The 72,089-nt window shown below is 44.6% G+C and overlaps 1 protein-coding gene across 1 annotated transcript; it reads left to right on the top strand.

Moving 5' to 3' along the window:
• Positions 1-38,993: 38,993 nt before the first annotated feature.
• On the top strand, positions 38,994-57,471 carry OXTR (oxytocin receptor). The gene is made up of 2 exons (XM_015405585.1): positions 38,994-39,915; positions 57,224-57,471. The coding sequence occupies exons 1-2, from the start codon at positions 38,994-38,996 to the stop codon at positions 57,469-57,471; spliced, it is 1,170 nt and encodes a 389-aa protein (XP_015261071.1).
• The last annotated feature ends 14,618 nt before the right edge of the window (positions 57,472-72,089 follow it).

Here is a 72,089-nt window from a genome sequence, read left to right as displayed (position 1 = left end):
CCCTACTTCATGTGGCCCTAGTTAGGGAAAAGCATTCTTAGAACACCCTATGTAAACTGCCCAGAGACCCCTAGGGGTCAGGGCGGTATAAAAGTCGAAATAAATAAATAAATAAATAAATAACACATCACATTCTTCAGCTTGGCAAGCTAAGAGGCATTAATGTGACCGAAGCAGCCCAGCACTGACTCACTGTATGTAAGCTTCAATCTTTCCCAGCATCAGGGTCTTCTCCAGTGAGTGCTCCCTTCTCATTTGGTGGCCAAAGTATTTGAGCTTCAGTTTCATTATCTGGCCTTCCAGGGAACAGTCAGGGTTGATTTCTTTTAGGATTGACTGATTTGATCTTCTTGCAGTCCAAGGGACTCTCAAGAGTCTTCTCCAGCACCATAGTTCAAAAGAATCTATTCTTCGGCGCTCGGCCTTCCTTATAGTCCAACTCTCGCAGCCATACATGACTACTGGGAATACCATTGCTTTGACCATGCGGACTTTTGTTGGCAGGGTGATGTCTCTACTTTTTATCATGCTGTTTAGGTTCGCCATCGCTTTCCTCCCAAGTAGCAGGCGTCTTTTAATTTCATGGCTGCAGTCACAGTCTGCGGTGATCTGGGATCCCAGGAACGTGAAGTCTGTCACTACTTCCACGACTTCCCCTTCTATTTGCCAAGGAGTGATGGGGCCGGATGCCATGATCTTAGTTTTTTTGATGTTGAGCTTCAAGCCCACTTTTGCGCTCTCCTCTTTTACCCTGAGCAAGAGGCTCTTTAGGTCCTCTTCACTTTCTGCCATTAGAGTGGTATCGTCTGCATATCTGAGGTTGTTGATCTTTTCCCCAGCAATCTTAATTCCCGCTTGTGATTCATCCAGGCCAGCATTTTGCATGATGTACTCTGCATATATATTAAATAAGCAAGGTGACAATATACATCCTTGTCGTACTCCTTTTCCTATGCTAAACCAATCAGTTGTTCCATATCCGGTTCTAACTGTTGCTTCTTGACCCTTATACAGGTTTCTCAAGAGATATGTGAGGTGGTCTGGTACTCCCATCTCTTTAAGGACCTGCCATAGTTTGTTGTGATCCACACAGACAAAGGCTTTAGCATAGTCAATGAAGCAGAAGTAGATGTTTTTCTGGTACTCTCTTGCTTTCTCCATAATCCAGCGAATGTTGGCAATTTGATCTCTAGTTCCTCTACCTCTTCGAAACCCAGCTTGTACTTCTGGCAGTTCTCTATCCACGTACTGTTGAAGCCTAGCTTGTAGGATCTTGAGCATGACCTTGCTAGCGTGTGATATGAGTGCAATTGTGCGATAGTTTGAACATTCTTTGGCATTGCCCTTCTTTGGGATTGGAATGTATACTGACCTTTTCCAATCCTGTGGCCACTGTTGCATTTTCCTTTCCAATCCTGTGGCCACTGTTGTGCTTATTTACCTTAATTTACTATAATTTATGTTCTGGCTTTCTCCCCAATGGGGACTCAAAGTGGCTTACATCATTCTCCTCTCCTCCAGTTTATCCTCACAGCAACACTGAGTTAGGTTAGGCTGAGAGTGTGTGACTGGCCCCAAGGTCGCCCAGTGAGCTTCCATGGCAGAATGGGGATTTGAACCTGAGTCTCTCCAATCCTAGTCCAACGCTTTAACTACTACAGTACATTGGCCACAGAGTCTGCCAGAAGATTATAAAGCCACAGAGTCCACCTTCCAAAGCAGCCATTCCCCCCCCAGTTGACCTATCTGTGTAGTCTGAAGATCAGTTGCAATTCCAGGAGAACTCCAGGCCCTCCCTGGAGGCTGGCAACCCTAGGTGAAGATGTTGTGAAGGTCCCCTTCCAGAAGGCTTGACTTGCGACTTGCTAAGCTCATGTCCCCCCTAAAAGACTCTGGATGCCTGATGCCTGTGAACCACTAAAACCCATCCTTACACATTCAAGGACATTTTGCAGCCAACTGACAGGGCAGTCAAACTTCCTCCCTGAATTTAGTACCAAAAGATAAAGCCATATCCTTTGATAACTTAACCATAACCCTAGGTGCTGCAACCTCTATTCTTTCTTTTATTCTTTGGTATCTTTGCATTTTTGTGTGTCTGTGCACGCGTGTGCATACTTCTGTGTGTGCCCATGCCTGAAAGGCATGGCAACCTCTGGCGACTCCTAGTAGGGCACGGTGGACATTCACAGAAGCTGCTTGATATCCTGTCTCTGTCTTTTGGCCCTGGCATTCTTTGGAAGTCTCCTATCCAATCACTTCCCAGGGTCGGCCCTGCTTATCTTCCGAGATCAGCCCTGGTTAACTTCCATTGGTCTTGCCTGAGCTATCCAGGTCAGGGCCTCTATTCCGTTTAGACCACATGTCAAAAGCCCGCAAAGTTGGCATAGGAAAAAACCTCTTCCATTAGGATATTTTAACTCAATTCACTATACTGTTGAATCTGAGCAACAAGAACACTCCATGGCCCTGCAAAGTGTAATCTATATATTTAATAGCCAAGGTGCCCCCTGCGTGCAGATATCTAAATCTGCTCATCGGAGGCACCTAGGGGGCAAAGAGATTTTCCTGCACATTTGGGGCAATCCCCAGAAGTGCAGAAAAATCTAAAAAGTTGAAAAAAGTATATGGGGGATATTTAAATCCCCCCCAAAGTACAAGAGCATTTCCTGCGCATGCGCAGCAAACGCCCCAGCAACTGTCCCACCGCCACCACCGCTAGGGCAGGAGGGGGAGGGAGAAGGCTTGGTGGGCCCGGCGGCTGGGAGCCATGCGGGCCTCGCCATTGGTGCGGGGTGGGGTAGAAGGCTCACCTGCAGCTGCTTCCTTCTCTTCCATGTGGAGCCCCCCCCCCCATGAGTATTGCGGGTTCTTGTCTTTCTTTAATTCCCCCTTGCACCTGCTGTGCTCTCCCTTCCCCTCAATCCTACTTTTGGAAATCAGTTCCCTGCTAACCCCTGGCTTCTTCCTCCCTGTCTGCCTGCCTTCCAACCAGTGTTCCCTCTAAGCTGAGTTGGTGTGAGCTAGCTCACAGTTTTTTAGCCTCTGGCTCACACATTTTTGCCTTAGCTCCAGAGCAAACTAATTTAGCAGCAGCCAAATCACTCGCTCACAACATTAATGCCAGTAGCTCACAAAGTAGAATTTTTGCTCATAAGATTCCACAGCTTAGAGGGAACATTGCTTCCAACCACTCACATCGAATACCCCACTGAAGCTCCAGCCTCTCTTCCCTCCCCCAACCAACCCTTCCTCTCCCCCTTTCCTTGAGCAGTTCCTGCTAAAGAGCCCAGCATCGGTTGGCTCCCTTTCCATGCTTTTCTACCCGACTCTTCCTATTCTGTCCTTAAAACTTTTCCATCTAATAATCCTGGCTTCACCCACTCTTTGCCTAGCTCTTCCTCCATACCCCCACCCCACTGACCCACTCTCCCTTTCCGCTTTTGAACTTCCCCTGCTACCAGCTATGATCATGGTCACACCCCTTCCACCATCTCTACATGTTGGGGGAAGGCAACTCAGCATGTCTGGCTTCTTTCTCTTCTTTTGACTACAGTATGGATGTGAACTTGAAGCTACCTCAATAAATGTAAGTTTTGCCTTTCATAATATACTTTTTTGGGGAGTTTATTTATTGCATGAAATGCCACACACTTCTATGACTGTGCAACTCTGCTATATTAACTCATACATATCCCCAGTACTAAAGAGGCAACTTCCATTCTGTCCTCAAAGCTCTCCTACTAAAGTGCTTTTAGTCAAAGACCTCCCACCCTACTTTCCACACTCAACTGGCTCACCCTCTGTCTGTTCCCCAAACTGTTTCCCCGTCCCCCATTCCTTCCACCTTACAATGGCCGAATCTGCATCTAGCATTTGCTCCTCCATCCTCCTCTCCAGCTCTGAAACTCTGCAGCTGTAGCTCTGGCAGCTCCCCTTTCCTCTCCTCTTATGTCACTACCCCCCCCCCCACAACTCTGGAGTCATTGTACTTCCCACACAATCGCACACGGAGAAGGCATCTTCAAATCTCTCCCTAGCTGGATACCAGCTGGATACTTTTGCTCCTTATACAGTGAACTGTTTTATTGTTTGCATTGCATTTAAAATCACCTCTGTTCTTCCTGCTATTACCCCTCACAGTCAATAATATCGAACCATTTGCTCAGAAATTCTCTTCCTTTCTGAGATATCACTTTCAAACACCATCATATATACATAGGCTTAATGATCCCATACCTGGGTTAGGCAAGGACTGATGAAGGTGCACACAAGCATACCCTCTTAAAAAGGTAAAGGTTCCCTTGCTCGAAAGCCAGTCAAATCCGACTCTAGGGTTGCGGTGCTCATCTCCGTTTCAAAGCCAAAGAGCCAGTGCTGTCCGAAGACGTTTCCGTTGTCATGTGGCTGGCATGACTAAACACCAAGGTGCACGGAACACTGTTACCTTCCCACCAAAATGGTACCTATTTATCTACTTGCAATTTCTTGCTTTTGAACGGCTAGGTTGGCAGGTAATAAGAGGGGAAATATTGTACCATGGAAGCATATTTCTGCTATCCCAAGGTTTAGGGATTGCTGAAAATGCCCCCCACATAGCTCCTTTAAGGATCCCTGGTACCCACCAAGCATGGATATTGGAGAAAAATCCCTGGAGGTACATTTGCAGGATTCTGACATCTCCAGAAAAAGTGCACCTCTCAGTCAGATTCTCTCAGTGCTGGATAAACAACAGAGAAGCACTTCTGCAGCACTTCAGTTTAGGGATCCTGGCAAATTCATTCCAATGGCTTAGATTCCCCAGTAGAGCTGGAGACTGGGGCCACTGGGGAAAATGTTTGAAAACTATGGGAGTGAACTTCTTCAGCACCATGAAACATTGAGGCTTTCCTTCATGTCCATGGTCTGCATGACTTAAAAGTTTACTTTCCAAGATGTGCTCCCATGACATTTAGAACCACCCACCTGCGGTCACATACGCTAAATAATCCACTTTCAATCCACTTTCAGTGTACTTTCCAACTGGGTTTTCACTATGTGAACTGGCAAAATCCAGTTGGATAGTGGATTGAAAGGTGATTATTTAGTGTGTGTGACAACACTGAAAACAAACTAGCATTTTTTAAAAAAGTTATTGAGCGCAGGGCTGGGGAATGGAGAGGACCCTTTCTCTACTCCCAGCATTCTTCTCTTCAGTTTTTAAAGACTTTGACTGATGATCTTCAAATTGAAACCCCAGGAGTGGAGAAGGATCAAATCCTCCATTAGGACACATCCAGGGAAATCACATCATTGCTAATGAAATAATGCAGGAATTAGGGGTGTTTTCTTTTGCCAAAATGGTAATACTTACAACAACATCACTGTATTCATTCTCTGTGTTTGAAACGACCCTCACCCACTGCGGGGGTAGAAAGACTCCTTTGGGCTCAGCTGATAGAGTCTGGAAAAGAAAATTTCCTCCGCAGTGGGTCTGAAACACAAAACACGCTGTCTCTTCTAGCCACTTATGTTGTAGCTCCCTACAGTGTCTCATTAATTGAAAAGGCTTTCAGAAGTCTCAAAATTAATACAGCTTCACTGTTACTCACTTGCCTGGGGTGAGTCAGAATTCCTTCCAGAAGAATAATTTGGCACACCCACCCCTTGAAGCTACCCAATGGCACAACGGGGTGTGGGGGCGGATAGGCAGGAGAATAAGATGCTTTGGTGAGCTGTTAACTTTTTAAAGTGCTTATCTGCAAGGAAGGACTAATGATTTAATAAATTAATCACAGACATTAATCAATTAAAGCCTTCAGGCCGGCTGCTTTTATAGCCCCTCGTAGGTCAGAGTTGTTCTCCGTGAGCAGCTTTTCCCTTGGTCACCATTTGTTTCAGAAGTTTGACAAAACTGTCTGATTGGAGATTCAGAGTGGAGATAAGCATTACAGCTTTGAATCCTTAAAGTGCCTGGCCAAGGCTTGAACATGGCTGATGGAATAAATAGAGCTGTCATGCCACTGAAGCACTTGGTTCACTTTGCTGTTGGCAGCTGCAGAATGACTCATCAAATATATGGTAGCTTTGTCGTCTCTTGTTTTGCAAGCCAGAATGGTTGTTTTTTTAAATAAAGAAAATCAAAAGAAGAATCGGGACATTTTTTGTTATAAGGATATCCAGAAAGGGGAATGACGACCTTATCAATACCAAAGTCTTAGCTTTTTCACCTAGGAAATGACACACTGATTTTTGTGATACAGAAAGAACATGAGAATGGCTGGATCATCCATCGGGTCCAACATCCTTTTGTGTACAGTGCCCAGCCAGATGCCCTGCAAAGCCCACAAGTGGGGGCGCAGAATCTCAGATGCCAAAACTCCCCCTCTTGCCACTAGGCTTGCCAACCTCCAAGTGGAGCCTGGAGATCTCTATAGGAGTCGTCGCTGATCTCCAGACTACAGAGATCAGGTCCCCTGGAGAAAATGGCTTCTTTGGAGGGTGGGACTCTATGGCATTATACCCTGCTGAGGACCCTCCCCTCCCCTCCCCAAACCTCACCATCCCCAGGATCCACCCTCAAATCTCCAGGTGTTTCCCTACCCAGAATTGGCAACCCTAGTTGTCGCTTCCTCAGAAAATCAGAGATGTTTTGCTTCTGAAAACGGAGGTTGCATCTTCCACTAACATCACTTGGCTCCCGGCATCCTCTGGCTGCTCTGCTGTCCCCAAGCTCAAGTTCAGTCCCTGAGACTCCCAGTTTGTTTGTTTGTGTATTTCTAGGCCATGTTTCCCCACCAGTGTGGATATCAGGTGGGATGAATGGAAAAGATACCAGGTAGCCTGCACCCAAGGCCTTTAGAAAACGGAGACCATAGGCTAGCAGTGCAGCACATGCTTTGTGGTAAAGCACGTATTTATTCGTTGACTTACTTCATGGATAGTCCCTTGCTGAGCCTGACGGCAGATTGCAAAATTAAAACCAATGAAATAAAAACAGTATAATACCGTAAGAAGTATAACAGAGTAGTAACTCATTACCATAAACAATGTAATAAAACTGCCTAAGATTTTTGCAGAGACATGAAAATGAACCAACTTATTCCCTTTATGAAAAGACCTCTCAAATTAATTCAGCTGTACAGGAGCCTCAGTACCACCAGTTAAAGGAGTTCATGCAGCAGGCCGGGGGGGGGGGGGGGGGGGATCAACCCCTGCCTTCGAGGCACTGGAGAACAGCTGCTCGACAGAAGAGATAATATCAGACGGATAGGGCAGACTCACAATGTCCTATCTTTTTCCTGGTATTATTTAAGTTATTTAGAGTCCACCGTTCTCACAGACACACAAGGCAGATTGTGTGTGTGTGTGTGATGGGCTGTCAAGTTGTTTCCGACTTAGGGCAACCCTATGAATCAATGACCTTCAAAACTCCCTATTGGTAACGGTCTTGCTCAGGTCTTGCAGACCGAGGGCCGTAGCTTCCTTTATTGAGTCAACCCATCTTATGTTGAGTCTTCCCCTTTCCCTGCTGCCTTCAGCTTTTCCTAGCATGATTGTCTTTTCCAGTGACTCTTGTATTTTCATAATCTGACCGAAGTATGACAGCCTCAGTTGAGTCATTTTAGCTTCAAGGGAGAATTCAGGCTTGATTTGAACTAGAGCCTGCCTCGGCGAGGAGGGCAGGGTAAAAGTTAAAGGAAATAATAATAACAACAATAACAATGATGATGATAATAATAATTATTATTTGTGTTTTGGGCAGTACGCAGTATCTGTAAAACTCTCTTCCCTTCCTTGTCAAATCACCCTAATCAATAGGCTATTCACACAACTGGGTAGCCTTTTCTCTCCAGCAATCAGGGATCACCAGTGGATTGTTCACTGCTCACATTCCTAGCCACATCCCAACAGAAACATTAACAGTTCCTATTTGCACTAAGAAATCCATTCATCCACATAGATGCAAAATATGACAATATCTTTGTCTTCTCCCGGCAACTCTACTCAGAGCCTCCCCTGCACATTGTTCTGGTCCCAGGTAATCCATTCAGTGCATTGTTTCAAGGGGCAGGTGCTTAGCATGTGCTCAAGTCCCATTTTTTTCTGTAACTAGGAGCCCCGGCTCCATTGCTGTGTGTCTCGACTGGGCACCTAGTGACAAAGCACCCCCATAATTGCTTGAGTCTTCTGTGAGACACTGGTCGCCTCACTTCCTTTCTCCCTGAACTTCTACTCTCCAGGACAGGCAGCTATACTTCTTCCCCACCAACCATCTTTTTATGCCTGCTACTCCCTGTATTTCTAAATTGAACTTGTGAGTGACTTCTTGTGTGCTCATTATATGTTAGCACTCTCACTTTCTCTTTAATAAAATTAATCTCTGTTTTACTGTGGACTGGTTATTTGAGAGGGTTTTTTCCCCATGTGGAAATAGCCTTCTGGAGTGAGTGAAATTTCTTTTGGAAATTTGGTGTATTTACTGTATTTTTAATTTATTTTGAAATTTATTTATTTATTTATGCTTATATTTATACCCCACCCACCCTGTAAACAGGCTCTGGGTGGCTTACAAAAGATGGCAAAATATGCCGATTTCACATAAAACCATAAAACATTAAAATAGCATAAAACATGCTTAATATATCAACAATAAACATTAAAATGCTCGCAGTATTAAATGATATTAAAGGGGATGGTGTGTGTTTTCATTCCGGTCATCTTCTGATTTTCAGGCCAGTCCTCTGGGCCAGATGTTAAATGGCGCCGTCGATAGTGGGCCAGTCCAATATTCCCGATGTACACATGGGATCATTGGTGGTAACAGTTGTGATATCGTGCCCCACCAGGTCCCCCAGTGCCCACCTACGGAGAATTTTCTGGCTACGGGCCTGGCTCTAAGCTAAGCTTCATGCTAGATGCCATCTTACTAGTTGCTTGCTGTGGGCCAGAGACTCTGTCAGCCTGATGCTGATTTTGGACTTTGACTGCTGAAACAAGCCCAGCTTCTGGAATGGTAACATCTGGTAATTTTTGAACCAGTGTCTTTCTTTTATTGCTAGTTCTTGAATTTAGTTTGTTATTTTTGATTCCTCACTGCCAAGTTCTCTTTTGATATATTCTTGTACTATTTTGATAACTGTATTTTAATTATCTTTGGCGGTGTTCTGCCTCAGTCTAAATCCAGGTACCTTGACCATAGTGCTCACCCACCAGGTTAACTATTTGTTGTGGAAACTCATTCTGCAAGTGGTCAGTCTTGCAGGGCTGACTTTCTGGTTAAATCCAGGAAAGGGTTAGAAGCTTGCCCCTTGGCTCCTGACAGATGGGATAGACTCAAAGGGCTGGTGGCAGCTGCTGGACTGGGGTGTGTGGAAACATATTCCAGAGTTTTGGTTTACATTTATGTTGTGCTGCCCCTAATAAAATCTTCCTTGGACAAGGGAGGTTTTGACAATAGGGAATACTATGGTATGAATTATTCTTGATCTTGATTACCAGTGACACATCCTTACACTTAAGAAACTTTTCTAGCTCCCTCATGGTTCAAGGTGGATTACACAGAGTAAATAAAATATAATCAACTGGATGGGAGATCGAATAAACAGTGCAATAGGTTTTGGACTGGAGAAATTGGAAAACCAGCAGAAATCTGAAACAGGACTGAAACAAGCCCGAAACAAAGCACAGGCCTTTAAACAGAACATGTAAACAATGCAGAAATTGCATAATAGGAGCATACTTACAGCAACAGGCAGCAGAGTGACCAGCTGTGCCATCCTAAGCAGTCAATGGTTTTGAAGGTGTAATTTTGCTTAGAATGGCATTGTTAACAGGGAGTCTGTGTAGGATTGCCCTGTGATTATGACAAGGAGGCAGATGGCTTCACCATGTGAAATGTATCCTGCAGCAAGCTACAGAAGAAAACTCTCAGTGGGGCATAGCTTCCCAGTCTCACACGGTTCCATCTCACTGTTGCCCCTAATGAGATGGTGACCTGGGAAGGTGTAGAACAGATGGAGGAAGACCAGAAAATATCATTATCATGTAAACAATACATTACATTTACATGGAATGATGGATCTGAGTGAATGGTATTTTAGCAAGTTTCAATTCTGAGAGTTCTTTATCCCACTAGAAATCTTTTTATTTCCTTTGGTTGTTTTGTGGGCTTTAACCTTAGCAGTCCAAATTTTGTTTGGTTGTCACATTCCAAAGGTCGCAAAGTCAAAAACATAAGATCTGAGACTGGGTACCATGGATCTGGATGTTTTTCAAGCTGTTCAAAATAGAATAATAGAATGTTAGAGTTGGAAGCGACTTTGCAGGTCATCTAGTCCAACCCCCTGCACTCTGCAGGAGCATAGCCGAAAGATAGCCCTACAACATACCCGAAAGATGGTCGTCCAGCCTCCGCTTGAAAACGTCCAGTGAAGGAGCATCCACCACCTCCCGAGGCAGTCTGTTCCACTGCTCAACTACTCTTACAGTTAGGAAGTTTCTCCTGATATTTAGCTGGTAACGACTCCCTTGTAATTTCCATCCATTAGACATAGTCTTGCAATCCAGAGCAAGAGAGAATAGATCCGCTCCATCTTCTACATGACAGCCCTTCAAATCCTTGAAGACTGCAATCATGTCCCCTCTAAGCCTTCTCTTTCCCAGGCTAAACATACCCAACTCTTTCAGCCTTTCCTCATAAGACTTAGATTCCAACCCTCTCACCATCCTGGTTGCCCTCTTCTGGACACACTCGACCTTGTCAACATCCTTCCTAAAATGTGGTGCCCAAAACTGGACACCGTACTCCAGCTGAGGCCTGACCATAGCAGAATAGAACGAAACTACCACCTCCCATGATCTGGACACAATGCTTCTGTTACTGCATCCTAAGATTGCATTAGATTTCTTCACAGCCACATCGCACTGCAGGCTCATGTTTAGCTTGTGATCAACTAGAACACCTATTTCCCTTTCACATGTGCTGCTGTCAAGCCAAGTCCCTCCCATTCTATATCTGTGCCTTTTATTTTTTTGTACCTAAGTGTAAGACTTTGCACTTATCTCTATTCATTTTATTTGTCTCATCCCACTGTTCCAGCCTATCTAGATCATTTTGAATCCTGTCTCTGTCTTCTTCAGAATTAGCAATCCCACCCAGCTTCATGTCATCTGCAAATTTTATAAGCATCCCCTCTATGTCTTCCTCCAGGTCATTTGTAAAAACATTGAAATACGTAGACATCACCTTTCCTGAATTCAAGGTGCTTTACATTAAAATACAGCCAGGTAATATAAATATGGATTAAAACATTACAATACACCCCCCAAATGGGTCTTATGTTTGTAAGTGCCGTCAAGTCACAACCTAATTACAGTGACTCCAGGAAGGGGCTTTCAAGGCAGGTGAGAAGTAGAGGTGGTTTACCATTGCCTTCCTCTGCAGAGTCTTCCTTGGAGGTCTCCCTTCGAAGTATCAACCCTGCTTAGCTTCTGAAATCTGATGAGATTGGACTTTACCAAACCACCTTCCTTCCTGCTGTGGGTCTTACAGCCCTTTATAAGGCCATGTGTTCTTATTACCCTGCATTCTTCAGAAGGTAAGCGGTAGATTATTGATTGTTTTCAAGGACAGCATCACATGAAATGGCACAAGTCAATGTTCAAGATAATGAGAAGGATGCTCAGCCAGTGCGGTGCAGTGGTTGGATCTGAACTGTTTTGTGCAACAAAACAAAAGAGCAACATTACAGGAAATCCAGTCATAGCCGCCCTGAGCCCGTTTGTGGGGAGGGCGGGGTAAAAATGCAAAAATAAAATAAAATAATAAATAAATAGATAATCCATTTCGTCTAGTTTGGCCTTTACAAATCACTCTTCTTAATGTTGCCCCCCCCCTCACATGGGTCTGTCTTTTCTACCCAAAGCCAATTCACAGAGGTTTTTCTCATGCAAGAAACCATCTTCCCCATCTTCACCTGTGGCCCAAGTTTATGTGTAGAAAGGTACAGATTCAACAATAATGATGAAGGGAAGAAAAAAAAAGTGCTGCCATAACTGCAGAGGTCACAGCCAGCTGTGTCCATACACAGCTCCAGGGGGTAGATGGCCATTTAACTTACAGGGAGATTTCCCAGTGGGCCATGTCAGTGGGCCACTGCCCTAGACATCCACTGGTGACATGAAACAAGCAGAGCAAAGTCCCAGTAAGTTTTCCAGTGTCTCAGTGCCACTCCTGCACTGCTGCCTGGTTGTGGGAGGAGGCAGTGAGTGAGCCAGTCATGATGGTTTATTTAATTCATTTGTATCCTGCTTTTCTCCTCAAAGTGAGAAGAGTGGAGTGACTGACATTGTTCACCTCTCTATTCTTTTCCAGCACTAGCTTGTTAGCACAGCAAGGGCGACTCAGCTTGGGTTGCTCCAAGGCCCTTCTCTACTTCCCAGTCTGCCCTGGAATAGCTGTGTTTCCACATTCACATGTAGCTATGTGATCACAGCCATGCATGCGGCTGAGGAGTAGCCACAGATGCTTGTATGCAGGAAAACTGCCTCTGTGAGGGCAAAATAACTGCATTTATCTTAGGCTAACAAAACTTGTGTCAAGGTACGAGCTTTCATGAGACGCTGCTCACTTCAGATACAGCTGGAATGTGAGTCTATCTGTCTTATATAGCGGAAAGTGGAGTGGTTTCATGTGTCAAATAACATTAGCAGGCAAATTACAATAGAGGGCATGACTGGATTAAGTATGATATGCATAGAGGTAGTAAAGGTAAAGGTAAAGGTTCCCTTGCTCGAAAGCCAGTTGAGTCCGACTCTAGGGTTGTGGTGCTCATCTCTGTTTCAAAGCCGAAGAGCCAGTGCTGTCCAAAGACGTTTCTATGGTCATGTGGCCGGCATGACTAAACACCAAGGCACATGGAATGCTGTTACCTTCCCACCGAAGTGGTACCTATTTATCTACTTGCAATTTCTTGCTTTCGAACTGCTAGGTTGGCAGGAGCTGGAACTAGAGACAGGAGCTCACTCCGTCATGCGGCACACTCGGGTCTCGAACTGCTGAACTACCGACCTTCCACAGCCTGCAGTTCAGCGTCTTAACCACTTGAGCCACCGCAGCTCCTTAGAGAGGTAGTAGGCATGGAGAAATCATTATTGGTAATGAGTGAGCCGTGACTCAGGGAAGCTCCTACCCTGCCACAAATTTTGTTAGTCTTTAAGGTGCTGCTGGACTCTTACTCTTTTCTACTGCTACAGCCAGACTAACATGGCTACCCAGCTTGATCAATCTACATTTATCTCGTTTTATTTTTTTCATGTATTTGGGCACTCTTTTACTTGCTTTTCTAAAGGGTCTTTCACAAAACCACGTTAATACCACAGTGAACAGAATATGTCCCAATGAGAGGAGGTAAGCAACTTACTGAGCATCTCTCCATTAGCTTTACGCAGTCATGACACGCCGTGGATATTACAGCCTACAAAAGTTTTACACTGTTGTAATTCATGGATTTAACTGTGGCTCCTCTCATTGGAACTATATAAATTTTTCATAAATATGAATAAATACGGTTACATGGAAATAATGATTCAGGTTACTTCCTTATAATAACTTAGTCTCTTCGGAATAAAATGTCTTCACTTGATGGCTTGAAGGATGGAAGGAGGAGGCTGATAGATATGCGAAGGGTTCCATGGTGAATCCTCCTTTTCTAATGTGAGTCTCCTGATGATACATATGACTGAGGGTCAAACTAGAAATGCTTGTTTTTAAAGAGTTGGGTCTGGGGTCCTTGGGCCCAACTTTGATTTCCTGTAGCCACATAGCAGCTGTGAGGAGTGGCTTTTTTTCTTTTTCTTTTTTTTAAAAGCAGCCCATACTGGGGGAGTTATTTTCCTGTTTCTGCTGTTCCATGTTCACGGAATGCTCCATGTGGAACAGCAAAAAAATGGTGGAATTCCTCCCCCCAGTGTTGCCCTGCAAGGCACTTAATGTGCTCTTATGGACTGTACAAGTTCTAAGTGATAAAAATGGACTGTGCAAGCATATGCTTAAGGGACTGTACTGCATAGTGACCCAATGTGATGCCAGTTGAGAATGCACACCTAAGAGAAGAAAGTCTTCCTCTGCGTTGCTGTTCCAGTTGGTTCTTCAAGGTTACCTGCCCTCTTACCTGCTGTGAGGTGGACCAGTTCCCTAGCTGCATGGAGGAGTCGAATGCCATGCCAAAGGCACAAGGACAAAGAGCTCCAAACACCATGAGGAGCTCCCTCTGTCACATGCAAGCAACCCCCCCCATCTACCTGCAAGACTGCACGTAACTGAGAGGTTCTACACACGGTTGCTTGGAAACGAATCTCTCGCCCATCAACAGGCTCGGCTAAGCCCATCAAGAAACAATAGCCCTAGCTGGGTGACTCATACCTCCTCATTCAGGTGCCACTCTCCAGTCTAAGTTACTAACTCTCAATATTGACCACTCCCTTATTCCCCTCCCCTTGTTCCCAGTATCCAATAGTGTGTCTTTTGGGACGGACTAGTAGGAGGTGGGCCAAGACATGTGACCAGCCTCGCACAACCCCCAAGCCCCCCCTTAAAAGGGACACCCAGCCATGTGCTCGCTCTCTTACACTCTTGCTCCTACTCCTTCTCTACACCCCCTCCATGACCCCTATATTCGCTGACTCTTATCTGTGGCTACCTTGCCATCCACCCTACCCCAAGGCTCTGGGACTGCAGCCAGAGTCTCTCCACGTGTGTCTGCTGGTCCAGTCACATGAGTCCCATTTCCTTAGCTTAATTTTCCTAGAAGCTGTGTAATTGTGTGTGCGTATGTGTATTGTTTGAATGTGGAAAAGAATACAGTAAAGACATAATTTTAAGCTTACTTCAGCCTTCGTGTCTATTACTGATATCTCCTGGAAAAAGTGGGACCTCTGTATACACTGGTGATTGCTCCCTATTGCCTATTGCTATTCTATAAATCATAAATCCCCAGTATTGATAAAAACATGAAGCAATCAGGCTCACACCAGCATCGTTTTGGAAAAGGAAAACAGTTCAGGAATGAGCTTTTCCTCCCGCCATGGTGGCATGTTTTGAGCCAAACAGGCTGTCCTTTATTTTTTAAAAAGCCATTCCTCACATCGGCTGTGTGGCTGTGGAGAACCCAACTCTAAAAAAAACAAGCATGCCTAGTTTGGCCCTCAGAGCTGGGTCAGGTGACTCCTAACCTGATTTGCATTACACATCTCAGGTAGATAAGTCCTTATATTCGGCAAGACTACTGGGGCATCTGTCAGGTGGGAAAAGGACGCTGGGCTAGATGGGCCTTTGGTCTGAAACCACATGGCAGTTCTTATGACCTAAATTTCAGTGAGGCTACTTAGACTTGAGGAGTTTGTGGACTGAAGCCAAAAAAAGCAAATGGTTGGGATTTGTTTTGTTTGTTCATTCCACTTTGCCCTTTGTGGATACTTTTATAAAGCATTTGTTGATGAGAGACACCATCTGCTTCACTTTATATGCTTCCGAGTTTTGTTCTTTCATTTTATCAAATTCCAATTAGTCAGCTGCTTGTGGATCAGGCTGATAGAATAAGTTTTTGATAGCGTGCATGCACTTCAAGGAACTGGCCCATTGTCTCAGCGATCAGCACATCAGCATTTGTCTGTCTGCAGGTAACGCTGAATATTTGTCCAGTTAATGGCTTTGAAATACTCCTTTATTTTTTAGCTGTCACTTTCATTCATTAAAACCAAGGCTCATGGTCCTTGAAGTAAAGGTAAGTGGATTGTAAATGGAACACTGGCAAGAAACTGGAATATCCCAATTCCCAGTGGTTTTGTTTTCACAGGTGCATTGGCAATCTCACTCTGGACTCATATTGCTGTTGAAATATGAAACTCCCTGAATAGGGATGGGTATGAACTGGCTCATGAACTAATGTTTCTCATGAATTTTGGCTGGTTCATGGACTGTGAAGCGATGTTTGTGGAAGGGCAACTGGCACAAACATTCCAATGGACATTGATGCTGTTCATGGTAGTTCACGAATGGATACATTTCCAGACAGTCTCCTCTCAATTAAAGGGTTTACAAAACTCCCAAGCAACCGGGGGGGGGGCAGCATTCTCCAGCCTTGGAAACACCAATAGGGGCCCTCCAAAGCTTAACAGGCACTGCTGGCTGCCAATAACAGAGTTCCCATTCTGCTCTATGGGATCAGAAAGCTATCTATCAGCTCAGCTCCACACCCTCTCCTCTGCTGGCTGCTGGCAGTTAGCCAGAGAGGCAGGGAACTTTTTAAAAGCAGACTAGCAGAGCACATTCATTCATTCCCTCCTGACTGTGAACTCCTCTCCCCTGCTGGGGTTTGGGTGTTAGGTGGGCTCAGGGCTCTGAGCCACCTTGTCTCTCTGCTCATGCCAATCAGAGGGGCTTAGATACTGGTGCCTTGGCTGAGGACCCACATTTTCATTGTGAATGCCTCTCCCTTGCTGGGGTTTGGGTGTTAGGTGGGCTCAGGACTCATGGCCATACAAGAGAAGTTGGGCCAGATGACAGCCTTGTGTGGCCAGTACTCCATGGGATCGGCGTTGGTGGGGTCAGGGGACTTGGCAAGGTACTTCCTCACCATCACCTCTGCTGAACCCTGCACCATTGCACGCCTCACATCCCCACCACCACTGACCTCCACTGACAACCTGTAGTGGGGCTTCTCCCTGGTTGGGCTCTTTGACGCAGAGGTGCCGGGCTGTGGCTCCTCCTCCTCCTCCTCCTCTCCAGTCTCTTCCACCTGCCGTTCCCTCTGGCCACGTCTGTTGGCCTGTAGCCTCCTCACTTCTTTGCAGAGCTCATGCTTTCACTGCCAAAGCTCTGCACTTAGGAGAGCAATGCTGCCTTTTATCTGGGGGGTCACAGATACAGGCCAGCTTCTACTCCCCTTTATTGCAGAGAGGATGCAACCTGGTGTTGATGCCCACCTGCAACTTCTCTGCCAAGGCCCTGACCCATCTGGGAATAGCCATCTCCTTGGGGCCAGAACCCAATCCAGCCTTTGAATCAGGGGGATGACTTGCCCCAGACTGTGGCTGTATGGGTGCCAAGCATGTTGTTGGTGTCCTGGGAGGGCTTGAGGACACGCACCATTAGTAGAGGGTCAGCCAGTCACTGGAGCTGATGCTGAGCTCCTCTTCCCATGCAGGATGGTCATGGAGGAGGTGATATCCTGCACCATGCTCTTCTGCTCCACCAAATGCGCAGTCATGGGGTGGGTGGAGTTCCACATCCCCTCCCCCTCCCTTTTGTGCCGCAGATGGGCAGACTTGATGCTGCACTGGAAAGGCGCATCCAGGCAGCAGCAGGTCTAAAGCAAGGACTGCATCTTGAGGGGGCCAGCTTCCCAGGTGGCTTTGACAGTGCTCCCCAGGCCCAGAGCATCCTTCACCACCAGGTGAAATGTATAAGTCAGGCAGATGATGCCCTTGAGGCACACATGCTTAATCTCTGCCAGCAAGTTAGCACTGGCGTCTTTGACCATGTAGCCACGGACAATGTTGCCATTGTCCACTCACTGCCTCAGGCTATTTTGTTTCACACGGTGGCCACATTTTGTACCATGTGGTCTGCATCCATTCCCTTCACATGGAGCAAAACCACTTTGAAGCCTGGTGGAATGATTGTCCCCCTCCTGGGGCCTGGGCCATGTCCTGACAGTCCTGGTGGCTGCTCCAGAGGTCTGCCATGAGGTGCACAGTTCTGCCTTGTGCTCTGGAGAGCTAAGCCTTGACCATCGCTAATGCAGCCAGCAAACTGTTTTAATTTTTGTATACTGTATATTGTTTATTATATCTGATAGAACCCACCCTGAGCCTGCTATGTGGGGAGGGCGGGATATAAATCCAATAAAATAGTTTTCCTCCATGAGGGAAAAGGGTTGGCCATCCACAGCAAACTCACTGAGAAGGCAGGTGACTGCTTCCTGGGCCCTCCACGTACCTATTTTGACCTCTTGCAGCGTGGCCTGCTTTGATGTCCCACCCACAGCACCCCGAGTGCAGGGAGCATTTCTTGGAAAGGCCTCCTCCTCCCTCTCTGCTTCTCACTGCTGAGAAAGAGTGGGGCTCTTCTTCCTCCCGCTGGCCACTACTCTTTCCACTGGTGTGCACCCTTTTCAGGTGCCTGCGGAGGATGAAAAAGGACAAGTGTAGGGGGTTGCGCCCCTCTGGACATGGGTGTGGCACACCTGGCACTCTGTCACACAGTGGTCACTGCTGGAGGGTGCAGAAATATTTCCAAACTGTGGGCTCCCCCCTCACCCTCTGAATCACTGGGGTCAGAGTCCTCCTCTCCAAAGAGTGTTAGCAGTAACTGCTGGTGTCTCTGGGCAGTGAGCCAGTTTGGTGTAGTGCTTAAGTGTGTGGTCTCTAATCTGGGAGAATCAGGTTTGATTCCCCACTCCTCCACTCGCAGCTGCTGGATTACCTTGGGCAAGCCATAGTTCGGTCAGAGCTGTCCTTGAAAGGGCAGCTCTTGAAAGAGTTCTCGCAGCCCCACCTACCTGACTGGGTGTCTGTTGTGGGGAGGAGAAGGGAAAGGTTTGTAAGCCACTCTGAGACTCTGAGTGAAGGGTGGGGTATAATTCCAATCTCTTCTCTTCTCTTCTTCTTTTAACAACTGTTTCACCTCTGTGGAGAGCCCCAGGAACAGATCAGGGAAGGAGGCTCTGAGACCCTTGGTGATGCCCTACTAGGGCCAGCCTCCAGTGACCTGGCAGGATGGGTTTGGTGCCTGTGGAGATGGAGGCCTGTGGTATGCAGGGGGTAGAGGACGTCTTCTCCCCACAATGAGCACCCTTTGTACTCACTTTACATCCTCACAGCACACAGAGGTGTTCACACTCAGGAGGGGTGGGAGGGTATAAATGTGGGAGACCTTTTTTGGGGGGGTCCATAACTGGGACCCCAGAAATTTAATCTGCCCCCAACTTGGAGAGATTCTGGAGGAGGCAGTCCTAACATCCATTATAAAAGCAATCCTAGAGGCACGTCTCTTACTTAGGAACATACTTTAAATAATCCCCGTGCATTAGTTCGGTGCATGAACATACATCAACACTTCAATCCACAAACACTTGATTGGGCAAGAAACTGTAAACAATCTTTATTATGCAAGACAGTTTGCATCACTAATGACTTAAAATGGAAAACACTGCATATTAACATATTATTTTCAAACAAACAGAGGCGGCGATCTCCCACACTAAATAATCCACTTTCAATCCACTTTTGATGCACTTTCCAACTGGATTTTACTGTGTGACTGGCAAATTCCAATTCAAAAGTGCATTGAAAGTGGATTATTTAGTACGTGTGATCAGAGCCAGAAGCAACTTTTTAAAACATCCAACTGAATTATTCCCATTATTCTACAGCTGACAAGGACACAAAGCCAACATCAAGTTTTAACAAGCACATGGCTTTCATTCACTTCAATGGGTCCTGTGCAGAGAATCCCACTGGAATGAATGGAAACTGTACAGCAGCAGTGCTCTCAGGATCGCTCTCAGTGCTACAAAGTATGGTTTATATGTTACGGAGTCTTAGATACTGGATGCCTCGGCTGAGGATCCACACTTTTGAATCTGCACCTGACATTTCCCCCTAAAAGCACTTTCCTGGGGCATCTTTTTTAGGGGGCCATAACTTGGACCCCTGCAGTTGATGTCTGGACCTGTGTGTTTCAGGGGGACTGTGAGAGTTGTGGGCACACTTTCCTTGCTCATGTGGTGTGGCTAGGGTGCCCACCTTCTCTATTCCTAAAACTGGTGTCAAAGATTGTGGTTCAGTAGCTTCCCATCTTAATCCTAGAAATCCTGGCAACCATTCCAAAATCTGCCGTGCTGTTGACAAATTTGTGTACATCATGCATATAGGAACAAGTACTCTGTACTCAGAGGGTATTTGCATTCTTGGCATATTTTAGGGGTTTTCACACCAAAGCTATCTGTATTCTTGAAATAGTTTCACCCCCTTCTGCACTTCAGTGGAAATCTCAGGGGAAAGTGCACTCTGTAACTCAGCAATTTGTTGAAATATAGAGCCAAAGACGTGAACTGAGTAATGTAAAGCTTCTTTTGATCTGCACTGGTTTTCGTACTGTTGTTTCCTCCTAACAGAATGACTTGTGAGACATCCAGGTTGTTTAAATAAGAGAATGTCACAATCTCTGGAAGTTTATTGTTCATAGGTTCACAAGGCCATGTCTCTTCAGGGGCTATTAAAAGGTGGCAGTCATTGAAGGTCTTGTTCGCTCTCATTCTTCTCCTCCTTTGCTGCCCTGCCACTACCATTTATAAAATCTCAACATTTTGGTAAAGCTGTCAGGTAAAGAGATGAGATGAGTTGTACCATTGCCTTGCACTCACAGGTCACTAGCGGTGTCAACAAATCACTAGTCCCTTTCATTACAAGATGGAGAGTGGTGATCTCACATTAAGTTGGAGTGTAGTCAGGACAAGGAGTGAACTAAACATAACAATTCAGGCCCCGGTCACACAGGCCAGAAAATGTGTGTGTGTGTGGGGAGAGGCGTGACTGTTTGCACCGCCGCAGTTTGATCTGCGATTATGCGATCAGACGCAATGGCAGTGTAGTGGGGTTTCGTTGGTTGGCAGCCGCGGCAAAGACGATGGCTGGAGGAGATAGCTGCGTGCTGGCGCGATCACACCACCCGATTCCGTCAGCAACCCATGGCAAACAGGTTGCTAGTACTTCTTGGCAGGTATTTTTTTTGACTGCGGGTTTTCGGAGGGAAGCCACGGGTGCGCTACACTTGCCAGATGTGGTGGTATGATCGCGCACGGATAATCTGCCCGGCATCCATGGCTCTCCCGCGGCAAATTTGCGATGTGAACGGGGCCTCAGCTATTTATTTAAATAAAATTTATACCCTGCCTTTCCTTGTTGTTCGAGGCAGCTTGCAATAATAGTTTAAAAATCCAGTGAAACCAAAATAAAATAATAAACCCCAAATCCCCCCCAAACTTAAAAGTTATTTATTTATTTATTTTATTTATATTCCGCCCTCCCTGCTGAAGCAGGCTCAGGGCGGCTCACATAAAATTCCATTAGATAATACAGAGAATTGAATAAAATGTAAATATAAAAAGTATTTAAAAAACCCACTACATAAAGTGCTAGTGCATATCATATGGCGATGGTGCGTTGTCAGTAGCATAAAGGTACAGTCGGCAGGCAACTCAGTCTGGGTCATATCGGCATATACAGGCTGTCAGTTATGGTATTTGTGTTGGGGCCAGAGCCTCAGTTGGTTAAGTGCAGCTCACTAATCAAAGGCCTGGTGGAAGAGCTCCATCTTGCAGGCCCTGCAGAACTGTAAATGGTCCCGCAGGGCCCTGATGTCTTCTGGGAGGTTGTTCCACTAGTATGGAGCCGCCACTGAGAAAGCCCTGGCCCTTATCGAAGCCAGTCTGGCTTCTCGGGGGCCCAGAAGGGCCAAACAATTTTGGGACCTTGATTGTAGTGCTCTCTGGGGAGCATGTTGCCTGCCAATTAAGTCTTGGCAAACAGGCTGGCCTTGCAGTGCCTCCTGAAAATTTCCAGGGAAGGCCCCCCACCTCTTCAGGAGGGCCATTTGACATAGTAGGAGCCACGACGGAAAAGGCCCAGGCTCTAGTTGATGCCAATAATAAATGCCACAATCATGCGGCAACAAAAAAGGCTAATGCGATCTTGGGGTGTATCAACAGAGGCATAAAATCCTAATCACAAAATGTCATAGTCCCACTGTACACTGCATTGGTCAGGCCACACCTGGAGTATTGTGTGCAGTTCTGGAGGCCTCACTTCAAAAAGGATGTGGACAGAATGGAGTGGGTGCAGAGGAGAGGGATGAGTATTATCGGGGGCCTGGAGACCAAGCCCTATGAGGAAAGGCTGAGGGACTTGGGAATGTTCAGTCTGGAGAAGAGGAGGGGGAGGGGGGACATGATTACTCTCTTGAAGGGCTGTCACTTGGGGAGGGCAGGGAGCTGTTCCTGTTGCCAGCAGAGGAAAGGACCTGCAATAATGGGTTTTAAATTAAGGGCAGGAAGGTACCGTCTGGATATTAGGAAAAACCTTTTTACAGTGAGAGTTGTGCGACAGTGGAATCAGCTGCCTAGGGAGGTGGTGAGCTCCCCCTCCCTGGCAGTCTTTAAGCAGTGGCTGGACAAACACTTGTCAGGGATGCTCTAGGCTGATCCTGCATTGAACAGGGGGTTGCACTAGATGGCCTGTGTGGCCCCTTCCAACTCTGAGATTCTATGATTCTACCTATATTATGGAATTCATTATTGGTATTGCATGGTGAGGTTTCCTTTGTTTATTCATTGTCTCACCGAGGTCCCTTTGTATTTGTCTAGTTGGTGCCAGACAGGCGACCCTAAGTGGTGGGATAGCCAGCAGATGGCTCCCTGACAACTGTGGTCTGCACACAGGGACATATGGAAGGAGACAGCTCCACAAACCTAATGTTTTATAGTAAGTTTTAATAATGTGACTACAACTGGGTACAAACAAAACCTTCACAAGTGATCATTACTTTAAAAATTCCAGACAACCAGTATGGTGTAGTGTAGGGATCATAGAGTTGTGCTAGGTCCGGGGCAAACCAAGTTCACTGGGTGACTTTCAGGCCATCATTCTTTCTCAGCCTAACCTACCCAATGGGTTGTTGTGAGGATAAAATGGCAGAGGGAAAAACTGCGTACACTGCCCTGATCTTTTTGGGAAATGGGCAGGAGGGGGGGAAAAGTAATTATTAGTCATAGTCAGTGTTCCCTCTAAACTGCGGAGTCCTGTGAGCAAAAATTCTACTTTGTGAGCTACTGGCATTAAAGCTGTGAGCAAGCGATTTGGCTGCTGCATGAATTAGTTTGCTCTGGAGCCATCCTTCCTGAGCTAAGACAAAAATGTGTGAGCCGGAGACTAAAAAACTGTGAGCTAGCTCACACTAACTCACCTTAGAGGGAACACTGGTCATAGTTAACTGAAGGTTCCAGCCACATCGAGTGGGAAGGAAAGGCATGGTGATATAGCTGGTAAAACTTGCTAGTGGCAACTTATTCCCCATTCTTAAGCGGTGACTTCACAACAAGTGAACCACCAAAACAGTTGAGCCAACCTATTCTGTTTATCCTTATTACTATGCATATTTCTAGGATTGGGATATCAGATTGTGAGCCCTTTTGGTATGAAGAATTCAGAGCAGCTTCATCCAGTAACATTGTGTCTGAAAAAAGCAAGCACAGAGGAGTCACGTGTGCTAAATGTATTTATTATTTATTTTATTTTATTTATTATATTTATACCCCGCGCATCCTGCGAACAGGCTAAGGGCGGCTAACAGAAGCGGTACAATGTACCTAGTCAGCATAACCATAAAAATTTAAAAACTACATAAAATACATACTCATTCATATACATGTAATTAACAATGAGCAATAAAGTGCTCGCAGTGCTAAAAAAATTGATGGCGTGCTTTCAGATCTAAATCCATGTTGTCCGTCCCATCATTGTCCCATTTATGCATGTATTTGACATTTAGGGAGATCTGTGGTTGGGTCTTTTAAGAAGGCTAATGACTGCTACATGGGGGCCCCATTCAGGTCATGGCCATTACATTGGGGGGGAAGGACTTGACCCTTCCATCCCTGCTTGGTTTTGCTAGTTAAACATACTCCCTGCCCCCCGGCACACTTCATTAGCCTTGGAAGGGTGGGAGGACAGGCATTTTTTTGGGGGGGGGGGCCTGGTATGAGAAACGTATGCTCCCTTCAGTGTGCGATTCATGCTCCCCCTTTCCAAATATTACACATATAAACAAATGCAGGAAGCATGATTCCCTAGCCTGACCCATGAACAAACAGCTCCTGGGTCCACCCTTTAAACTTACCATTCCTGTGAAGTGTTTGTTTTAAGTCCTCATAGGATGACATTTGCTGATATCCTTCCCTTCATTCTGCTGTTTCCCCCACTGCTTAGGGTTGCCAGCAGAGGTCCATCAGTGGCTATTAGCCACAAGGTGTAGATAGGAACCCACAGGTTGGGGCAAGTGATGCACCGTATTCTTGGTGCTGGGGGGGGGCACGGTGGGAGGGCTTCTAGTGTCCTGGCCCCACTGCTGGACCTCCTGATGGCACCTGGTATTTCTGGCCACTGTGTGACAGAGTGTTGGACTGGATGGGCCATTGACCTGATCCAACATTGGCGTCTCTTATGTTCCTCTAGCTGATATCATTGTGATGGGCAGCAATGATCACTGACGTTATTTAGTTCCACACCACCAAATGCTTCACCTGCCAATTTCTGCTTATCTCTTTTAAAGAGACAGGACATTTTGTTTCCTGGTCAGTTGATAGAAATCACTGTCAAGTCACAGCCGACTTAATGCAAGTCCACAGGGTTTTCAAAGCAAGAGACAGACAGAGGTGGTTTGCCATTGCCTGCTTCTGTGTAGCAACCCTGGATTCCCTTGGTTGTCTCCCATCCAAATACTAACCAGGGACTACCCAGCTTAGCTTCTGACATCTGATGAGATCAGTCTAGCCTGGGTCACCCAGGTCAGGGCAGCATTACCGCTAGCAGATTTAACATTGTTACTTTCTTGGACCAAGGACCTGTTTTGCTTATGCTGCTTTGCAGGAGACACATCTCCACTGATGGAGCTGTGCAAAAGATTATTCACCTTAGTAAAAAGTTTCACCTGAAATAAAGATCTTTACATGTTTGCCTGTAGGACTGTGGGAAGTGCCACTGCTTAGCCCCAAGACCTTCTCTATCTCAGTTTGGGTAGGGACGTGGCCCTGCAAGATTTTGCGAACCGTAAAGATGGATGTTGACACTTTGCCTCTTCAAGTCAGAAGCCTTGGATGACCTGTCTTTTAATCCTCTATTAAAAGCCACTGTTGTTTTGATGCCCTGATCCAGGACTTTTATGGCCGAAATCCATCTTGGACCCTTTGGGCTTGGGGATGCTCTGTCGTGAGAGGCGTTTTTGCTCCTCCAAGGGAGCCAGTTTGATGGCATGGCAGCTTGAAAGACAGACATGTTCTGTTTGAAAAGCAGAACACTCTCCGCAAACGGCTGAGCAGGGCTGTGCCCTGCATGTGTAATAAAGCCCTGTTCTGCTGCTTCATCTTGCGAGTGGCATTTAGTATATACTGGCAAGGTTATACCTCCTGCCTCCCTCAAGCCTCTACTTTCTACAAGGGGGAGGGGGGAGGGAATCCTGCTTTTTTTCTTTAAGTGGAAAGCAAATTAGCAAGAAAGAAAGGGAGAAAGGGAGAAATAACACTGCAGCAAAAGCAGAGGGGGGGGAGCAGAGCTGACTCGCTTGTCTTTTTAGCTTGAGTGCTACACCTCCACGGATGACAACCCAGTGACTGAGAGGCAAGTCGTTTACTTCACACAACAATGCAGTGCCATAAACTGGAGCGTCCCTAATCATAGCATCAGAGGGCTGGAAGGGATCCCTGGAGTAATCGCATCCAAGACTCCCGAATGTGCTCTGCAGAGTAATGTACTTTGGGCGTGAAGGAAGCAATACCAAATCTGCAGCAGAGGGCACTCAGGCAAGGTCACAGAGCCTGATTGGGTTTTCACCCATGCACATCGACATTTAGAACCAAGGTAGGCTGTGATTTGTAAATAGCTGGTGCAAGCAATTAATCACATGGTGCCAGCGATGAAATGAAATATATCATGGGGGTTGTTTGTATCCTGCGTACATCTCCAATTTGGTGCCTAGAAAACAACAACAACACACACAGAGAGAGTACAAAATGCATTATGCAGATCAATGAAATCAATCCCAATTCTATTCCGTTTGGATCCTCTGTCTAGGAGGGTTTTTATTTTACTGAAGAAATGTAAAATACAAAATAGAACTGCTCCAAATACATAAATGAATAAACAAACAAATGTGAGTAAAGCAGAGGGATTTGGGTCAGTGAGTGGCAATGCCAGCGTCTACACTGGAGAATATGAATGGGAGACCTGAGGTTTCAGACACAGCTGCAAACAGCTGGAAGTGCAACACTGTGGATGTGAAAACAGAAGACCTGTGCGTGGGATTATTTTATGTGTTTCATCTGAAGAGCAAATCTGCATATTTAGAGCCAATCTGTATGTTCAAAGTAACCATGTAGCGTGCTGCCCTGTTGGGGATGTACCTTCTGAAACTGCAGGAGTTTCTGCACTAACAGCTCACTGTAGCTTACTCCAGAGAATCCAAGCAGTCAAGCCCTTAAGGTTAACTTTGTATTTTGTGTCCTCTGCACTATTCTTTTTTCTCCAGTTTATTTTTGTGTATGCATTCTGCATCTATAACCAAAACCCGCATTTTTTTGCTTAATTGTGGTAAACGTCACTTGTTGTGCCCTGTGGAGGGGGCGTCCAATTGCCACTGACTTGGTCAAGTGTGTGAGCAAGGGATGGGGCACACTGCACCCTCCCCTTTCTCTCCTCCCCTCCCCTCCGTGCTCTCCCACCCCCTTTGGCTAGCTGCCACTGGGCTGCTCCAGGCACGCATGACCCATAGCGGGATGCCAGCTCGACAGCAAGCTGGCTGGTCTGTCGGGAGGGGTGGCATCCCAAAGGTTTTATTTAAAATAAATAAGTAAATGGGTCTTCAAGCCTCTCCCATTGCTTCAAATGGGCAATCCTGTCATTCCTTTTAATACATCCCCTTACAAGTTGTGTGCAGATCCCTCCCTAGGGTCCAATGTGCAAAGGATGGAGGAGTGTGTCAAATGCCACACACACATACACACACTCGAGCTAGAAGCATCAAACTTGCAGAAGACCTCCCCGGGCTGCCCCTCTACATGCCCTCCAAGCTGTGTGCAGATTGGCTTTGGGGGAAGGAGGGAAAGATCCCTCCCTAGGGTCCAATGTGCAAAGGATCCCAGCCCTTCCCCTGCTGGGGGCGGGGCGACCACATATCAAGATCAGTGATCTACATTAGCGACAGAACTAAAAAGCCTTATTAAAAAGTTAGACTGATGGGGTGACCTCGCCATGCAGGAGAGGAAAAGGTGGAAGAGGGAAGGAGAAAAGTATAGAGTGGGAGGGAGATATGACAAAAGAAAGGAGGGGTGGAACTAGGGTGGAGATGGGTGGGAAATGGGCAGTGTCACAGAGTCTGAGGAAACTTTTCTGCTTAGCATTACCTCCGACTTGGAAGTGGAATAATTTTTAAGTCTACTGCAAAAGCACACCCAAAGAGATAACCCAGGGTGAAGGTGTAGGAAAAGTGATCTGACAACTGAATGCCCAAAAATAAATACAGAAGCAAAGTGCAACAGGGAAATGAGGTGAATGCGGGAGTAAATGCAGATGCAAATTTAAATGGTGACTGAAGTCCATGGAGAGGGGGGGGAACAGCAATGCAGAAAAGGACTGCAACTCTAGCCTTGTAATATTGAGGAGACACTGCAAGAAAGCATCCATGAAATGACTATGCAGCTTAGATTGTAATGTATCAGTGATAGAAGTCCTTTTCAGATGTTACAGCTGCACACAAGCATCACCACACCCAATATGTGCAGTTGCCATGCCATGTCAACATCCAGCTTCAGTACAGGGAAACTGACCAATGGATTTTTCAGGGTTGTCATTCATGCAAACCAAAGCTGTATGCACCTGCCAACACACGTGTTACCCCCTGTTTATATAACACTGCATCCATATGCCCTTAATATACCTGATTGCTGGGTTCCTCACATGTGTGGATGCAATGTCTAAAAAGGGTCACCAGTGTCCAAGGATCCCATCAGAGGTGTGGATCCACCAGGGAGCTTCCGCAGATGGAAGGTTTTTCATTCGCAAGGCATGATGATCTCACTTCCTCCCTTCCACTGCAGCCCATTTGGCAAAATTGCTCCATCCGCTGAAAATCCAAACCAGACTACAGATATCTTAAGTGACAGCAGTTAATCTTTCAGAGTTTGGGATATGTTTCTTCTTTCTTAGGCTGTTTTCTCTTTGCTTCATTTACTTTGGAATCTGTACAGTGATTTGTTTCTCAAATAAACAGCCAAACTGAAATAATCCCTATGCCTACAGAGCAAATTCCTAAAGTATACTTGAAAGTTCTTTGGAGTAAAGAAAAAGAAGCCTTCCGTGGTGGTACTTCTACTAGAGAGATCATTTGTCATAGACGCCACTAACTATCTGGTGCAGGTGAAAAGAGACCTCCCTCTAAGCAAATCTGCAGGAAACCCACCAAATCCTTACTTGGCCCCCAAAAGGGAACTAAATAATCCCACAAATCCGGAAGCTTCAGCTGGTGCAAAACGCTGTGACCAGGTTGCTGATGGGAATCCCGATTTGGGAGCACATCCGACCTGTGCTAAAGATGGTGCACTGGCTGCCTATAGCATACCAGGTTCACTTCAAGGTGCTGGTTCTTATCTTTAAAGCCCTTTATGGCCAGGGACCTGCATACCTGAGGGACCGCCTTTCCCCATATGTACCCCAGAGGGTGCTGCGATTGGGGACCCAGTATCAGCTGGCTCTCCCTAGCTTCAAGGAGGCCAAACTGGTGGTGACTAGGGCCAGGGCTTTTTCGTTGGCGGAATGAGCTCCCAGAAGAGATCAGGGTCCTGTGGGATCTCTCACAGTTTTGCAGGGCCTGTAAAACGGAGCTCTTCCGCCAGGCCTTTGGAGCCACCACCACTAACACCTCTACCACCAGCAACTAATATCTATGCTGGCAGAACCCGCTGGTCCCCTTAACACTGTCCGAGCCAATCACCCTAGATAGCTGCAGAAGGCCAAAGAGTTAACCGGGAACGAGGAATGTACTAGCACTTTATTATGTTATGATGTTTGAGTTTAATACTGTATTTATGAAATTATAGTTTTATGTGATCGTATTGTTGAGATTTTATTCTGTTGTGATTCGCCCTGAGCTGGCCTAGACCGGGAGGGCGGGATAGAAATCTAATAAAAATAAATAAATAAATAAATAAATTATTGGGTGGGTAGATCAGCCTCTTCAGGAAAAGGCTGAAAGCCCAGAGGTGGAGCAGGTTAATATAGTTTTTCCATACAGGCAACCAGTGTTCCCTCTAAGCTGAGTTAGTGTGAGCTAGCGCACAATTTTTTACCCTCTGGCTCACACATTTTTGTCTCAGCTCAGGAAGGAGGGCTCCAGAGCATACTAATTTATGCAGTAGCCAAATCGCTCGCTCACAACTTTAATGCCAGCAGTTCACAAAGTAGAATTTTTGCTCACAAGACTCCACAGCTTAGAGGGAGCATTGCAGGTAACCAGGGTCACACAAAGCACCCAGCCCAGACAGGAATCCATCAGATCTTCATGTTCTGTCTATTCCTTTAGGGGCCCCAAAGCATTTATTATTCTTGGGGGGAATGAACAAGTTTATGCCAGATCAATAAAATTTCACACAGGGTGGGGGTAAAGCTAGTTTGTTGCAAGGAGCATCAACTTTTTAATACAAACAGATTCCTTGTTAAGACCTGTCTACTAGATTGTAGCATTTTTTGTCCATTAGTACGTGGATTTCCATAGAGGCTGAAGAATGGTAAACAGTGGTTTTTGCTGCAATTTGAGGTTAATACTTCAATGTGGAAAGAGCTATTAAAATTCAGGAGGTTTAGTCAGCATGGGAGAGTTTTGTTAGATGTTTCTATTGAAGTAATGTTGCCACAGGTTCACTTGTCCCAGTTTGACTTAAGAATGAGCGTGAGATTCTGAAGGGAAAAAATTGATTTGGAATATCTTGAAGATCTTCTCCAATGGATTGTTTTTGATAATGACATGCTCTTATGAAAGAGTATTAGTTCAGCTAATTGTTTTTTCAAAGTGTTTTTTTATGTGTTGTCTCCCTTGGGAGTTTTGCATGCATTTTGAAGTAACTAAGCATGAACTGCCGCTTAGACCATTTGTATTTATCAGATATATCAAGAATATTTTAAGCAACCATATTATATTTTGCAAGGTATGTTTACATTGTGATTTTTAAAAATTTAGTCGATTTTTCTGTGTAGCATTGATTAGAGTTCCTCCACAGTGTTGTACGTATACAACTGCACACGCTAGTGTAATACATTCATTCTATTGATTATCTTTATGGTCCTGCTTTTCTTTTTTTTTCTACAACTTATCTTTTTGCTTATGTAAGTCACATATTTATATCCCAACTCTTCTCAATGTGTCTGATGTGGCTTACAAGAAAATGAATGTGACTTGCAAGAAAAGAGTAAAACATTATCAGTCACACAGTCAGCAGAAAACAGCAATGACAGTGCATGCAAATCGCAAGGCAAATTTAAATAGCAAAATACTTGTCCTAATAAGTTTACTTTTTTCTGCCACAAGCTAGGAGACATGTGAATTTTCATGAGAGGATATTTCTGAGATGGGGCGGATTGAGAACTCTGTGTGAGTGTGTGTGTGTGTGAGAGAGAGAGAGAGAGAGAGAGAGAGAGAGAGAGAGAGAGAGAGAGAGAGATCCAGGCAGCAGCCCTTTATGTACCCTGGTCTGAAACCACAGGTTTTAAATATGTTAAAACTAGCACGCTGATGCAGGCCTGAAGATCTTTTAAAATTGGGGCAACATTTTGAGGGCAACTTACTCCAGTAACTGATTCAGCCCAGTCTAGTCCAAGTTAGCCTGCAGCACAACCATTATTCCATTCTAACATTACAACTGCAGACTTGGATCCTTGCCACCATGCCCTGGATAACTTATTTTCTCTCCTCCCTTCTTTTATTTATTTTTTTTTGTACAAAAGTGTTCCAGAAAACTGCAAAGCTTTCACATTATTCTGATGGATTTTTTGGGCTTCCCGGAAGGCATTACATGCCATTTTTGTTTTTGGAATGACTACCATAAGGCGTCAGTCTTCCCATGTTGATTAGGGAATGGCTGTATATCATAACCAGCTATGTGCACAGTTCTCTAGATCATAGCCATGGGGTACAGTGCTTGAAATGCAACTCCTGACTTCTGACTGGGACACTAAAGCGTTCTTGCCAGCTCTCCAGCCAGTAAGCCCATTCATGGAAACTAGTGAGACAGAATATATATGGACACACATGAAGCTGCCTTATACTGAATCAGACCATTGGTCCATGAAGGTCAGTATTGTCTGGCAGTAGCTCTCTAGGGTCTCAGGCTGAGTTCTTTCCCATCACCTACTGCCTGGTCCTTTTAACTGGAGATGCCAGGGACTGAACCTGGGACCTTCTCCAAGCAAAGCGGAGGTTTCTCAACTGAGCTGCAACCCCTCCCAAGTCTGAATGTGGATTAATGATGGCCTTTAAATGTAGATCTCATGCAATGTTAGTTTCCAAAAATCAGCATGATATAATGATGTCAAATGTGTTTACTAGAGTAACATTTCCAACCTAGTTGATTTCTCTTTCAAATCAGCAACACCAAGTCAAATACTGGTCAATTGTCTTCTATGGTATCTCCATATTGTCTGGTCCTCTCCCCCCTTAAGGTAAGATGCAAACATTAGGCATTTTGGGAGCATAGCTGTGAACATGCTAGCTATGTAAACATACCTTGTTCAAATTCCCTGGATTACTCATAAAGCAAATTCCTAATCAGATCATCTTGCTGTTGCCTGGCAGCCAGCCAAGCAGCTTTGCACATGCACAGTGTCTGCTTGTCATTGTGACTTGTGGCTGCATTGCCCAGTCCAAGAACTAAATCATCTACTTTTGGGTCAGTTGACCAACTTGTAGAAACCATGGCACAGCTTGCTAGTCTTCTGTTCCTTGTGCCTGAGTGGTCAGATACATCCTCTAAACAAGCCTCATTGCCTAGTTTGCAATGCCTGTTTTTTGCATCTCTTGATGAGTCAGTGGGATCTATCTGGGAACTGATGTTAAGATTAGCTGGGTTCATGGCCGGACACTGAAGGCATACAGAGATGCTAAGTCTCAACTTTAAAATGTCAAATATAACTTTCTTCCTTTTTTATTTGTGTCCTTTAAAGCAGAAAGCATCAATAGACAAATAGCTTCGGGGGTGGCTGCTGTGAGAAAGCCATGTTTGCGTTAGGAAGCAGTATAACCGTGCAGATAGGCACACCCAAATTTATCCAAACAACTCACTGAAATATCAGTTCCCTGTTCATATCCAGCAAGTTGAACGTGAACTCAGCAGTCAGTGTCTGAGCACAATTAATGACCATTGTCCAGCAATGAACCCTGGTAGAAACCACTGAATTTCTTGTTGATGTTAACTGTGCTTAAGAACAAACAGTGCCACCCAGACTGGCACAAAACTAGCCAGGCTGTCTGTACAGGGAAACTTCCCATGTCATTGGCATGTTAGCATTGAACTGGAAGTGCAGGCTGTCATTTATACTAAAGGGGATCAGGATGGGGTCAGAGCTAGTGTCTACAAGGCTGTCTCTTAATCAGAAAATCTGAATTTTCAAAACTATGCCTATCTGCAATCTGTTTGAGAACATGCTGTAATAAAGCAAAATATATACCTGCGTACTAAACATTTAAACTTGTTTTTAAAGAGAATGTCAGGCCTTTCTGATCATATTAAGGTTTAGCATCTTCTGAACGATTGCTTACCCAAAGTTACTGGAAAGGTAGTCCTGTTTTTACAATCTGCAATACGAGTCCATCAGGAAATGTTATAGTATTATTTTTCTTTTTAAAATGCCACATAAGCTTTTATATAGTCGGCTTTGTACCCCTCTTTGTTCAATGGCTGTTTGTAGTAGCTGTGCATGCCAATAAAGGTGACTGGCTGTCTAACTGAGTGACTGTACCAAGCAGACCAATGAGCTAAAGTACCTGGTGCTTTCCCATATTCCACTCTAAACAATAACCAGAGCAGAAATTATTTCATACGGAACAGGAGAGTGCAAATTAGGTCAGGGATGCTGTAAGGTTTGTGTTGAAAGTGTTCAGCAGTTAAACTTCCTATGTGGGAATGAGGCAACCAGATGTGAGCCAAGCACCCAGTCTGACCGACTGGCAGTGAGTGACTCAAATGCTTGTCAAACATGTTTGCATCACTTTTCCTCCCCCCAAATTGTGCACATACAAAGTGCTGCTGATCCAAGCAGGTTGGCAGCCATTAGCCAAAGGATTTCCTAGACAAAAAACAAAGGGCTGGATTTAAAAAACACCACCACAGTGTTTATTTATGATTGATTTCACTATAGATGGCTGAATCCACAGTGAACCACCATTTTCTCTACATTTTTCACATGTCCTGACATTGGAAGATTATTGCAGGGTTTTTTTTAAAATTAGTGATTGCTATTGCTCAATTGTAAATTTTGGGCAAGTGCAGAAAGATGCTAAAAGGGGAAGACTAATAATGGGCCTACTTGGTCAGAAGACAGGGTACAGCAGGACATCTCGGGTGTGGTGACTGAGTTCAGGAGGATAGGGTGCAGGAGAAGGCATCTAAGTGGAAATGCGGGTCCAAAATTGGCATACAACAGGCAAATTTAGTTAGAATGATTAGGTCTGAAGGCTGAATAGAGGCTGGATGACATACCCTGTTAGGGAGGCCAGGTTCCTCCCTCTGGCAATCTCAAGCTAATTGGTTCTATCCCCTGCCCCTGAGAGCCAGTTTGGTGTAGTGGTTAAGTGTGTGGACTCTAATCTGGGAGAACCAGGTTTGATTCCCCACTCCTCCACTTGCACCTGCTGATGTGACCATGGGTCAGTCACAAGCTCTGGCACAGCTGTCCTTGAAAAAGAGCAGTTTGTGTCAGAGTTCTTAACTTTAACTTTAGACTTTATATCCTGCTCGAACCCCCTTTCTCAGGGGGTCTCTGAGCAGCTTACATATGGTGCTAGTCACACAAATTACCCTAACTATGGCCACAGAGTTTATGGGGGTGGGGTTTCGTACCGGCACCCCTGTGGTGGTGGGTTGACATGCTCGCTCTCGGCTCGGCGCTTCGCTTCATTCCCGGCGGGCTCCATTTCGATCCGGCGGCAGTTCTTTCCTTCGGTCGCACGATTCACGCCTTCCTCTGGTTCCAGCAACGTCCTTCCGGCTCCGCTTTACGCCAGCGTCCAACGTCATCATGCGCCCGTCTCGCCCGTCTCGCCGGCAGCCGCTCAGATGTCTCCTCCTTTCTGGCCACCGCCGTCCTGCTGTGCCGATGTTTTGTTGCCGCTGCCGCCGCCGTTGTCCACCACACTAGGCAGGGTGCCCCGCACCCTACTAAGGGTGGGTACCCATTTATCTACTTGCAACTAATTGTTTTCGAACCGCTGGGTGGGCGGGAGCTGGGATATAGGTCGAGAGCTCACCTCGACCGCGGTGGTGCTCGAACAGCCATAGTGGCTGCCGAGCGATGTTACTTAGTGCAGGCGTTTTACTGCCTGCGCCACCGCTCCTGAATTCTCTCAGCCCCACCCACCTCACAGGGTGTCTGTTGTGGGGAGGGGAAGGGAAAGGAGTTTGTAAGCCGCTCTGAGACTCCAAGTGAAGGGCGGGGTATAAATCCAATCTCTTCTTCTCTTCTTTTCTCTTCTCTTCTTCAATAGATAGGGGACTAAAACAGCACCCATTAAAGCTACAATGTGTCTTCCAGTTGCATAGTCAGAAGTGACATCACTGTGTCATGGGATGCTCTAGGATCCACTTGAAACTCGATGGTTTTCACAATACAATTTAAAGTGATTTATAGAGCATTCCGTGGTGCAGTGATGTCACTTCTGGTCATGCAGCTGGAAGAATTGTGGCATTGATGGATATCATTTGGGTAAGTCCCACCCTTCTCCTCGATCTCCGAGGATACCTGGGAACCCTCGTTCTGATGTCACACAAAACCATATTTAAATTAAACTAATTACTGTTAATGTGATCATTTAAACTATAGTTAATTAGAGGCCAGCAAGCCAGTGCTTGAAGTTGGTCTTAACTATGCTGTCATATGAGTTACAGATGAGGTCATCTTGGCTTATTCTTGACTTATTCTGGCACTACCATTGCTACAGTGCAGGCTGGGATACCAACTGACTCTCTGTAGGGGAAACACCAGGAAAGAAAACAAGGAAACTGGCACTTTTTAAGGCAGATCAGAATTTAAATAGTCAACTGTGAGTTGAATTTTGTTTCACAAGCTTACCATAACTGAAATAATCCATGATTTTGTGTTCTATCTCAATTCAGCCAATATGAACCAAGGCAATAACATCCTGGGAAACGCATTCTTTTCTTTGGCAAAAATGCATACATTACTGTCAAAACATTGTAGTATTAGCAAACATATAATTTGGCTGGTTTTCTAGAAGCAATTTGTGGCTCTGCAGTGTCCATACAATATTGTTCCAAGTCACAGAATACCAAGATGAATATTTTTTTTTTTTAAAAAAATCCAGTTTCTAGCCTTCATGATTGTGCGATATGTATAGATAGATTTTACTGGACTGCTTGGATCAAACATCAACGGAACCTGGTCAGTTTACAAGGCATCAAAGAAATAAGCATGTATAAATAAAAGCCTTAAGCCACTGGGAAGATGCAAATTTCAGTTAATGAATGATTTCCTTTCCTGGACATATATACTAGTTTCCTTGCATGATTGTCACTCTCTTTCCATCACACATTCTTGATTATCCTGGGATATGTTATGTGGTCAGATTCCTCTTTGCCAAGAAGAGAGAAGGCATAAATTTGCTTGCACAGTTTCTTCAAGGCAGAAGGAAAAGTTTGATTTTTGAGGGCAGGGGAATGCAGACTTCAACAATCTTTTGGAAACAGCTGCCAAACCCCCCTCTCAAAAAAGCCAGAGTAGTCCACAAGCAATATTTGTGTTCAGTCCCCAAGAGCTGGATCCTACCCTCACCATCTCCTTGTCAGAAAATACTGCAAATAGGAAAGCCGCTTTTCATTAGTGCTTGACATTCTTTTATGTAGTCTGATTGTCAACACAAAAGGAGAGTAATTAAACTGCAGCTCCAATCCAGGCTAACAGATGAGGCTCTCCCTCAAAGCTTTTGCCACACAACTAAATTGTTACTATAAGAAATCAACATCTAATCTATTCACTTCAAAGAAGACCCATATGCCTCTCACTTATTCAAACTACAAGGATCATGGGGGGAGGGGGTAAAAAAGATCTATTTAATGAAAGAAATTGGATGAAAGGAATGCACCATTTACACCTTATGTTTGGATGGAATAAAATTACTAATGAAATTAAATATTTAAGGGGGTGAGGAATACCCAGAGTAGCTGGGTATTTAGTATAGAATAACCTTGAGAGTCGAGGAAACTGTAAACACACTGAATTGCTTCAAGAAAACTAGAGTGAGAACCAAACGGATGCAAAACACAGCATCTCTAAATGTGTCTGAATTTTGCCGAGAAATTGCTTCCCATAAGCACCCTCTACCACAACCTGCCCATGAACATCCCTAGAGTTTGAAAACCTTTTCTGGAGACTTGTTGCTGTAGTGTGTAGTGCTTACATTGCTGGACTAGGAAGGCCCAGGCTCAAATCTGGACTCATTCCTAAAGTTCACTGGGTGATCTTGGCCCTTTAACTATTTCTTACCCTAATTTTCCTCACAGGGTGGTTGTGAAGACTGAGAGGAGGAGGAGGAGGAGGAGGAGGAGGAGGAGGAGAGGCGCAGGATAAAAATGTGGTTGATAAGTGGGACAACAAACACTGGCATCAGGGCTAGTTAGCTATAGGGATGCCAGGAAATACCTTTGCTTGACTCCTTTTCATTTTCATATTGTCATTGTGAGCCTTTTTGTATCTCCCATATTTCAGTGCTGATGTTCCTGATTCTCTTGTTTCTTTGATAGCATTTTTTGCCATTATACTCCATGGATACAAAAATAAAGGTGCTCATCTGTTTTAGTGGTAAGATTTCTAGCAAATTTTTGTCAGTAGAGTCTAGGGGAGAAATATTTTATCCAGAAAAAAACAAACAAACCATCCTAAACGATGAGAATCCATGTCAGAAACTTTCTAATCTAAACCGTATGTTCATAAAATCCAGTCACATTGCTAGTTTCAAATGTTAGATCTGATCCCTAGCACAACTCCAAAAAACCCCAAAACCCTGTCAGTCAGCACCATCTTACTTGGATGTCCTTTAAGGAGGCCTTTCCCTATACTTCATGTAAGAGGAAAATCACACCCTGAGATTCAAGAAAGGTTATAGAATATGAAAAGATAATGTATGAAGCAGCTCACAGAAACCACTCCAAAGTACCTTCACTTGTCTGAAAAATGTCAAGTGTAAATTCTGTTCCACTGAAAAGATTGATCTAAAATGACCTTTTGGGCAGTGGTAGCTGGGAATCTTTATACAACTTCGCTCATTCTTTCCACACAATGCCTGGGATTGAAAGGGTCATTTAGCCTCATTCTAGGGGATTATGCTAGGCTAGTGTAATTTTGATTTACTTCCTTTGAATAGCTGACCCCACCAAGCTATAGCACAACATGTTTTGAAGTTCAAAAGCAGGTTGCCCTGCAACCCAGGGCAGGGTGGATTGGCAACTGCTTTCTGATTTGTATGATAAAATCAAGTAAAATCCTAATCTTGGACACAGGAAACACATTTCAAGGCCTTTGGATCCCTGTGTTTATTTGCCACATGAGACATACAGTGCCTAATTCTTCAGAACTAAAACTAATGCAGACAGTCAAATTCTAGTTAAGGGAGACCTCAGTCCAGTCTACCGATCTTCTTGCTAGGGTCTTTCAATGTATCTGAAGGAGTGTGCATGCACACCGAAAGCTTATACCTTGAATACAACTTTGTTGGTCTTAAAGGTGCCACTGGACTCGAACATTGCTCTGCTGCTTCAGACCAACACGCTACCCACCTGAATAGATCTTGCTAGTTTACTTGGCTGGGGAATGAAGAGGCGGCCTATTGCGCCACCTAATGGATAAGACTAAACCTGCGGCATTATCTAGATGGGAGCAAAATATTTTGCTCATGAATGACTCTGAAAGCTGACGGCGGCTTCTGCTCCTCCTCCTCTTTCCTCCTCTCTGTCCTCCTGGACTCATTTGAGAGCAAACTTGTGGAGCAGCTAGATGTGTGTCACAGGGACCAAAAACTCACCTGAAATTCTTGGATAAACTCTTCTGGACAAGATTAGCCTTCGTATTCCATTGGGGCAGGAGGAAAAAATCATTCGGCCAAGGAGTTTTTAAGAAGAAAGGTACGAGTTAGAGGTAAGAAGATAGAATTCCTTTGCAACTGGGAAAGGGATGTGTAGCAAATATGAGCACCATGTATGTGTGTGTATGTGTGTGTGTGTGCATAATTGTTGGCTGTTTGGGGGACAGGTGACGTGGTCCTTATTGCCTTTATCTGCATGAAGGTTTTTTTAAAAAATATGAAGACGCTGGAACAAACACTGCACCTCCGCAGGGACTCAGACAGCCAATGAGAAAGGCTTCAGCACTGTTTTAAAGTAAACTGGGATGAAGCGTGGAAATGAATGAAACCTCCTCTGTGAATGAGTGCCTAGTAAAAAAAAAAGTGCTATTTCGAGAAGGATGATCAGGATGAGTGGTAGCATGGTTTTCCAGTAAAACCCCTTGCCTTGTTTTTCTGTGATTGGAGCAGGAGTCCAGGAGGAACGCCTTTAAGATGTTGGGATGATAACAGCATGGAGCTGGATGCAGAGACCTTTCCTGCATCCGACCTTCATCAGGACAGCTAAGTCTGCAGAAGAAAGGTGGGAGCTCAAAACTCAGCTGTCCTTACAGGTGAAACACAAGTGAATAGCACAAGCCCCGGAGTGTGTGGACTGGATAAAAAAGTAAATGAGGCAAGACTCCAAATGGGACTAAAGGGCATTCCAGAAAAAGGAAAGAGGAACTGAAAGGCCTGGTCCCCAGAGGGGAGAGGCTGTAAAGAGGACTGCAGTGCACTGAAAGAGGCTCCCATATCTCAGACCCCCACCTAGCCAAAGGCACTGGATGGAAAGGAGTCTGCAATGGATTCTCCATGCTTCCTGGGCAATGACCTGTACTCCTATTATAACTTCTCCCTGAGCAACCCCACCTTGGAGAATCAGACGTGTCAGACAAACAGAACCAAACAGATAAGGAATGAGGAAGTTGCCAAAGTGGAGGTGGCTGTGCTCTGCCTCATCTTCTTCCTTGCCCTTACTGGGAACCTGTGTGTGCTGTTGGCCATCCGCACGACCCGTCACAAACACTCCCGCATGTACTTCTTCATGAAGCACCTGAGCATTGCTGACCTGGCTGTGGCCATCTTCCAGGTCTTGCCTCAACTCATTTGGGACATCACGTTCCGGTTCTATGGGCCAGATTACCTCTGCAGGCTGATCAAATACATGCAGGTGGTGGGGATGTTTGCTTCGACTTACATGCTCTTGTTGATGTCCCTGGATCGGTGCTTGGCTATCTGTCAGCCCTTGAGATCCTTACACAGGAGGTCTGACCGGTTGTCTGTCCTCCTCACTTGGATGGTGTGCCTCCTGTTCAGCATCCCCCAGCTCCAGATATTTTCCATGAGGGATGTGGGCAACGGGGAGATTGACTGCTGGGCAAAGTTCATCCAACCCTGGGGCTCTAAAGCTTACATCACCTGGATAACCTTGACTGTGTACATCATCCCTGTGCTCATGCTGAGCGTCTGCTATGGGTTGATCAGCTTCAAAATCTGGCAGAACGTGAAGCTGAAAACAATCCATGAGACCAACACAAATCTGACCTCTGGCCATCCTCACAGGGGCACCCTCTCCAGAGTCAGCAGCGTGAAACTCATTTCCAAAGCAAAGATCCGGACTGTGAAAATGACCTTCATCATAGTCTTAGCTTTCATTATGTGCTGGACTCCTTTTTTCATTGTGCAGATGTGGATTGCTTGGGACGAGGATGCTCCAAAAGAAGGTACAGTAAGCTCCTTTTCCTTTCCTGTATCTATACCAACTTCATGCCTTAAATGCAGAGAATTGCCACACAATAATTTCTTTAAAATACGGATGTATTTCTGCCTTATCAGGACAGTTCATTTGCACTGTAAGAGATAACAGCAATGTAAAGATCTAATAGATATTTCATATGTATAATTATTTAAGGTGGTGCAGCTAGATCTGAGTTCAGTAGCACCTCAGAGACCTACAAGATTCTGATGCAGACCGACATGACCACCCTCTGATACTATTTTTAAGTGGCGAGAGTAGAAGATCACTTCCTAGCATAATGAGGTGGAAGAAAGATGAGATGTGGATTTTGACATTTTGGGAATTACTTATTTGACCTTGGTCAAGTTATCTGGTGCCTTCTTTCCCTTACTGCCTTGTCTGTAGAATGGGATGCTTGGATGTTCCAGAAATGGCGTTCTAGGACAGAGAGGTAAGTAAGGAGTAAAGAAAATGCACACGCAGGCATCTAGAATACTAGAGATCTGTTTCCCTTATGGTGGCACTTTCTGTGTGCTTGTTGTGTCAGAGGAAAGTTTCCTTGTGCCAGAGGAAAGCACTACCTCTCATGGAACAGAATGGCAGGGTCTAGCCTTATGTTATTACATATACAGCTTCAGAAAAGTCTCTCTGGGTCAGTCCTGAAGAGATACTTGACCAAGTGACGATATTGTTGAATTTCTTAATGTTGGGACTCAGTGAGGGAGCCAGAGGAATTTTGTGAATGGGTGGCCAGGTTGTCAGCAGTGACTGGTGAATTCAGAGCTGATTAGAAGGCTAGCAACGAGCTGTTTTCCAGGTCAAGGACTGGGATTGCTGCATGGGTCTTAAATAAAGACAAATGTATAGCAATGGCCATTCTTCAGTAAAAAGTGTAGTTGCCGTTGGTCCAGTTCTCTTCTGCTTGCAAGCTTGTTTCCAACTTGTTCATAATGGGGAGGTTTAAGTTCTCTTCTAGCATGCGGACACATGTTGGGCATAACTCACTGAGAGAATATGAGTAGTTTCCTTTATATTTAACTTTTACATTGGCTCCCTAAGTCATGGAGAAGACTTGTTCCAAGCTTGCCCCTCTGAAAAATCAGTGCCAGTGGCACATGGCTAACTGGTCAAATGCGTCTCATCCCAGAGGAGTCTTTTCAGTTCTCAGTTCCGAATGAGAGAAGCCAAGGCAAAAGTCTGTGTTAGCATTGTAAAGCACTAGTTTTTACTTATGTAGTTTGAGGTTACTTCTCCAACCTCCTAGCCTTCAGCATATAGCATGCAGGTTTTGGCAAGCAAAGTCAATCCTGCAGAGCAAGAGCTTGAAGCTGTGGGGTTCACACATGCAGGCTTATTACTTAATGAGTGTGTAACATCATGGGGTGGCTGTCGTGTGTGAATGAACCACCACAGATCAAATGCCACAAACGGAAATTTCATATCATACTAGGGTTGCCAGGTCCCCCTGGCTGATGGTGGGAGTTGGGGGGGGGTAGGGTTGCCAGCTCCAGGTTGGGAAACTCCAGGAGATTTGGGGTTGGAGCCTGAGCAGGAGCCTGCCATAGCGCACCCTTCAAAGCATCAATTTTCTCCAGGGGAAATGATCTCTGTAGTCGAGAAATGACCTCTAATTCCAGAGGACCCCTGGTCCTGGGTCCCACCTGTAAGCTGTCATTCCTACATCATACCTTACACACCCAGCCACCTCTCACTGTATTTTTATGGACACTGCAGTCTGGTGACCAGAAATTTGTTGTGCTTTATAGTCCGAAATCTTTCATGGGAAGCCAGGATTTGTAATAAAATTATTGTTTCTTAGTACTAATAAGGACTTCAGAGTCAGGGGGAAATGTAGGCATGTATATAATGCTGTAGGCATTTGGGGTTGGAGCCTGGGCAGGAGCCTGCCATAGCACACCCTTCAAAGCATCAATTTTCTCCAGGGGAAATGATCTCTGTAGTGCCTACAGCATTATATACATATACCACCCAAACAACATTAAAATGATGTATAAATCTATCTGTAGATATAAATGCACCATGGCCACCTCTCATATGTTTATCTTGCTTGCAAATGGAATGGTGGGTGAAATATTTAACACTGATAAAAATTTGGAACCCTATGCTATTTTTTAAAAAAAAATTGGATCTGGGCCACAGGTAACTAATTGCCCATTTCTAGACTAGGAGGATCCACCATGTTCCTTCCTGTCCTATTTTTATAAGCTTAGTAACTGCTATCATTGACACAGCATAGCCATATACCAGGAATTCTTGCGTGCCTCATTACATAGGTCCAAGTTAGGCATGACTGGCAACTATACGCATCCCTTCCTTCCTTCCTTCCTTCCTTCCTTCCTTCCTTCCTTCCTTCCTTCCTACCTACCTACCTACCTACCTACCTACCTACCTACCTACCTGAGTGTTTAACACTTTCTCATCCTACCATTTTCAGTTCAAAAGTATCCCAATAACATGTTTTCTGGAGGAGAGAGGGACCAATGACTCTTATGCCATGTCTGGTTTGGTTCTAATAATCAGTGCACACAAGTGGTTAATGGGTTTAGATGTCAGAAACCCAGGGTCAAGCCCTTGCTGAGCAATTGCATTCACTGAGGAGAGGCCTCAGGCAAGTCACTACTTCTCAGCAGAGCCTACCTCACAGGATCGCTACAAGGATACAAATGAGATTGACCTAGGTATACCATGCCATAGATATCATAAACCACAATATAAATGTGATGAAATAAGACACAGTAAGATATATATGTGATGAAATAAATACAGGACACACCTTTGTCGAAGCATGAAATGACAATCCACTGATCCTTCTCTCCTTCTTCACTCAGGAATCCCATGTATTTCCCTTTGCTGCAGACAGTAAAAGGTCCCATGTCAGTGGCACTCCAGGCATAGGAAATCCAGTGACTGCAACTATTTTTCTGCCCAAGCATAGCATGAGACAATGCAGGCTGGGGTTCACACCAGACAGATATTTTATTTATTTATTTATTTACACATTTATACTCTGCTTTTTGTCCCAACCTGCCAACCTAGCTGTTCGAAAGCAAGAAATTACAAGTAGATAAATAGGTACCACTTCAGTGGGAAGGTAACAGCGTTCCGTGCGCCTTGGTTTTTAGTCATGCCGGCCACATGACCACGGAAACGTCTTCGGACAGAGCTGGCTCTTCAGCTTTGAAACGGAGATGAGCACCGCAACCCTAGAGTCGGATTCGACTGGCGTTCGAGCAAGGGAACCTTTACCTTTACCTTTTGTCCCAATGGAACCCCAAATGGATTACAACATCATGCTTTTTGCCTCCATTTTATCCTCTCATCAACAACCCTGTGAGTCACTGGCCTCCAGCAAGCTTCTGCAGTTGAGCGAGGATTTGAACCTAACTGTCCCAGGTCTTTGTCCTACACTCTGTCCACTTAGGGTTGCCAGGTGTCCCCTAGCCACTGACAGGCGATGGAGGGGAGTAGGGTTGCCAGAACCAGGTTGGGACACTCCTGGAGATTTGGGGATGGAGTCTGGGGAGTACAGGTGTCTCAGTGGGGCACGCCATAGATTCCACCCTTCAAAGCATCCATTTTCTCCAGGGGAACTGATCTCTGTAGTCGGGAGATGAGTGGTCCTACCTGGAGGCTGGCATCCCTACAGCATGCCAATGCTTAATAGAATGTTGACAAATCTGTGAACTGGTCTTCAGCATTGTTTTTATTGTTCAATAGCAGTTGTGGGTGCCCCAACTTGTATTGCTGCTACACCAGAAGGCGGGGAAGGGATTTAACTAATCTAACCACACATTGTTTCCCTGAGAACCTTTCCCTTGAAGCTTCTATTTATCTCGGGGGGGAGGGGGATGGAATGTTCAGTGTGCAGTGCATGCTGGTAGAGATTAGGAAAATTGTGGGCTTCCAAATCCTACGTAACAATCAAAAACATGTTGGAGACCCATTCATAACCTCTTCTTTTGTCTTTTTTTCAGTTTAGTTCTTTACTTGCTGCTGAAAATGGTTCAGTTGGTGGGACAGACATAGCCCCATCCACTCTAATCCACACATCACCTTGGCCACACTGGGCAACTGCATGTCATGGTTGGGTAACTCTGCATATGGACATGTGATGATTCAGTGTTATGTTTGTGGAATAGTTGTGAAAATGTAGGATTAAGATGTGGGAGACCCATGTTTCAATGCAACGTTGTAATGGAAGCCCTCGAGGTGATGCTTGGTCAGTCATAGAATCATAGAGTTGGAAGGGACCTCCAGGGTCATCCAGTCCAACCCTCTGCACAATGCAGGAAATTCACAAATACCTCCCTACCACCACCATCAGCCCTTGTTTCATGCCCAGAAGATGACAAAACACCTCCAGGATCCCCGGCCAAACTCTCTCTCAGCCTAAGCTACCTCAGAGTAGTGTTGTTGAAAAGATAAAATGGAGGAGGGAAGACTGATGTTGTAAGCTGGTTTGGGTTTTCATTGGGGATAAAAGTGGGGTATAAATATCTACATAAAATAAATACATAAGCATATTTGCACTTAAACCAGTTTAGGCCCACCCAAATTAATACATCTTTGCCTTTTCATGTAATTATTAGTTCTCAGCATTTAGGGGCATATGACTTACTGTACTTTTATATGATAACTGTAAATAAATAGATACATTGTTGCATAGGGTTGCCAGCTCTGGGTTGGGAAAAACCTGAACACTTTGGGTGGAGCCTGAGGAGCAGAGCCTACCTCACAGGATCGCTACAAGGATACAAATGAGATTGACCTAGGTATACCATGCCATAGATATCATGGGGATGGGGGTATAATATCAGGGCATACCACCATAGAGTCCACCCTCCAAAGCAGCCATTTTCTCCAGGGGAACTGATCTTGGTCTTCAGGAGATCAACCGTAATAGTGGAAGATCTCCAGGTGCCACCTGGAGGTTGGCAATCATAACTAATTGTACCTCATCTTCTGCAGGTCAATATGGTGTGTTGGTTAAAGTCCCCACTGTGCCATGCAGTTCTCTGGATGACCTTGGGCCAGTGTCAGTCTAGCCTACCCCACATGATTGCATTGGAGATAAAATGGAGGAAGGGAGAAACATGTATATAACTCTGAGCTCTTCAGAGGAAGAGCAGGATAAAAATCTGTTAGATAGATCACCACCCATATCTACTTTCAGGAGCTCAGAAACTTCCTGCTAGCTACATGCATAGCGAAAAAAATGTTTCTTTCACTTTAAAATATCAAGAAAGAGATTTTCATCACAATTATCTGAAATTATTATGTGCCTGCGCTGCTAACTGGCCATGAAGACAAAGGTCTTTTTGAGGAAGAGCCTTATGAAGTTTGAAAACCTTCACATACCTTCTAATGAAAAGGGATTTGACAAAAGTTACTTTGTCCACTAGAAGAGACAAAAAGGTGAAAAAGGACACTGAGGGGGAAAAAATAGATAGGAAAGGGGAGTGAAGAGATGCTGTTTTATTTCCCAGCAGAGGTAACAGCAAAATGAAAGATGAGAAAGAAGCTCATTTGGTGGGGGGGGGGGGGGAGGAAGGACTGATAAAACATTGTAGGTTTATATATCAGAGTAAGACATCAGAACACTGTTGATCTTTAGCGAGGGCAAATAAGTGCAAGAGATTACATCACCTCCAGTACAGTCCTTTATGAGCCAAAAGAAATTAGAAGATAGTTGCCAGCCCAAATATGTCTTTGGATGTTTCGCTTACCAACTATTCCCATAGTGGATAAGGACAGAGGGCAAGTAAATGGGACTCTCTAATCTTGTGGGTGACCTTCACACTGAAAAATGCAGGTGACAGACTGAGAACCAGTTAGTTGTCTTTAAGGGGGGGGGGAACAGAAAAAAAATCCTTTTTTTGGAACAGTCACTCCTAGACTCTGATGTCCAAGGACGTTGCCAAGTGTACACACCCAATACAGCAATTCACAAAACCAAAAGAGGACCCACGGTAAGTAGGAAAACCAACATACAACAAATACCGTGCACAAATGATTATAACATATCATTTATATTTTTTTGAAAAATATTTTTACAATAATTTTTTCTTATATAATTATTCATCTTAATCACAATATACAATATAAGAAATATCAAAAATATCAAATATCATCTCCAAAGAATCTCAAAAGATAATGTACAGCCTTATAATTAATATTAGTCCTCCTCTGTTAAAAGTTTCAAAAGGGAGGACTCCTTAAAGTCTCTTTATAACATGTGCTCTGTCTTCCTCCAACAGAGGTCCAGATATCCTTCTGTTTCAGAATCTTCCTCAGGGAGTTCAACAATAATTTTCAGCACAAAGTTGCCTAATACCACAGTTTTTATCCAAAGTTCTCTTTCAATGAACGCTGCTCCATTTTGGAGGAGGCTTGTAGCTCATTAAAAAAACCTTTATTGGCTTAACATAAGAACACAAGAAGTGCACTGTTGGATCAGACCAGTGACCTATCTAGTCCAGCATCCTGTGTCACACAGTGGTCAGCCAGTTGCCATAGAAAGCCAACAACAAAGCATAGAAGTCAAGGCCTTCCCTGATGTTTCCTCTGAATGTGGAGGCTTACTTTTGTTTTTGTTTTCTTTACAAGTACAGAAACTGATCCATAATTGATCACCTATAATTAATCTACATTGCATCATAATATAAAAGAAGTATTCAAGGAATTGGTCCAAAGAGGTGAAGCAATAAATGGAAATAGTGTGAAAATCACAATCCTAAATGCTAAAGAATTTAGCTTTGGAGAAAATACATTTAGTATTGGGCTACCATGAAAAAAGGGAGCTGCGGTGGCTCAAGTGGTTAAGACGCTGAACTGCAGGCTGTGGAAGGTCGGTAGTTCAGCAGTTCGAGACCCAAGTTGCCGCATGACGGAGTGAGCTCCCATCTCTAGTTCCAGCTCCTGCCAACCTAGCAATTTGAAAGCAAGAAATTGCAAGTAGATAAATAGGTACCACTTCGGTGGGAAGGTAACAGCATTCCGTGCACCTTGGTGTTTAGTCATGCCGGCCACATGACCACGGAACCGTCTTCGGACAGCGCTGGCTCTTCGGCTTTGAAACAGAGATGAGCACCACAACCCTAGAGTCGGACTCAACTGGCTTTCGAGCAAAGGAACCTTTACCTTTACCTTACCATGAAAAAAGCTGCCATTTGAACAGCTGGAAAAAGCACAAGCTAGCACTCCACCAAGCAAAGCGCTCTGACTATGAGCATCTTAAGCAGGCCAAATGTTTGGTATTGAATAACATATTTGAGAAAGCTACATGATGAGAAGTTCTTCCTTATAAAAATAATGTTTGTTTTCTTTGACATGTAGAGTTATAAAGAGCTTTTCTGGACAGAGTATCTGTGTCCCTCTACTAATGACTGTGCGTCAGAAGTGTTGGTACATTTGTCCCGCACTCTTCAAATTTTATAGCACATGCCTAAATATTTGTACAAATGGTGTCTGTTTTTCACTGTCTAAAAACTATGACTAGTATGTCATCTGATCCAAAGGACCCTGTTAGTTTGTAATATCTTTTGAACCAATTACTCAAGCACATTTATACCCCTCAGCAAATGCCAGGTTTGTATGTTTGCCAACTCTTGGTTGGGAATACCTGGAGATTTGGGGGATGATGCCTAGGGAGGGTGCGGTTTTGAGAGAGAAGGGACCTCAGCAGGGTACAATGCCAAAGACTGCACTCTCCAAAGCAGCCATTTTATCCAGAGGAACTGATCTTGGTTGTCTGGAGATTAATTGTGATAGTGGGAGATCTCCAGGTTCCATTTGAATATTGGCAATTCTAAAGGTTTGGAGGCAGTTCCTGGAAAGGACAGAGTTTAGTGGGATATGGTATCATTTCCTGATGACACTGTAGGCTGTCTCCCCTAATCTCTGTGGTCTCTCTACCATACAGAGTAGGGGAAATTCCTAGAGCATCACTATATGGTGGCAGTTATCTCCCACTCCTCAATACCTTGGGGCAGAAAATTGGGGTGGGAGCTGGTAGTTCCCCACCCTGGGTGGGTAAATGGGACGCCTATTTTTTTCTAACATTTGTTGGGTAATAGGGGAATATTTGTTGGGTAATAGGGGAATAAAAGGAGCTGCGGTGGCTCAAGTGGTTAAGACGCTGAACTGCAGGCTGTGGAAGGTCAGTAGTTCAGCGGTTCAAGACCCGGGTGCCGCAAGACAGGGTGAGCTCCTGTCTCTAGCTCCAGCTCCTGCCAACCTAGCAGTTCGAAAGCAAGAAATTGCAAGTAGATAAATAGGGACCACTTCGGTGGGAAGGTAACAGCGTTCCGTGCGCCTTGGTGTTTAGTCATGCCGGCCACATGACCACGGAAACGTCTTCGGACAGCGCTGGCTCTTCGGCTTTGAAACGGAGATGAGCACCGCAACCCTAGAGTCGGATTCGACTGGCTTTCGAGCAAGGGAACCTTTACCTTTACCTTTTTAGGGGAATAAAAAGCTATTACAAATGGAAATAATTTTACCCTAACAATACTATCCATTTATTTAGCACTTTAGTGTATGCAAAGTGCTTCATTTGCAATAATCATTACAACAGCCTTACAAGGAAGGCCAGGCTGGATTCACATTGGCCATGTTGTACATATAAGATTCCATGTCAAAAATGAAGTCAAATGAGGAGGAAGATCTATGTTTTATTTCAATTAACAGAAAAACAATTGAACCAAATAGTCCATCCAAAACTGACTACTTTCTTCTCAGCATATTCAGGGAATATGCTTCAATTAACAAGAAAAACAATTGGACCAAAAATTGACTACTTTCTTCTTTTTCTTCTTCATCTTCTTTTTCTTCTTTAACATATTCAGGAAATACATGATATTTTATACATGGACCCATCATCAAGAAAACAATATTCAAAAAGCATAATTGGTTATAAAAGACAATGCTAATTTGAGTAATAATCCTCTGATTGGCCAGATGTAAAGAGAGATGTACCTACATAAAATCTAAGTGTTTACTTAACCTAACCTAAAATGATAATGTGAAAGGATTCTTCATACCCTAAACAAAAGTATTTTTTACTGATACGAGACTAAAATCTTCTCTGACCCAGACTTTGCAAGAAGGAAGAAACCTATATAAAAATATTTCTATTCCCATTCACACTACAGCCACTTACTGGCAAACCCACAAAAAATAGCTGGCTGAACTTTCCTCGGTATTAGCTCCTGTTAAAATTACCCACCCTTATTTGTTGTTCAGTCGCACAGTTGAGTCCGACTCTTTGTGACCCCATGGACCGGATCATGCCAGGCCTTCCTGTCTTCCACCGTCCTCTGAAGTTTGCTCAATTCCATGTTCGTTGCATCTATGACACTGTCTAACCATCTCATCCTTTGCTGTCCCTGTCTTCTTTGACCTTCAATCTTTCCCAGCATCAGGGTCTTCTCCAGTGAGTGCTCCCTACCCACCCTTATGTTCACTCGTTAATTTGTATTTTGTGAAGTGTTCTTTTGTCTATTCTCAGCTCAATCAAATGACATTTATCCCAACAACATAAAGTTCCCATAAATTATTTTTCAGATGCTATACAATCAATATATCAATTTTTAATGTGGCCCCATCTTTGGACTCTCAAATACAGAGACTGGGGTGATGGACAGTCAAGACAGCTGTTTCTACTAACCTGAGAAAATCCCTAGGTTTGCCAAAAAGTCTGAAATTTAAAGGAAATACATTGGAGGGTTTAAAAAACCCTCCAAAATGATAGAAGCAACACCTGTAGTTTTAAGAAATGAATGCCATCATTGCCTGTTGTTAGGAAACGGCAAAAATATTATCAGCCTTCAAGCCTTGTTTTTTGTCAATAAAAGACAAGGGAAAGGAGTAGGGCCCTTTCCAGGGCTGTTTTGAACATCAAGGGAGGAGTAGTTGCATCCAGTCTCCGCAGCAACCACCAGTTGATTTGCTGCCACATGACTTACATGTCCCACCCAGGCCTGACAGCTTGCTACCATTCAACATCAGCCATCGCATCAAAGCCAGTGTGGTGTGGTAGGTAAAGTTTCAGACTACAATCTGGAAGAACCAGATTCAAATCCTGATTCTGCTGTGGAAATTCACTGGGTGACCTTCCACCAGCCTAACTTTCCTCAGAGAGTTATTATGAGAATACAATGGAAGAGAGAAGAATGATTGGGGTATAAATTAAGTAAATAAATATAGCTGAAGATGGGGACAGATGAAAGTAATTTGGTCAGTGGGTAGCAAGGAAGGAAGGAAGCAAGGAAAGTTGAGGATATTGGGGCTGTGAGGAGGAGAGAAAGAGGAAATAGTGTAGGGAGGGGAAATACAAGACAAAGTTAGGTGCGCCACACAATTCCTTGCAGGTTCCCCACCAGGCAACTGGGCCAAGCCCGGGTGGCAACACACAACTGGGCCCAGCTCAGCTGGCACTGCACAACTGGGCCCAACTTAGCAACTGGCACCACAGAAGTTGGCCAGAGATTTCCTATGGAGAGGGTGCCAGGGGGTTAGAAGGAGGGAAAGCTGAAGACAGGAGGGCAGATAAAGATAGGTTGGTTGGTGGGTAGGGAGAAAGAATCAGGAAAAGAGGAGAGGCTATGGAGGTCGTTAGGAAATAGTAGGAGAGGAAAATGAGATACCCTCCACAAGTTCTTGTGGGTGCCCTGCTCAGGGGTCATTTCATAGAAAAAGAGCTAGGGGAACTCATTAGCATAACTCATTAGCATATGCCACACCCCCTGACATCAGGGGCCTGGCGGTGGACCTGCAAGGCCAGCGGGAGTGCGAGGAAGCCCCGCCAAGGCCCTCCCTGGCCCCAGGAAGGCAGGGGTGGGGAGAGGTGGGGAGGAAGCAACTTACCCTCCCTCTTCTCCTGCCTCCTCCTGGCTGAATGAGGGCTGGAAGCGGGATGGCCGGAAGCAGGGGGCGGGGCTTCGTCATGTGCCCCGCCCCCTGCACCTCGCCCGGGGGAACTGCGTTCCCCCCCGAAATGACCTCTGGCCCTGCTTATATGATACGATGTCTCTCCTGTACCAGTTCTACGAAATCTGCTATAAAACATTTGTACATTTTTATCAATAGGCAACAGGATATGAAGCTGCCTCAGCCCCTTAGACAGTATTTGTCAGGATATTGCAATATTTTGCTAAGTTATGTGACAAACATATTGAACATTAACAATGTCTGTTAGCGTGATAAAAATGTGTGACCAGAATTATCCCTATGGCAATAACGGGAATAAAAACCCTTTCTCTTAAAGAGAGCGTTCTGATGAACTGCTAGCTTGTATATTTTTGAAAGGAGATACTCAATTTTTACTTCGTCATCCCAGGATCTTCTGGGGCACATTGAAATCTATGTTGCATCCATAACCATGTAATCAAAATAAGATTGTTTCCACACAGACGTTTTACACTTTGTTGGCTTGCTTACAGTAGTGCTCTTTTGGGGAGCATTCACATGACATCATCCTAAATTTGTCCTGCTTTTATGTTTTCTCTGTCTTGTGAGTTGGGCTTCAAGAGATTTATTTAAAAAACCTGGAGTCCATGGCAAATTATAATATGCATTAAACAAATGAGTCAGAATACTAACAGAAGTGGACACATAGGTTTGTTTAAGTTGCACCAAACCTCACCATTCTCTTGGTTGCAACTTAACTCCTCCTAATATCCACCGCTTTGCTGAAATATTATTCTTTGACCATTTTAGCCCCTGCTTGTCAAAATGAAGACCACAGACATGACACTAAAGGCCACTTTTATTAACTCCATATAACTGATCTGCAAGTGGATAATAGTTCACTGACCTTCCTCTGGCTTTTTTGTGTGCTTCCAGAGTAAGAGCTAGGAAGTGGTGTCTCCCATTGCAAAACTTCTTCAGGCAATCCTGCCTTGACTTAAAATATCAGATCAGTTCTTAAAACTGCTCTTTGTTTTACCTGTCACTGTAAATATGCCAAGGGGATCTCTAGCAATGTCATCAGCATGCTAGCTGAGGAACTTTGGGGACAATGGGACTGTCAGGGTCCGAAGGTACTTCCCATCTCTCCAATACCTTTGAGCCATTGACTGTGAGATAGCTGAGTTGGTAAATTCCCCTCACCATGCTGCTGCTGCAGGATGCTTAACTCCCACCAGTGTTCCCTCTAAGCTGAGTCAGTGTGAGCAAGCTCACAGTTTTTTAGCCTCTGGCTCACACATTTTTGTCTTAGCGCAGGAAGGATGGGTCCCCAGAGCAAACGAATTAATGCAGTAGCTGAATCACTCACTCACAACTTTAATGGCAGTAGCTCACGAAGTAGAAATTTTGCTCACAGGACTCCACAGCTTAGAGGGAACATTGCCTCCCACTGGACATGCACAATGACCTAATTAAATGTGATGGTCCATCTCCGATGGTCAAAAAGGGAAGGGAGTGGGACTGATGCCCACTCTTAAAGAGACTTCATCTCCCCCTCCCCCCAATCACAAAGACAGCAGTGTCGTGCCAATTTGGCTCTTTTCCCCACCTGCTTTGGCAAATTGCACTACTTTCCCGCTGCCTCTTGGAGTCGCAGGTTCAGGAGCTGTCATCCCTCCTCCCACATGACAAGCACTGTGACCTAATTAACTGTGATGAACAAAGTCCAAGTAGAATGAATTACATTACCTCTTTACCTGCTACCAATGCCAATTAAGGGGGAAATGGCAGCTCCCATTGTCAATTGAGAAGAGACCCCCAAAGATCCTGTTGGCCCCTAAGCCCACCAGCTACTCCTGTCCCAACTACTGCTTCAAGTTAGGGTTGCCAGGTCCCGCCCCCCCTTGGCACTGGGGGGTGGGTGGGAGTGGGGTAGGGTGGGTTGGTATAGCATTTCACTTTTTTTGGGGGGGGGACACGACCTAAAACCATATTGCTTTGTTACACAGCACAGACTAATTGGACCACAGACAAAACTGAGTGTGGCTAAACTGGAAATGAAACCATTGCATTTCCAGCATAGCAACTGCCAGGAAGCTGAGTGGCCCACAGCTTGAGATTCAGACTGGTTAGGAAGAATGTGGCCACATAAAATAGGGGGGCCACTGCAGCCTTCCACCTGCCCATCCAGCTGTTCACCCTGGCTCCACCTAGCAGCCTTCTGCCTCATCACATCATGGGGCAGAAGCAGACTCCCCACTGGTACCTGATTTATCCTAATTTCCCTCTAATTCTTTGTATTTTGAACATTTACAGTCAGCTATTGAGACTGCTGATGTTTTTGTAGGGATGACTGAGGTCACAAGCCTATTCATTTTTGAAGACTAGGAAATATTATATTACAATCTGTAGTAGTGTTTTCTTGCAAGTTATTTGTTATTATGAAACTGTTATTTTTTAGGATTTGGGTGATTATAAATGGGTGACGTGGGAGGGAGATTATGGGATATTCTATGCCATTGGGAAGAGAATTTACAAGAACTTTTTTTTTTTTAGTATAAATGTTTCTGATTAAGCCATGAATGGGCAAAAGAAGCCCTCACAAAACAACACCCTAACATTAAACAGGCAAAATGACTGGTAATTTTAACAGTAGTTAATGTGTTGAAAGTGTCTTTTAGGGGTTTTTTTGTCATCCCCCCCCCCCCCCCCTGCTCCATCCCCCCCCCCCCCGCTGTGCAACTACAGCAGTTTGAAAGATCTGTATTCCCCTTGAACATTACACAGTGGCGACCAATCATCCTGTAATTGCACTTTAGTGATTTGACACCTTTATTGTAGAACAAACAAAGAACAAACCATAATGCCTCCATGCCAGTGCAAATACAGTTCTGGCTTCGCAGAAAATGTTTGTTGCAACACGGCTTAAATGCAAGAAGGTTTTTACGCATTCATGGTTCTTTTTGTAGCAGGAACTCTTTTGCATATTAGGCGACACACCCCTAATGTAGCCAATCCTCCAAGAGCTTACAGAGCTCTTCTTACAGGGGCTACTGTAAGCTTTTGGAGGATTGGCTACATTAGGGGTGTGTCACCTAATATGCAAAAGAGATTCTGCTACAAAAAGAGCCCTGCATGGCATTTTACTGTGGATGCAAGGGGACTTTAGAACTGTGCAAGGGGACTAGCATCCAGAATCAGGGTTTAGGTCTAGAGCTTGGGAACCAAGCTGGAGTGAAATACTGCATCCTGTACCATTTAATGTTGCCTTTGTTGCTCTCTGCTGCCCCCAAGTGTTCTATCAAATGCTCCTGCAGTTGTCTCATGCCATTGCTTATTATCTGCTGTAATATGCCCACTTTTGTGGCTGCCATTTTGAAATTTATGAATGTGTGTGTATGTTACCACACCTCCAGAAATAGATGAACATACATTTAGAAAAAACAGCGAATTGGCTTGCGTTTCTATACAGGGAGAGGAGAATAGAGATCTTTTACCCAAAGAGTAGCACATACACTAGAAAAATAATGACAGAGACCAGATATTCAGGTTCAAAAAGAAATACAGATTTTATTGGGGAATTTGGTACAATGTTAGGGAGGGAGTGACATCCTAAGCAAATGCTCTATCACAAGCAGAGACAAACGGCACATTCCTACCCAAACACATCACAACATCAAACAGAAATCAACCAGAGCTACTGGGATGCAAAAGTTTCTTTTGAGCTAGAGGTGTAAACGCGGGGGAAATTGGAGTAGGATAGAGGAGGAGGGTCCATTGGAGAAGAGATGCCCAGTCTTCCAAGCATAAGGCTCCAACTAGCAGAGAGAAGCAAAATGCCAGCTCTCTGTGTAGTGTGGTATGGGTTGGAAAATAAGGGGACATAGATTAAGATAGGAAAGCAAAGATACACCTTTCCTCATCTGCATAGAAATCAGGAAGGAAGATGGAGTGCATTCGGAGGCTGTGATGCAGTGCAAGGTTACTCTAAAATTTCTGGCTCTAAAGCCAAACTAGTTATAGTATTGGAGGGGCACAGGATAACAATGGAATCACATGGGATTTAGGTGTCTTATCAAGAGAAAACTATAGAACCGAGAATGTGCTAACTGAATTAGTGGGGAAGGACAGGGGAATGTCTTGTGAAATTAGTAGAAATAGGGAAGAAGAGGAAGAGAAGAAGAAGATATTGGATTTATACCCTGGCCTTCACTCAAGAGCAGTTTCCAATCTCCTTTCCCTTCCCCCTCCCTTTGAGGTAGGTGGGGCTGAGAGAGCTCTTTCAAGGACTGTTCTTGAGAGAACAGCTCTGACAGAACTTGTGACTGACCCAAAGTCACACCAGCGTGGGGAATTGAATTTTATAAATTGAATTTTATAAACCTCTGTTATGCCCTCCCCCCAGTCATCTCCTTTGTGAACCAAAATGTCCCAGACTCTTCAGCCTTTCCTCATAGGGAAGGTGCTCCAACCCTCTAATCATCCTGGTTGCCCTCCTTTGTACTTTTTCCAGCTCTGCCATGTCCTTTTTGAGATACGGTGACCAGTACTGTACACAGTATTCCAAATGAGACCATAGATCTATATAGGGCATTATTATATCAGCCATCTCATTCTCAATCCCTTTCCTAGTATTCCCCAACACAGAGTTTGCATTTTTCACTGCTGCAGTACACTGGATTGACACTTTCACTGAGCTATCCACTACGACCCCAAGATTCCCCCCCCTCTCCATCTCAGCAAGTTCAGACCCCATTAGTGTACACATGAAGTTAGGATTTCCCCCCTGATGTGCATCACCTTACACTTACCAACATTGAACTTCATTTGCCGCATTGTCTCCCACTCACCCAGTTTGTGGAGGTCCTCTTGGAGCTCTTCACAGCCATCCTTGGTTTTCACCATCCTGAATGATTTTGTGTCATCTGCAAACTTGGCCACTACACTACTCACCCCTAGTTCCAGGTAATTTATGAATAAATTAAATTGTATCGGCACCAGTACTGATCCTTGTGGGATCCCACTGCTTACTTCCCTCCATTGCTGCAATAAGAGATAGTGGGCAAATTTGGGGAGGAGAAAGGAACAGTGGGTGAAAATTTGGGGGTACGAATGGAAAGCTTTCAAAGTTGTGGGAAAGTCTGACTTGCTGAACTTGATTTCTCTACAGGTCAGATGAGGACCTACTTCTTCTGTCCTAATATCTGGAAATAACTGATTTTGTGTGTTGAGTGGAACATCTGGAAGCCCCTGCCTAGAAATGATATGGGGTAGTCTGCCAGTTCTCTCTGAGCAGTAAAACTGGATTAGACACAGTGGGATTACCAACAATTTATTTTTGAAATGAATAAAGAAGACGGGCAATTTAATAGATGTAAGCAAAGCCTTTTTCAAAAAGCCTGCAAAAGTATTATTTCCTCACACTTGAACACACCATACTTCCCCCCCACACCTCTCTAACTTTTCCCCCTAAGTCGTCCATCAGGAAACAAACCCCTCAGCTGTAGCCCTCTCCATATGATCAAGGGGCCCATGGAAGGCCTAAGAGATTTTGAAGCACAGCCTGAGGCAGTAAACACAAATGACATGGCCAGTTTTGGTATAAGTATACCCATTAAATGATTGACAATAATGCTATCTTTAAAGCTATGATAGAATTTGCAGGCTGCCCCCGTATCGTTGCCATGTCCCTCTGGCCACTGTCAGGAGACGTGGGGAGATGGGGTGGCCAGATCCAGGTTGGGAAACTCTTGGAGATTTGGGGATGGAGCCTGGGGGGGACAGGGACCTCAGAGGGGTACAGTGCCATAGAGTCCACCCTCCAAAGCGTCTATGTTCTCCAGGGGAACTGATCTCTGTAGACTGGAGATGAGCTGTAATTCCAGGGGATCCCCAGGTCCCACCTGGAGGCTGGCTTCCCTATACCATGGCACTAATGGTAGGGCCAGCCCTTCTACAACCATGTGCTACAAAAATAAACAAGAATCTTGTAGCACTTGAAATACTAACAACATTCTATTCCACATACATTTTTGTGAAACTGGGCTCTAGTCCAAAAATCTCTGCTGATATAAAACCTTGTTAGTCTTGTGGGTGCCCCAAGACTTCTGTTTACTTTTCCTGCAACAGGGTAACATGGCTACCTTGCCACACATCTAGTACCTACTGACTCATGTTTTGTTCCATCTGTCTCTCTGTTGCCAATGCCTGCACTGTATCGTCAGGAAGAGCTGTGATTTGGTAAACAGGATTCTCCCATTGTCCCCTAACCCTCATGGCCTTGGGCACGTTGGTGATTTCTGTTTTAATGAAAATGCACAGAATGGCACGTTACTGATTTCCTTCTTATGTGTTTTCTCCGACAGCATTACCATTCATAATCACTACACTCCTGGCGAGTCTGAACAGCTGTTGCAACCCTTGGATCTACATGCTTTTCACCGGTCATCTATTCCATGACCTCCTGCACCGATTCCTTTGCTGCTCCTCCCGCTATTTAAAATCACGACAAGGGTGCGACCTCAGCGTCAGCAAGAAAAGCAACTCCTCCACGTTTGTCCTGAGTCTCAAAAGCTCCAGTCAGAGGAGCTTCACACAGCCATCTACAGCATGAAGAAGGAAGGAAAACCTAGGTCTCCATGAAGTGTACCACAATGAGTTGGGAGGACAGGCTTCAGTATGTATGTGCTTAAGGATGTAAAGCAGCGGAAAGCAGGGGTGTTTGGATGTAAATACATATATACATACATACAGATTATAGACTAAATATATTACAATGTGTGTATGTAAATGTGAAGGATGTTCATTATTTAACGGAGAGACAGGATAACAGGAAAACAGGTGTAGTCTAAATCATGCACACAAGGGCTTGGATCCCTCATTCTGCAAATGGAAGGGGGGTGGGTGATGATTTCCTTCTTCCACTGCCGAACTCCAGTTACCCCTCTCATGGTGTGCCTGCTAGTGTTGCCAACTGCCAGGTGGTGGCTGGAGATATCATGGAATTGCAACTGATCTCCAGGCGAGAGAGATCAGTTCATCTGGAGAAAATTGTCACTTTGGAAGGTGGACTCTATGGCATTTATACCCCACTGGTCCCTCCTTTCTCTATCCCCGCCCTCCTCAGGCTCCACCTCCCAGATCTCCAGGTATTTCCTAACCCAGACCTGGCGAACCTACTGGCCCCTCAGGAGCAGCATTTTGGGGATCATTTTGGCAACAGTGGGTGGGAGGAGGTGAAGAAGTCTTTTCCAAGGATGGGAATCCCTTCCTTTGGCAGTAATTTACCATGGGATCCAAGCCAATGAACAATGTAGGGCTTGTGTGCTATGCTTTTACAAATATAGGTCACTGAAGTCACAAATGTAGTGTCCACCTACATACACAAAGAAGCGAGAAGAGCTTATCCTATTTGAGAGGTAGTGGAGCACTAGCCAGCTAGAATTAGTTGTTTTTCCTGCCAAACCACATGTGCAGCAGAACCAGATGGTGTAGATTCTCCTAGACTGGAGCATTCAGCCTGCACTGCAAAAGGTGGACTCAAATATTTAGAAAGCTCTACTATCAGATTCATTTCTAGTGGACCAAAAAAAAAAAAAATTAGTTGTCATGAAGCATGGTTCTAGGCAAGCCCAATATGAAAGGTTTTTTTAAAAAATGTACATGAAGTATATTTCATAAAGGAAGTATTAAAAATGATATTCCTACAACCAAAGCGAATAATCATAAATACAAGTGGGGACTCACAAGAAACTTGTGGGCAAGGGGCATCCCCCCACCTTTGTTTCCTCCCCTCTCCTCCTACTTCTTTTTTTTTTCAAAACTGGATTACTTTTAATTTAAATATTTTCAAGATTAGCAAAATGGCTGTCATCCCCCAGCCTTGACAAGCTCCCCAAAGCACCTCCCCCCACTGGGATTAACAACAAGGATAACTACAGCAACAATAAAAACAGCAACTAACAAACCAAGCCCATTCCTCCATTGTCTTTGGTAGAGCTTGCAGACTGAGAGCTAGCTACACTCCGGTTTCTGAAACAAAGTCCAGAGTCCCCAGAGCAGCTGGAATTCATTTTCTATCTCCAAATCTATCCACTTTCTTATGAAGCTGCAGTTTGGCATTGGTGTGTATAGCTGGGAGTGTTCAGTGCAAGAGAAAACAAATCCACTGTATTTCTTTCTTGCTGGGCAAATTAACTGCTGACCCTAACACATAACATGATTGTACAAAATGGAGTCATTCACGACTGGTTAGAAATTGGCCTAAACCAGAATATTCTTTGTGGTGGTGATGGTTGACATTCATAAACCACTGGTCTCTGCTTGTCCCCTTTGTTGGGAGTGCCTTTAAAAACAATCCTGCACAGCTTGCCAAGCAGCCATTTGGTTTCAAAAATGCATCAGGCTTTGCTCCCTATTGTTCTTTCATGAGATAATTACTGTTCTTCAAATATTAACACTGCAGCAGAGCAAAGTTTGAGTCCAGTGGCACTTTTAAGACTAGGGTTGCCAAATCGACTTACCTCTGCCGGCGCGGGACTTTGTGCTGGCTCCCAGCACGCGCCGCATGCACGTCACAGGGAAGTGACGTCATGACGCCGGGCATGCTGGGGGCGGGGCACAGCCATTTGAGGGGAAATTCATAGATCTTACCAAACTCCTTAAACTAATCTCAGCTATAATTGCCCAGTTACTTATGCATCTTGACTCTAATTAGCCCTTTCTGGCTCTAATTAGCCCTTTCTGGCAACCCACCCCTTCTCTTCTCTCTTCTTATATGTAATGGTTGAGGAAATTCTGTTTCACTGTATCTGGTGAAGTGTGCTTGCACACAAAAGCTTGTACCTTGAATAAAACTTTGTTGTTCTTAAATAGGGCTGCCAAATCCCCCCGGGGGGTGGATTTCCCCCCCGCTTTGGAGGCCCAATTTCCACCCCCGCAGAATCGGGCCCCGGGGGAAACCCCACCCCCGCATGCACGTCACAGGGAAGTGACGTCATGACCCCGGGCACGCTGGGGGTGGGGCACAGCCATTTGAGGGGAAAACATAGAGTTTAAGGAGTTTGGTAAGATCTATGAATGGCAGTAAATTAGCATACAAATACGATCGTTAACAAGCAGATTAACACTGCAGGTATGTGATAGGGTCCTTCAGGGTTGGGATGGAAAAAAACCCACAGAAGAAACAGTCACAAAATTACACACTGCAGTTTGTGGGGAAGTAGTGGCTCTGTCTCCTCACCACTTTGTTTCTTTTTCTTCTGGTTCTTTGGAACCTGTTGCCTAATTACTCTAACAAGATCATGGAAGGCTTTGTCAAGATTTAGTGTGTGTGTGTGTGTGTGTGTGGGGTCCTTAGCACTGGTTTCTATGTATGGAATAGTGTGCTTTGCTGCCATTTCTTTTCCTTGCTCCTGGACGATTTTTCATAAATGCATTAGATCAACTTTCCCATCTCCTGTCCCCATATACTGCTCCCTCATTGCACTGAATTCTCCCTGGCCTGCAGCGCCCAGGGCATCCAAAATGGCCCATTGTCCATCTATTTCAGTGTGTTTCTGGCATGAGTCTTCGATGGTTGGATCATAATCTGGCACAAAAAACTTCTGGAAAAACTGAATAGTGAGGGCACTCTTCCCCCCACCTCCATCCCTGATTACCACCAATTTATATGTGAAACGATTTTCACTTCGGACAGTGCTTGTAGTCATGACATCAATAGGTCAAACCTTTAAGAGGCTCTGGAAGTATGCGGGGTTATCCTCTCTCATCATCACAACAATCATATGAGATAGGTTGAGTTTAGGGATGCTCCCCTCTCCCCCTACGTCACTGTTTTTCCATCCTGCCACCCCTTCACTTACTTTCTCCCCCATGCCAGTTACTCTCTCTGCCTCCCACCCCATCACTTCCTCGTTCTCACTCTTTCTGCCCCCAGCCCAGTTTCTCTCTCTCTCTTTCTGCCCTGCTACCCCAGCACTCTCTTTCTCTCTGTCTGCCCCCCCACCAAGGTTTCCCTCTCCCCTCCCCCGCCAGCTTGCCTGAGCTGCTGTGGGTGGGCCAGCCAAGCTTCCTTCCCCTCCCTCATCAGCTCACAGGGAGCAGCTATGGGCTGGCCCACCGAGTTTCTCCCCGCCACTCTTGGCAGCTTTGCTGGAGTTAATCTGGGCAGGCCTACCAAGCTTCCCTCCTCCCTACAGCTCTTGGCGGCCCCCCAGAGCTGCTCCATGCAGGCCTGCTGAGCCCCCCACCACCACCACTGCTCTCAGTGGCATGCCAGGCAGACCTGCCAAGCTTCCCTCTTCACTCACAGTTTTCAGCAGCTCAGCTCAGTAGGAAGGCCCACTGAAGTTTCCCCCTCTGCTCTCAGCAGTTCACCTGGAACTGCACCAGGTGGGCCAATCAAGCTTCTCCCACCGCCCTTGCTGGCTTGCCTGGAGCAGCCAGGCTTCCCTTTGGCTCTCAGAGGCTTGCCCAGAGCTGCTCCAGGTGGGTTTGCTGAGGCCTCCCTCTGCTGCTTTCCCCCTTGCTTTTGTCACCCCCTGGCTTTCAGTGGCTTGCCTGATGTGGCTGCAGGCAGGCTGGGCCCAGCAGCACCTCCCAGGCTCCACTGCCACCTCAGCAGCAGCCTCCATGGCTGGAACTTTCAAAGGTCAGTGCATTGTCCGTGCATGCACAGACAATGCTTTTTATTTGGGGGGAATTTAACCCCCCAATGTATTTTTTTTTTAACTTTTCAGATTTTTCTGCAAACCTAGGGAGTCACCTAATCTGTGGATTTAGATATCCGTAGATAGGGGGCACACTTGGGAATTAGATCTATAGATTCAGAATTCTGAAACTCTTATTTATATTTCCCAATAGAATTTTTGGAACTTTTTTTTTAAAGGAGCTTTGATTCTTAAAATCTTATACCCCAAAAATGTTGTTGGTCTCGAAGGTGCTACTGGACTCAAACCTAGCTGTTCTACTGCAGACCAGCAAGACTACCCTCTGAAATTAAAATGTTACAGATATCTACTGCCAGATAGATCATCCATCACTGAGTGTCAAATACAGACATAAAGCATTCAGTTAATATTTGAGCATTCAGGGAACATCTGAAGAATCTGTAGCATCAAACTCTGCACAGGAGAGTTTTTGGACCATGTTTTAGGAGACAAACTGGTTGCCTGCGCCACAGAATTTTCATGCACAGCCCAGGAGAAGCTGACATGTTGATTCTGCTGCATGCGTAGACGCTGATACTACAGTCTGCACAGGACTGCTAAATTATTTTAAATCCAGAGCCTTTGGGCAGCAGTGAATAAGAGCTGAAATAGATGATGCATTTGAGTTCTCTGATTTTCACTGAGGGTGTTGGAGATGGAGCATTAAGCCTGTGACTGTTTTAAATAAAATTAAAAGACGTTGTGGGAATCTGATCATAGACCTTGTTCAGCTGTGCCCCATGTGTGAGATTGTTTTAGTTTATTTTCAATCTACATTTTAGCAGGTTTTTATCTTTGTCTTTTTAAACAAGCCTTGAGTGGGATATACGTTTAAGAATTAATGAATAATACTACTTGTACTGAGATTACGATCTTGTTTAAAATGGAGAATCCCAACAATGGCTGAAATAGTCACGAAAACTGCAGGGCTGGCTCCAGAGTGTCGCAGTATGCTGTAATCAACTCAGTAGGACTGGATTCAGAAACCTTTCTTCTAAGCCTTTTTTTCAGTGAATGGGAAATTTGTGTGAATATTGTATAAGAGCTAGCCTTATGTAAGCTTACTTTACTCAAGGAAATGCACTGACGAGGTTGGGCCAAAGCACAGATCCACAGAGGTCTTTTATAGACCTGCATCAAAATGACAATACTATCAGGAGAATTAACTGTGACTTGTAGGAGTAACTCCATCAGTTACTAACATGAATGTCCACAGGGCTTTCTTTACATATCAATGCAACTTTTTCATATCTGAAGAATTCTTATGATACATAAACCTTGTTCAATAGATTGAAGGGGACGAGCAAACTCAGTTCAGTGACTGCCAAATTAAATCTGAGTATAAATTCTTCAATGATTATTTTCAAAAAGCTTTATAGAAGATGGATATTACTTTATTGTAGATAACTTTGATAAATATGATGTGGATATAACTTCTCTGTAACTCACTTTCTCATGCAAGTATTATGAAAAAAAACTTCTATGTAAATATAAATTTATGTTCATCACCATCTGCCTCAAAGCTTTCCTTTGGAGAGGGGGAGGGGGGTTGGGGGGGGGGGGGGACACACAAAAGGCATTACACACAAAATGTAAAATAAATGTAAATGTAAAATGTACAGTAAATGGGAAAAATAATGCACCAAATGTGCACCATAACATGCCTTAGCAGATTTTTAATGGCTCCTCTTGTTTTAATTTCTCTAGCAAGTCTTCCTGCTCCTACTGTGACTACTGTAGGGTAAAATAGCTCTGCTGACCAGAGCACATAGAGGAACAGGGAGGAAGAGACCACCAAAAGAGGAAGAGACCACAATAGTTGCATCCGGTTTCATTTTATCAAAGTCTTTGAATGGGATATATTTTAAAACTATATGGCAGCTAGGTAAGAGTTATTTTTTGAAAAGTATTGTTCATGTCATCAGTAGAAATCCAAATAACAACAATGACAACAGGTCTGTAACCTTGTGAAATAACAGTTAAAAGAAATGGGGTGCCAGGGTCAAATGCTGGGGAGTTTTGTTCAGAACCTTAGACTGGCAATTGACAATGCATTACTATGCAGAACTGCACCCTAACATAACAGAGTCTGGGATGTCTGACATTAGTTATGACAGATACTCTGCAATGACATTCCCCGGGGTTCCTAAACTGGACTCCGCTTGCTGGCTAAAGAATAAAGAGACATCTAAAGAGTCCTTTAGGGGTGCTTGAACAGCCAACACTTAGGCTCACGTCCTATTTGCCAGTAGTGTATAGGGAGCTATTTTTTTCAAGGACTGGTTCATGTCTGTTCAGCAGCTTGCTTTACTATATTCCTTTCTCACCATGCAGTACAGGATAATTGGCTTTTTGTGCAGGTACAGTCTCACCCAGCTCGACTGAGTTCTATTACTCCCCACCCTTTCTGCATAATTGCTGTGCTCAGCGGGCAATTACTTAAGTAGACGATTAAATTAGTCACAAATCATATAAATCGGTCATAAACAAATGTTTTAATAGAATCCTCCCCTTTGGTGTTTGTCTGAGTAGTCCCTAATAATGCTGATAGCAGGCAGTTTTGCAGAATCCTGATGCAAATTGCAATACTGTTCGGCATTTGTTTGCAGATGTTTGTTATGAGCTGAACTAGCTGGGTAATTGGCCCACATCTGACTGACACCTTTGAACACGGTAAATTCAACAGTCTAACATGTTCACAGCAAAATCTGCAGGCCTAGAGGTCCTTTTCATAGAATCACAGAATCACAGAAGGGATCATAAGGCCACCTAGTCCAATCCCCTGCTCAATGCAGGATCAACCTAGAGAAGGGGTCCCCAGCCTGTGGCCCGTGGGCCACGTGCAACCCCCCAAGCTCTTTCTATGCGGCCCTCCAACCTACTTGGTTTACTGCTATTATCCTCAAGGCATTTTCCCTCACAACCACACTGTTCTTCCTGCCTCCGTCTGCTGCTGTTCTTCCTGTCCCTTTCTTGGAGGGAGAGAGAGAGGGAGAGAGGGAGAGGGAGAGGGAGAGAGAGAGAGCTCTCTGTGGTTCCTTCTGTCAGCCCCTCTCTTGGTCTTATCCTCCATACTAGCATTTGGCAATTCTGGGTGCTATGCTAGCCAGCATAGCTCACGTACCCATACCACTCAGCTTTTTCACTCCCTCTCTCCATGCATTACCATGTTGAAGGCTATATATGTGTGTAAAGAAGATTAGACAAATGTGGACAGTCACGACCTAGTCTAGAAACAAATACTGAGAAAACAGTTGTGAGAGTCTGACTCACAAACCAAGTAGTCAGCAAGGCTTACAATGTCTTTTTACTATATATTGCTACCAATAAACACTACATCACAACAATAAACAAATTCCATCACATCATAAGAAAATCCTTGCATAAGAATACATCAATGTCAACTCCAGATTTTATAACAACAATGTTCCAAAAACCGGATCTTCCTCAGGAAATATTCTATACAGTAGTACAAGAACTTTCATGCTCATGTAGTGCTATCACAGAACCAGGAACAATATAATGCATTTAGTAAAGGTAAAGGTTCCCTTGCTCAAAAGCCAGTTGAGTCCGACTCTAGGGTTGCGGTGCTCATCTCCATTTCAAAGCCGAAGAGCCAGCGCTGTCCGAAGACGTTTCCGTGGTCATGTGGCCGGCATGACTAAACACCAAGGCGCACGGAATGCTGTTACCTTCCCACCGGAGTGGTACCTATTTATCTACTTGCAATTTCTTGCTTTCGAACTGCTAGGTTGGCAGGAGCTGGAACTAGAGATGGGAGCTCACTCCGTCATGTGGAAACTCGGGTCTCGAACTGCTGAACTACCGACCTTCCACAGCCTGCAGTTCAGCGTCTTAACCACTTGAGCCACCGCAGCTCCAATGCATTTAGTAGTAGGATGCTAAACCTCAAAGCTATTCGGGCTGCAAACATGCCACTCAGTTTCTGACAGATCCCAGGCTTGGGGACCCCTGGCCTAGAGCATTCCTGACGAGTGTTTCTCCACCCACTGCTTAAGACTGCCAGTTTCCCCTCTCTACCACCAAGTTATTCTGAAAATATGGATGTTAAAGCCAAGGAAATGATCTGTTTTCTTCAGAAACTCCTTCCTGTTTGTTTTCCCTCCATGGTAGCTATGATGCTACAGTAGATGGTCTGATCCAGCTGGACTCTTCTTATGTTGTTATGTCCTTCCAACCAATGGGCTTCTACAAATACATTTGCAAAGAAGAAGAGATTGGATTTATACCCCGCCTTTCACTACCCAAAGGTCTCTCAAAGTGGCTTACAAACTCCTTTCCCTTCCCCACAACAGACACCCTGTGAGATAGGTGGGGCTGAGAGAGCTCTGACAGAAACTGCTCTTTTTCAAGAACAGCTCTTATTAGAGCTACGACTTGCCCAAGGTCATCCAGCTGGGTGCAAGTGGAGGAGTGGGGAATCAAACCTGGTTCTCCCAGATTAGAGTCTGCACACTTAACCACTATACCAAACTGGTGTACTTCTTTCCCCTATTCTGTTCCTTAAATTTTAGGAGATTAATTAGAAATATAGGTACTATGTAGAAGATATTAAGAAATCGTTAATGATTGGAAAGGCATTGGAAAAGGAATACAGAGAAATTTTGCTGGGACCTAGTTCTCTCTGCAGGTGAAAACCCTAAAAAAAAATTTAAACTCAAATATATTAACATTGTTTAATGTTCTTCCTACTACCCCCAACCAGTGTTCCCTCTAAGCTGAGTTAGTTTGAGCTAGCTCACAGTTTTTTAGCCTCCGGCTCACACATTTTCCCCTTAGCTCAGGAAGGATGGCTCCAGAGCAAACTAATGTATGCAGTAGCCAAATCGCTTGCTCACAACTTTAATGCCAGTAGCTCACAAAGTAGAATTTCTGCTCACAAGACTTCACATCTTAGAGGGAGCATTGCTGCTAACCCCTCACATACTAGTATTCTTCAGGTTTGTTCTGAGTCATGGAAAGGGGAATTTGCCCATCACTAGACTGAAGCAAGGGGCAGAAGTAATCTTGAACTTACCTCTATGCATCCTTTACTGTGCTAACAGAATGGTGCTCCACCCAACACCCCTGCAGGCTTTTAAAATCAGGACTCTTTAGTCCTGTTAACTGCTAATTCTGTTTTAGCCAACTGCATAAAGAAGTCACCCTTGGAAGATTTATGACAGGATTCAGACTTTTTACCTCAACTCCTTCCTTTTTGACAAAGAAAATTTATACTGAAAGACAAATTTCTGACAGATTTCACACCAACCTGTAATGCTGATAAATGATACATGGGGTACTGTCCCTTTTTGCACCACTGTGGCTATGGTCCTGGTTTGCCAGATCCTCAGAGACTGTGACAGGCAGGCAGGCAGGCAGGCAGGCAGGCAGGCAGGCAGGCAGGCAGACAGAATGTCTGAGGAGATGGCTAGACTTGAATGGTTCTCCCTGACAAGTAAACACGGGGAATTGAGGGGAGTGGAGGAGCAGTCCATCATTTGAGACACTACCCCAACTTGCACTCTAAAGTATCACAACTCAGACACAGCTTTATAACTTTAAAGCCCTGGATTTTAGTAACTGTAATACTTAAACTAAGGCATAACACACAACAAATTTACTTCAGATTTTTCTCTTGTATTTAATTAGTCAGATCTCTGGCCTGATGGCTTTCAGCATTTTTTGCCAGTTGGTTTCCCACAGCACCAGGTGTCTCCTGGGATGGAATGTGCCAGCATCAAGCACGCTCCCAAAATAGTAAATAGCATCTCTGAAATGCAACGCATGACATGGTTGGTTGGGTTGTGGTGGGGAGAATCTTTGGAGATAAAGTCCCAGTTGTTATAAATACTCATTTTCAGGCTTCTTGTTAGCTAGTATGAAGATAGTATTATCCCTTTTTTCTTAGTAGTTGGCCAAAACAGAATAATTAGCATTTAGCATGCCATAGCCATGGATGATTAGTATTCAATTCGATTCTTAATATTTTCCTTCTCAAGGCTGATCTGCTGATGTAAGCATTGCTCATAAATGAAGAGAAGAGCATTCGTTTTAAAATTTGGAGTTTCTATTGCTCTCTCCAGGTAACTATGCTTCTTCCCTGCAAGATTGTTGGTTCTTTATTATCGATCAGGAATCTAATATAGTTTTCAAAAAGCAGCACTGAAGATTCATTGGAACCCATAAGTAATTTATTCATTTCTTGAATTTTCTCTATGAACACTATTTGGGATCCAAACCTTAAACAGGGCACATCTAGGTCGTTTTCCATGTTACCAGTGTATTGAATCTTAATCCTAATTGGTTTCCTTGGTACCTTCTCAACACTGTGGCCAGATGTTAAGCAAAAAGCTGCTGTATGTAGAAAGAATAAAAAATTGTAACAGAACTAGTTGTGGTAGTGTGATAAACAGCACTCAGAGCCTTCTAGAACCTAGAGGCATAAATAGGTTTTGTGCTGAAACCGCTTAATCTGCTTTCTTCTAAAACAGACTTCTATAGAAGGCCAGTGGTTGGAAGATATTCATGGCTGAAGACTACATCAAATTAAGAGCATCAGCAGCTGTATTTAGTGCAACACAAACTCACACATGTCCATGAGACCTTTCTAGTGACCAGGATTTGATGACTTTGTTAACTTCAACCCCGTGATGGTATCTCTGGCACCTGCCTGCATCTAGCTTACAGGTCCAATCTAAAAAGAATCCTGCTGCTGCTGTTGCATTGAACACTTATCTCTATGCAGGGGTCATTTCCTGCAGGAGCGCACAGGAGTGGAGCTCCGGCAGTAAAGAGCCCAGGGGGCGGGTACATGCAACAAGCCCCACCCCCTGCTCCCTGCAGCCCTCAGTCAGAGCAAGAAGCAGCCAGGTAAGTTGCAGAGCCCCCCCCCCCGGGCCCCCAGTCCAAAACCTTTAAGACCAGGTTTTATTCAGGTACAAGCTCTCCCTCCTCTGCGAGGACAGATCTGCACATTCCCCCACCCCCCCAGTAGCTAGCAATCCAGAACAGTCCAGTGGAGCCTGAGTGGTGGGTGTTGCCTTCTGACACACTTCCGGTGATGTCAGGGTGTGTGGCATATGCAAATGAGTTATGCTAATGAGCTCCTGCACCTCTTTTTCTATGAAATGACCCCTGTCTCTAGGAGCAGAAGAGCACTTCTGAGGACGAAGTGCTTTTTACCAATTTCTCCTTTTTACTGCAGCCTCCCCGCCATCATGCCAAGTAGTCCCTTGAACCCTAGGGGTGCAGTGGGTTCGGTTGGAAACTCATGTTCTTTGAGTGACATTTGTAGTGTGGCTTGTTGAGTGCAACCAATTATGTTTGTTTTCTGCCCTCTATATCTATCATGCATCTTTGCAGTGATTTTTTGCATCACTTTATTTATGGGGACAGATTACTCTGATGCAGTCTGTGTCAGGTTGCCCGCAATGATAGTGCATCATCCTTCACACAAGTAGGTGGCTTTCATAACACTCTATAGGATGGTTCATAAATCCATATGAGTTACTTGATGATTCATAGGTGAACAATTGGTGGGAACTGAGATTTACAATGCAGCCTGATTCTAACACTCTCTTGTCAGCCTAGAGAAATATATGATTTAGCACCTTTCTGCTCAGGAAGATGTTAGAAATGGATGTATAGTGGGCTGGATCCTACGATCCATCAGTGGAAGGCACTGACAGTTGCCAGTCTTCCTGGATTTCCCCTCTTTGACCAACCATTTCTGATGCTGAGAAAGTTTATTTGGGGGGTTGAGAAATTGCAGTGGGACAGGAGGAGGGGGAGATATTGTCCTCTCCTCTCTTTTCTATCAGTGGAGCTCTACTGATAGAAAAGACAGAAAGGGGAGAGCAAGGAAAATCAGGGGACCTTGTGTGGACCTCACACAGATCCAAGCCTATGTTCAGAAATATTTTAATAGGCTATTTTAAATAAGTGAAACACAATAAGTATAGAAAAGTACTTAAAATAGTTTTCAGAATACTGTATCTTGGCTCATAACCTCGTTAAGACCACCTTAGATATTTCTGCTCACAGAAGAAGGAGACAATTTTTGCCGATTCCTCTCCCTGCAAAAGTCTCCACTTCTGCCCACCCCTATGGTGTTCCTTGAAGTCCACTGACTCATGCAGAAACAATTTCAGGGTTCATAGATGATCGCACTGGGAGGTGCAAAATTTCCTGTTTAGGTATTGAAGCCCAGCTAACACTCTGCAGGATCCAAAACTAAGAGGTGAAATTGAACATAACACTCCCAATGGGTCCCTATGATTACATAGTGAGAGAACTGAAGGCCCATAGTGATCTTCACTTTGCAAACTTTCCTGTTCTTGAAGAGTTAGCATTACAACATCATGGGAAATTGAAGGGAAAGTACACAAGATGTACAAGAAAAAATTAACAAAGGTGCTTCCTATAATACACTTTTATGATAAAGTTTGATAAAGTTCCTCATCAAAGGCTCCTAAGCAAGCTCAAAAATCATGGGATAAAAGGACAAGTCCTTTTATGGATCAAAAACTGGCTAATTAATAGAAAACAGAGAGTGAGTATAAATGGGCAGTTCTCCCAGTGGAGGGGTGTAAGCAGTGGGGTACCACAGGGATCAGTACTTGGTCCACTGCTTTTTAACTTGTTCATTAATGATTTGGAGTTGGGAGTAAGCAGTGAAGTGGCTAAATTTGCGGATGATACGAAGTTGTTCAGGGTGGTGAAAACCAGTGAGGATTGTGAGGCACTCCAAAGGGATCTGTCAAAGTTGGGCGAGTGGGCGTCAACATGGCAAATGGGGTTCAATGTGGCCAAGTGCAAGGTGATGCACATTGGAGCCAAAAATCCTAACTATAAATACACGTTGATGGGGTCTGAACTGGCAGAGACAGATCAAGAGAGAGATCTTGGAGTTGTAGTAGATAACTCACTGAAAATGTCGAGACAGTGTGTGACTGCAATAAAGAAGGCCAATGCTATGCTGGGGATTATTAGGAAGGGTATTGTAAACAGATCAGCCAATATCATAATGCCGCTATATAAATCAATGGTGCGACCTCATCTGGAATACTGTGTGCAATTCTGGTCACCACACCTTAAAAAGGATATTATAGCTTTGGAAAAAGTGCAGAAAAGAGCAACTCGAATGATAAAAGGGTTGGAACATTTTCCCTATGAGGAACGGTTAAGGCGCTTAGGGCTCTTTAGCTTGGAGAAACGACGACTGAGGGGTGACATGATTGAGGTTTATAAGATTATGCATGGGAAAGAGCAGGTAGAGAAAGAGGTACTTTTCTCCCTTTCTCACAATACAAGAACCCGTGGGCACTCCATGAAATTGCTGAGCGGTCGGGTTAGAACGGATAAAAGGAAGTACTTCTTCACCCAAAGAGTGATTAACACTTGGAATTCACTGCCACAGGAAGTGGTGGCAGCTACAAGCATGGACGGCTTCAAAAGGGAATTAGATAAGCATATGGAGCAGAGGTCCATCAGTGGCTATTAGCCACAAGGTATAGATAGGGACTCTGGGGCAAGTGATGCTCTGTCATCTTGGTGCTTGGGGGGGGGTCAACAGTGGGAGGGCTTCTAATGTCCTGGCCCCACTGGTGGACCTCCTGATGGCACTGGTATTTCTGGCCACTGTGGGATACAGAGTGTTGGACTGGATGGGCCTTTGGCCTGATCCAACATTGGCATCTCTTATGTTCTTATGTTCTTATGAAGGAGCACATACTCAGATAAAGTACACTGAGCAACTGAAATGGAGGAGAGGAGAATGATGTAAGCCACTTTGGGTTCCCAATGGGGAAAAGATGGGGCAAAAATGGAATAAATAAATAAATACATAAATATTGTAATTTTATCACGGATATAGCTCAAACATACTTCAGGCTAGACAAACAATTAGTTACCTTTTTATTTTCATAAAACCATTTCAATACCTTCCACTATATGTGAAAAAATCCCTAAACACTTTTAATAATACATTTATTCAGAAAGAGTGAGTCATGAGAACGCCGTCCCTAAATATCTCTTCCTAAATCCACCACTTTCTCAATACTCATCCATGTTAAGGGCTGTGCTGCTTAAATATAGGTTTTTATGGAAAGCAATTCCCTTTTAATGAACTGGAGTGGGTGAGTTAAGGAGAATTGGAAAACTGAATAGAATAAAGGGATGAAGCTAAAGTCATCGGAACAATAATACTCCCAGGACTTAATAGGGATACTGATTTCTTATCTCACTAGATATGCTAAATTCATTCAGTGCTTACATCTGTATCCTCACCAAGAAGGGCTATACATCCTCTTTATGTTAGTGTATTTCTTTTTTGGGATATTAGATTAGAATAGTGATTGTAGTATAAAGCAATGAATTAGAATAGTATAATGGAATGCATTCCTTTGGAGACATAACACAGCAGTACAAATCACCCCACCTCAAAGAAAAATATGTTATTAGTTACCTCCATGCTTGAGAGGAGATGGGATGGAGCGTGACAGCAGGGTCTCAGATGAAT

Source organism: Gekko japonicus, unplaced genomic scaffold, assembly GCF_001447785.1.
Source record: "Gekko japonicus isolate JY-2015 unplaced genomic scaffold, Gekko_japonicus_V1.1 scaffold3033, whole genome shotgun sequence".
NCBI classification, from domain to species: Eukaryota; Metazoa; Chordata; class Lepidosauria; order Squamata; family Gekkonidae; genus Gekko; species Gekko japonicus.
This window is presented reverse-complemented; position numbering and strand designations above follow the sequence as displayed.

Coding starts and splice junctions, on each gene's coding strand:
- OXTR (XM_015405585.1), top strand. CDS start 38,994: ATGGATTCTCCATGCTTCCTGGGCAATGACCTGTACTCCTATTATAAC. Junction 39,916..57,223: donor CGAGGATGCTCCAAAAGAAG/GTACAGTAAGCT, acceptor TTTCTCCGACAG/CATTACCATTCATAATCACT.